Source organism: Spinacia oleracea, chromosome 6 (assembly GCF_020520425.1).
Source record: "Spinacia oleracea cultivar Varoflay chromosome 6, BTI_SOV_V1, whole genome shotgun sequence".
NCBI lineage: Eukaryota > Viridiplantae > Streptophyta > Magnoliopsida > Caryophyllales > Amaranthaceae > Spinacia > Spinacia oleracea.
The window spans coordinates 63,339,696-63,411,784 of record NC_079492.1 but is presented as its reverse complement, the minus strand read 5'-3'; the positions used below and the strand labels follow the sequence as shown (position 1 = coordinate 63,411,784).

General features: G+C 37.1%; 1 long non-coding RNA gene and 1 pseudogene across 1 annotated transcript; both read left to right on the top strand.

Moving 5' to 3' along the window:
* The first annotated feature begins 25,149 nt into the window (after positions 1-25,149).
* On the top strand, positions 25,150-26,644 carry LOC110775129 (alkane hydroxylase MAH1-like; annotated as a pseudogene).
* Positions 26,645-59,916: 33,272 nt separating this feature from the next.
* Positions 59,917-62,631, top strand: LOC130463857 (uncharacterized). Its single transcript, XR_008924042.1, has 3 exons — positions 59,917-60,249; positions 60,965-61,046; positions 62,363-62,631. It is a non-coding gene; the product is annotated as an uncharacterized lncRNA (long non-coding RNA).
* Positions 62,632-72,089: the final 9,458 nt, after the last annotated feature.

Below are 72,089 nucleotides of genomic sequence, written 5' to 3'. Positions count from 1 at the left end.
GGTCAGGTCAATGATGGGTCAGGCCGAACTTCCATTAGAATTTTGGGGACATGCACTAAATACAGCTGCACTCACTATAAATAGAGCTCCGTCTAAAGCTGTCGAAAAGACTCCATACGAATTATGGTTTGGAAAGCCTCCAAATGTGTCTTTTCTTAAGATTTGGGGATGTGAAGTATACGTCAAACGATTAATTTCAGACAAACTTCATCCAAAATCTGACAAATGTATCCTTGTGGGCTATCCAAAGGAAACAAAGGGGTATTACTTCTACAATACATCTGAGAACAAAGTGTTTGTTGCTCGAGATGGTGTCTTTTTGGAGAAGGATCACATTTCCAAAATGACAAGTGGGAGAAAAGTAGACCTCGAAGAAATTCGAGTCGAACAACAAACTCTAGAGAATGCTCAAGATGACATTCAGGATGAAACTCGGAGATCTTTAGAAGAATCTGGTGAGAATCATGGTCAATCTAGAAATGTTACCCCGCGTAGATCGCAAAGATATAGATCTCAACCGGAAAGGTACTTAGGTATTTTGACGAACGAGAGCTATGACGTTCTATTACTTGAAAGTGATGAACCTGCGACTTACAAGCAAGCTATGACGAGCCCTAGCTCCAAGCAATGGCAAGAAGCCATGCAATCTGAATTAGACTCCATGTCTGAAAACCAAGTATGGGATTTGGTCGATTTGCCAGATGGCTACCAAGCCATTGGAAGCAAATGGGTTTTCAAACTGAAAAAGGACAAGGATGGGAAACTTGAAGTTTTCAAAGCTAGATTGGTTGCAAAAGGTTACAGGCAAGTCCACGGTGTGGATTACGATGAAACCTTTTCACCAGTTGCAATGCTAAAGTCTATTCGAATAATGTTAGCAATCGCTGCATATTACGATTACGAAATATGGCAGATGGATGTCAAAACTGCTTTCTTAAACGGCGTTTTAACAGAAACTGTGTTTATGACACAGCCTGAAGGTTTTGAGGATCCAAAGAATGCTAAAAAGGTATGCAAGCTAAAGAAGTCAATCTACGGATTGAAGCAGGCATCCAGGAGCTGGAATATACGTTTTGATGAAGCAGTCAGTGACTTTGGTTTCATCAAGAACGCGGACGAATCTTGTGTATACAAGAAGGTCAGTGGGAGAAAAATTGCTTTCCTAGTATTATATGTCGACGACATATTGCTTATCGGAAATGACATTCCTATGTTGAACTCTGTCAAGATTTGGCTTGGGAAATGTTTTTCGATGAAGGATCTAGGAGAAGCACAGTACATATTGGGCATCAAGATTTACAGAGATAGATCTAAAAGGATGATTGGACTTAGTCAAAGCACTTATATCAATAAGGTGCTTGATAGGTTCAAGATGGCGGACTCCAAGCGAGGCTACCTACCCATGTCTCATGGAATGACTCTAAGCAAGACTCAGTGCCCAAAAACACTTGATGAGCGTAGACGAATGAATGGGATTCCATATGCATCATTGATTGGTTCAATAATGTATGCTATGATATGTACACGCCCGGATGTTGCGTACACACTCAGTGCTACGAGCAGATACCAGTCAGACCCAGGAGAGGCGCATTGGACTGCTGCCAAGAATATTCTGAAGTACCTGAAAAGGCGCAAAGATGACTTCCTGGTCTATGGTGGAGATGATGAATTAATTGTTAAAGGCTATACGGACGCAAGTTTCCAAACCGACAAAGATGATTTCAGATCACAGTCTGGGTTTGTCTTCTGCCTCAACGGAGGAGCAGTAAGCTGGAAAAGTGCTAAGCAAAGCACCATTGCGGATTCTACAACTGAAGCGGAGTACATTGCTGCACATGAAGCAGCAAAGGAAGCTATATGGCTAAGGAAGTTCATAGGAGAACTTGGTGTAGTCCCCTCCATTAAAGGACCAATAGCCCTGTATTGTGATAATAACGGAGCTATTGCACAGGCAAAAGAGCCTAGACACCACCAGAGAGTCAAGCATGTACTTCGTAGATTTCACCTTCTACGAGAGTTCGTTGAAAGAAAAGAAGTCGAGATAAGCAAAATTGGAACTGATGACAACATATCAGATCCATTAACTAAACCTCTGCCGCAGGCGAAGCACAACTCGCACACTGCAGCTATGGGAATCAAGCATATTGGAGACTGGCTTTGATGTCTCTGTTTAATGTTTTAAAGTTTTAGAGTTTAAATCTTTGTAAAACATTATTGGTTAATCATTCACAATAAATGAAAAGAATTCATTTTTCCATTTAATTTGTGGTTTATTAAATGATGAGTCCCTTCAATTTGACGATATATTCAAGATAGACTGTCAGGACCAGTCCTGTGACTAAGAAATGTCTATCAAGTGAACTTGAATGTCAAAGGTTGAAAATGGTCCCTAATCGGAGTTTTCTATAAAATTGGACGCATAGAAAACGTTAGACGATTAGAATGCAAGATGACTAGTAGTTCTGTTTCTTGAACTATGTGGACATGGCAATGTCATAATCATTTGCATAGATACTTACTTTGGGAAGACTAGTATCGGACGAGACCTATGAAACTTTACTGTAAGAGATGAAAGTCTGTCATAAGTAAATTTCATTAAATTATTAGACACTAAATCCTCAATACCTGAGTGATTTGAAGATTACTTGTTTGAGAACTGGTTGCTTTGACGTTGACCAACCGTCGCACCGTAAAAGGAGGCTATAAAGGCAACGCTCAGGTAATCACCTATCAAACGAAGTCTAATCTCAAGATCGCAAGATTGGGATTGTCCTCCCATAAATCGGGATGAGATGCTTAAAAGTTGTACAAGGCCACTCGGAGAGCTAGAAACTGTGAAATGCATGGCCGTGCTCGGATGAATCATAGGCTATGATTATCTGTTTATTTGATCAGTTGAACTCTGAAACCGAGGAACACCTCTGGACATAATAAGGATGACAACTCTTACCTTATGTTCAAGAGCAAGCATCGAGCGACAAAGGAATTAGGAAATGCACACTTGTCCCTAAGGACAAGTGGGAGACTGAAGGAAATAATGCCCTTGGTCCAAGTATGCATTCTATGTTAAGTCTAATAAATGCGGTTCAGTATTAATTAACAAGTTAATAATTCAGTGAGATCAAGTGAGCTGAATGCCTAGCTAGAGGCCGCTCCAGTTCAAGTGGAATTAATGATATTAATCCACAGCTTACTCTTGACTGAACCCGTAGGGTCACACAAATAGTACGTAAACGGATCAAGTATTTAATGGCATTAAATACTCCATCTATGAATATTCGGAACCAACGGATCTTGGTTTCAGTGGGAGCTAAGATCGTCACAGGCAAGAAATGAATACTCCGGAAACGATGATATTGCCGGAAACGGAAATATGGATCGTATCGGAAATATAAATATTATCCAAGTCGTAGATGTTGCCGGAAACGGAAACATGGTACGTATCGGAAAATATTATCGGAAATGGAAATATTGCCAGAATCGGAAATATTGCCGGAAACGGAAATATTGTCAGAATCGGAAATATTACCGGAATCGGAAAATAATTCCGGAAACGGAAATATTAAATATTTGTTCGAAACGGAAATTAATTCCGGAATCGGAAATATTAAATATTGTTCGTATCGGAAATGAATTCCGGAATCGGAAAATTTAATCGGAAGCGCATCGTACGAACAAGCATCGGACGAGGCCTGCCGGACGAGGCCCAGCACGAAGCCAGGCCATCGCCCAGCAAGCCAAGCGCGCCGCACAAACAGCCACGCCAAGCCCAGCGCAAGGCCAGGCCCAGCAGGCTGCGCGCAGCGCGCAGCGCGCACAGCACGCGCAGCGCGCAGCGCGCACTTCGCCCACAGCACGCGCAGCGCACAGCGCGCACAGCACGCGCAGCGCGCAGCACGCGCAGCGCGCGCGGGTGCTGAGTGGGCTGCTGCTCGCGCGCACGCATGGGGCCCATCGTGGCTGCCGTGCGTGTGTGTGCAAGTGTTTGTGTTCGTGCACGTTTCCTAAAACATGCAGAGTTCGGTTAATGATTAAATTCCTAATTCTATTTGATAAATTAATTAAATTAGAGTTCTTATAGGATTCTAGGTTTAATTAATTTGTATCTGAATAGGATTTCGATTCCCTTTCCATACCGCTATAAATATGAGGCTAGGGCTCACAATTTATAACACAAGTTTCAAAGTATTCAAAGTGAGTTTTTGAGAGAAAAATTCAGTCACACATTTGCCTATAAAGTGCCGAAAATAATAGTACCTTAAGGGCGATTCTAGTTGGTCAATCTTAAGGCGGATCCGGACGTGCTGTGGACTATCTACGGAGGGACGACACTTGGAGTCCTAAAGACTTGTTCTTGTTCGGTTCGGGCGCAGCTAGGGAAGGCACGCAACAAAGAGTATGCATCTAATCTATGCTAAATGATTATGTGTAAATAATATGTTTTCCTGGGTTTATGGTTTTTCCGCATGATTTATGAATTGTCATATGTATCATAACCTTACACTTAATGTGTTTTGCGCGATAATTAAACACATGATTTTTAGCCAATTGAACTGCACTCTTGCTATCACTATGCAACGCACACACTCCTTGTTTCATTCCCATTTCTTCAAGAAAACCCTTCAACCATTCCATCTCTCTTTTTGCTTCCGACATAGCCACATACTCGGCTTCCATTGTAGATATAAAGACACACTTTTAAAGCTTTCTCATCCAACTAATGGTCATGCCACCAATAGTATAAACATACACCAAAGTGATTTTTCTTGAATCATAACACCCTTCAAAGTCGGCATCAAAAAATCCTTCAAGAACAACTCCATTTCTTCCAAAACAAAGGGTAATGCTTGAAGTACCCAACAAGTACCTCAAAAGCCATTTTACGGCTTCCCAATGCCGCTCATCCTGATTTGACATGAATCTACTCACAACTCCCACCGCATGGGAAATATCGGGTCTTGTTCAAACCATAGCATACATCATGCTACCAACGGTCGAAGAATAAGGAATATTTGCCATCTTTTCCTTATCATCCTTTGTCTTGGGACAATCCTCTGTAGTGAGCTTGAGATCAAGCGAAAGAGGTGAGTTTCGAGGCTTGAATCAACCATGTTAAAACGCTTTAGCATTTTCTTGAAATACTCTTCTTGTGACAACCTCAACTCACCCGTTGATTTGTCTCTTGAGATTCTCATGCCAAATATTTGCTTTGCCTCACCAAAATCCTTGATATCAAACCTTCTAGACAACTTCCTTTTCAAACAATTCACAACATCCATGCTAGTCCTTTCAATAAGCATATCATCAACATATAAAAGAAAGTAAATGTGACCACCATCATCATACCTTTGAAAATAACAACAATGGTCTCCATCCTGTCTCACGAACCCGTACTCTAGCATGAAACTATCATACTTCTTGTACCATTGCCTCGGAGCTTTCTTTAACCCATATAGACTTTGTTTTATCTTGCAAACCAAGTTCTCCTTTCCCAGAACTTGAAAACATTTCGGTTGTTTCATAAAGATTTCTTCTTCCAAATCCCCATGCAAAAACGCCTTTTTTACATCATTTTTCTCAAGAAATAAGTTTTCCGAAGCCATGATGTCCAACAAGATTCTTATAGTGTTTAACTTCACAACCGGAGAAAAGACCTCGTGATAATCAATGCCTTCCTTTTGTTGAAAACCTTTCACTACAAGCCTTACCTTGAACCCAATTTTATCATCTGGTTCCTCTTTCTTCCGAAAGATCCATTTACACATAAGTGGTCTCTTTCGCTTAGGCAACTCAACTAAAAACCAAGTGTCGTTCTTCTCCAATGAGTTAATTTCTCACCCATCGCTTGATCCCACTTCAATGAGTCACTCTTCTTCATTGCCTCATGGTAGGATTCCGGCTCACCGGCATCCGTCAACAATAGATAGTACATGGATGGATAAAACTTGCTTGGTGGTTTAGTGGGCCTTATTGACCTCCTTAACTGTGGTGGTATAACTGACTCTTCTTGAGTTACAACCTCATCCATCTCAAGGTGATTATCCTCATCCGATTCACTAGAAACCGGATCATTCTTAACAAAAACTTGTTGAGGTGATGTGTGTTGAAGTGGCACCTCAACATACTCTTCCGTTCTTTCTTCTCTTCTAACACCAACATCAAGATCCACAATTTCCCAATCATCTCCAATAACCTCTTTATCAACGGACTTTCCACCATAATTATCCTTGTACATGGAATTTTTATCGAAGGTAATGTCACAATTCCTAAGAACCTTTCGACTCTTAGGATCCCACAATTTATAACCACACTTCTGACCTCCATACCCGATAAAGTAGCATTTAATGGCCTTTGGATCAAGCTTGTCTCTTTTCTCGGATTTCAAATAGGCTACACAATTGAAGGTCTTCAAATAAGCAAATGACACCTCTTTCCCACTCCATTCCTCCTCCGGAAACATGAAATCCAAGGGTACTGACGGTCTACGATTTATCAAGTAAGCTGCAGTACTAACGGCATCCCCCCAAAAACATTTTGGGAGGCCCGCAAACAACCTCATACACCTTGCGCTATCAAGAAGTGTTTTATTCACCCTTTCCGCGACCTTGTTTTGGCGAGGCTTGCCATGTATGGTCCTCACTAAAACAATGCCATGTTCCTTACAAATTTCCTTTGTAAGAATTAAACTCATACTCCCCTCCATTGTCGGACTTTATAATATTGATTTTCTTGCCCGTCATATACTCAACCTCGGCCCTCCAATTCTTGAATTTCTCAAAGACTTCCGAATTTTTCTTCATAAAGTACACCCATACTTTGCGAGTTGATTCATCAATGAAAGTAAAAAAATAGTGAGATCCACCAAGAGATTTGATTGGGTATGGGCCCCAATCATCTGTGTACAAGCTCTAGCTACCCCATCTTCAAGGATCGTTTGGTCTTTATGAACGACACCTACTTTTTCTTTCCAAAAACACATGTCTCACAAAAGTCCATGTCGATTGATTTAAAATCCGACAACGTACCCTTTGAAGCTAGAATTTTCATCCCTTTCTCACTCATGTAACCAAGCCGAGTATGCCATAGCTTGGTGTCACATCCCGTGGTTGTAGCAACCATGTTAGTACACCCTAAGGTAGTGTACAATGTGTCGGACTTCGTGCCCTGAGCCATCACAATAGCCCCTCTTGACACCTTCCAAACACTATCACCAAAAAATTGTTCTATAACCACATAGTCCAATTGACCCACTGAAATCAATTTTTTCCTTAGCTTAGGTATAAACCTAACATCTTGAAGATTCCATAAGTTGCCACTTGAATTCTTGATGATGACATCTCCCTTCCCCATGATATCCAATGGTTCATCATCCGCTGGGTACACTTTTCCAAACTTGCCACTCTTGAAGTTCTGGAAAATCTCCTTGCAAGGAGAAGAATGGAATGAAGTTCCCGAATGATATGGATCCAAGACTCAATGGGACTATCCACGCTCATGATCAAAGCACCGCCAACTTCATCGCTTGAGGCCAAGCTTACCGATGGACTTGATTCTTCATGGTTCTTTTGATTCACACCTCCCTTCTTCTTTGGATTTGGTCATTCCTTTTTAGAATGATCCTTCACACCGCAACCCCAACACACAATATTTTCCTTCCCCTTCGACTTACTCCTTCCCCTACTATTCGATCTCCCTGTTCTAGAATTACCCTTTTGTTGTCTTCCACGTCCCCTTCCATCACTAAAATACGCACCACCCGATGATTCTCCAAATTCCTTTCTCCTCAAGCTCTCACTCAAGATTAGGTCTCTCACATCATCACATTTCAACTTTTCCTTTTAGAAGAGTTGCTTATATCGGAAAAAACGGTATCCCATGATCTAGGAAATGATGAAAACAAAATCAAGGCCTTCACCTCATCCTCAAACTATATCTCGACCGAAGATAATTGAGAAATTACCGAATTGAATTCATTGATGAGTTTGGCGGCCGAACCATTATCATTCATCTCAATTTCAAACAAACGACGCATCAGAACACCTTGTTCATTGCTGAGGGGTTTTCATACATATTTTCTGATGTCTTTAACCACCCCCTCCGTCGTATATTTATCTTTCACATTGTAGGAAAAAATCTTTGCCAAAAAAAATCTTATCACTCCAAGTGCTTGTCTATCAAACACTCTCCAATCTTCCTTATTTATATGATCCGGTTTCTTACCATCAAGAGGCAATAATAAGTTCTTTTGGTACAAATTGTCCTCTATTTTCATCTTCTAAAATCCAAAGTCCTTACCAAGGCAGTGGAGGTGTTGGCCATACTGGTGAAGGAGATAGACGAGCAAGCCAGTGGCATGAAGGTGGAATTCAAGGCAAGGAAGCAAGCCCTATGGAGAAAGAGGAATGGCGAACAAAACCTTCAAGGAGTTCTCTAGAGCTCGCAAAACACTCGACCCATTGATAATTGTTGCTTGGAATTTGTGGAGGAATGGTCAGATTGGGCTTCCAAGCCAATATTAACCATATTAGAATTGAACACATGCCTTATGTCATCATTATCACCGAGACCAAAACTAATCGTTATCATACCAAGAATATCATAGAATCTTACCCTTTGATATGTACATCATTATGATCTTTATGGGTTGTTGGACGGGATCATGGTCATCTAGATTAGTCTATAGTTGAGATTAAAATGAGATCACTCGTAGTTGGGATTGTTAATATTATTTTATCAATCAAGTTTTTTTTTATATAATATAAAAGTTAACCAAAATATGTTAAAATTTATCAAAAACTGAGTAATAATTACCCTAATTTAAATTAATATACCGGGTGCATACAAGATATTTTTAATTAATGGCTTATAATTTCTATCTAGTCAAGATTTTTCAAAGGCCTATATTAGTGTTAACTGGCTCTTTCTCTTTAAAGGTCTTAATACCCATGGTTTATTTACTCCGAAATTGATTCAAATGATTTCACAATGTATATCGACGGGGAGATACAAAACCTTATTGGTTAATGGATAAATGACGGGAATGATTGTTGGAAGTTCTTGTTGAAAATGCAAAAGAAAAAGGTGGAAAACTGAAACAGGAAAAAGTACCACATTGATAAAATACCAACTATGTTCCTTGTTTGTATTTGGGGGCTTGAGTGTAATACTTGTTTGAGAAAGTGTGAGAGTGATATGGGTGGACTCATAACATACACACCCGCGTCGGTCGGCCGGGTTGGATCGGGATCGGGTCTCGGGACTTGGGACTTGGGGAATGCGATGCGCAGGTGTGGGGTGGGTTTAGTGGGCCTATATATTCTTTTTGGTCGCGATTGGTTTGGTTAATTAATTCATGCTGTAAAAATCAGAAGAATTAATCAACCCACTAGTGGCCTTGATTACGGGAATCTGTTCCGTATTAAATGCTCCATTACAGCTAACTGCTCCGTATTTATTTTCTATCCGGTTTATGGTTGTTGCAGTTTCCAAAAAATCTTATTATATATTTCTCCTTCTGTTATTCCAGAGACACACAAAAGTCTCATCCACTGAAAACTCTTACTCTCTCGAACTCTCTTCTCTTTTCTAGGCAAGTATCCGGGTCTCTAATCGAGGCCTGTGATTTCACACTATCCTTGGTGTCGTGTTAACCCTAGAGGACAACCGCAAGCGTTCTGCTGCACCGCGGTAGTGCGAAATTATCTTTTAGAGCAGTGGTTCAGCCACGACGCGACAATCATTCAGATTGTAATTCATAAAATCCAAATAATTAAGTTATGTTGTAATTCTTTGTGTGCTAATAATCTAAAAGAAAATATGGTTTTCAATTCAAAATTCCTCATTTGTGACATGTCTAAGTTAGAACCTCTTGATGGCAAGAATTATAAACGTTAAGCTGTTAGGATGTGGTTTTATTTAGAGAAAATTGATGTTGCGTATGTGATTTCTGATGTTGTGAAACCGGATGATGAATCTGATTTGCATGATTTTGAGTTGAAGTTTGCTAAGGATGATAAGATATGTAAGGTCATGTTGTTGTATCATATGTCGAATGCATTTCATGATATTTATATGGGTTATAATCATGCTAGGGATATTTAGATTGCAATGGATAAGAAGTATGGAATTGATGATGATGGTACTAAATGTTATTGTTTTAGTAAGTGGTTATGTTTTGAAGTTCAGGATGATAAACCTATTATATGTATCAGATTCATGCTTATGAAAATCTGTGCATTGCTATGGCTGTTGAGGGTCTGTGTATTTGTGATATCACGCTTGCTATTGTTCCGATTGAGAAATTTCCACCGTCATATTCCAAAAATCATTTAATGCATAAGAAGAAAGACCTTACCTTAGAGGAGCCTGTAGGTCACTTGAAAATTGAGGAGGAGAGCCGTATTAAGGATAAGGGTCAATATATATTTTCCGGCTCTGCTAAAGCTAATCTTTTGAACCCAAGGGTAATGCAAGTTCTGATAGGTTTAAGGGGAAGGGGAGTTCGTTCAAGCCTCAACGGAAAATGTACAAGTATACATTCAAGAGAAACTGTTTTGAATGTGGGAAGGCTGGTCACAAGGCCAAGGATTGCAGGGCTAAGAAGAAACCCGATCAGAATCAAGCCAAAATTGTTGAAGCTATTGCTTATGATCTTAACAATTTTGTTGCTGTTGTTTCAGAAGCTAGCCTGACAGGTGGTGTTACTGAATGGATCGTTGATACGAGAGAAACCAGACACATTTGCACCATCAAAGACATGTTCACTACCTATGAGAATATTGATGGTAAAAATATCTTCATGGGTAACTCTACTTCTGCAACTGTTCGATCAAGGCAAAGGGAAGATCGTTCTCACTGTCACCTTTGGAAAAAATCTTACTCTTACCAATATTTTACATGTTCCAGAAATGCGTAGGAACCTGATTTCTGGTAGCTTGCTCATGAAGGTTGGTTTGAAGTTTTCTTTTGATTCTAATAGACTAGTTATTACTCATAATGAGGAATTAGTGGGAAAGATATTTTGTAAAGGAGAGTTGTTTACTCTTGATGTTTCAATTGAAAATATGAATAAGAAAGCTAGTACTTCTTCGGCTTATATTGATGAGTCTATTAATTTGCGGCATGCAAGATTGGGTCATGTTAATATTGCTTCGATTAAAAGACTTAAACACTTGAATTAGATTTCGAGTTTTTGTAAAACTTATTTTTCAAAATGTAAAGTATGTGTCGATGCCAAACCTGCAAATAAGCCATTTAAATCAATAGATAGACAGAAGTACTAGAACTTGTTCATAGAGTGGCTTGAGGGATTTTAAAAACTGCGAGAGCAGAGGTGGTAAAAGGTATTACATTGCTTTTGTTGATGATTGCTCTCGATTTACCATGGTTTATCTTCTCAGGTCAAAGGATGAAACTGAGGAATGTTCCTCGTTCAAAATCAGTTAAATTATGATAATATAAATTCAGAAAAAAATTAACTGTTTTCATATATTTTCACACACAATTTAGTTTATCTCATACAAAATAGGAAATTTAATTCTAATAATCCAACTTTAGGACGGTCTTCCAATAATAGTCTCACTAATACGATATCTCTCACTGATCCAACCTTTGACCCCTATTTTCTTTAAATAGACCATATGACCGGTTAATTGAAAGAAAAGTACACAACTTTCGAATTGACTTTATTTAGCTGACGTGGCTTTTTTGTTTACGTTTTTTTTGAAAAAAGAATCAAGTGCTATTTGGACTGCAACAGACCTTAAAGATGAAGATTTACGAACGTTAAATAACCCAAGGTAAAACGAATTTAGAAATATTCAAAAATTTCTTCCACATTGATAGGGGAAGAGAACCAATTGAAGGAAATAATGCCCTTGGTCCAAGTATGCATTCTATGTTAAGTCTAATAAATGCGGTTCAGTATTAATTAAAAAGTTAATAATTCAGTGAGATAAAGTGAGCTGAATGCCTAGCTAGAGGCCGCTTCAGTTCAAGTGGAATTAATGATATTAATCCACAGCTTACTCTTGACTGAACCCGTAGGGTCACACAAATAGTACATAAACGGATCAAGTATTGGATGGCATTAAATATTCTATCTATGGATATTCGGAATCGACGGATCTTGGTTTCAGTGGGAGCTGAGATCGTCACAAGCAAGAAATGAATACTCCGGAAACGATGATATTGCCGGAAACGGAAATATGGATCGTATCGGAAATATAAATATTATCCAAGTCGTAGATGTTGCCGGAAACGGAAACATGGTACGTATCGGAAAATATTATCGGAAATGGAAATATTGCCAGAATCGAAAATATTGCCGGAAACGGAAATATTGTCAGAATCAGAAATATTATCGGAATCGGAAAATAATTCCGGAAATGGAAATATTAAATATTTGTTCGAAACGGAAATTAATTCCGGAATCGGAAATATTAAATATTGTTCGTATCGGAAATGAATTCCGGAATCAGGAATTTAATCCGAAGCGTATCGTAAGAATTAGCATCGGACGAGGCCCGCTAGACGAAGGCCCAGCACGAAGCCAGGCCATGGCCCAGCGAGCCGCATGCACCAACGCACGCCTCGACCAGGCCCAGCGCAAGGCCAGGCCCAGCCAAGGGCGCGCGCGCGCGAGAGCACAACAGCGTGGGCCGAGCGTTATGCGCCTGGCGTGGGCCGCAAGGCTTGCGCGGGTGCATGGCTCGTGCAACGCTTGTGCGGGAATCCTAATCCTATTAAGATTCGTGCAAAGATTAAATCCTAATCCTAATAGATTGATTTTGTTATTTAGAGTCCTAATAAGATTCTAACTAGCAAATCCACATCCTAGTAGGATTACAATTCCTTTTCCATACCCCTATAAATAGGTGCCTAGGGTCACAATTTATGGGTACGATTGAAGTATTCAAAGGGTAAGTTTTTAAAAGAAAAATCAGCCATACACTTGCAAACACATAGCCGAAAATTCCTAAGCACCTTAAGGGCGATTCTAGTTGGTCTAACTTGAGGCGGATCCGGACGTACTGTGGACTATCTACGGAGGGACGACATTTGGAGTCCTAAAGACTTGTTCTTGTTCGGTTCGGGCGTAGCTAGGGAAAGCACGCTACAACATGTATACATCTATTCTATGCTAAATGATTATGTGTAAATAATATGCTTTCCTGGCTTTATGGTTTTTCCGCATGATTTATGAATTGTCATATGTATCATAACCTAACAGTGGTATCACGAGCCTCTTATTATTTTCATAATCTAAATTGCATGAACATGGTTAAATTATACAAATTTGCAAGGAATTAAAAGGGGTGATTAATTTTCGTAATTGTTAATTAATTGCAAATTGCGTTTATTTAATTATATGTACGCAGTTTTTCGGCAGAATGTTCGTTACTCAACCAAATCGAGTGATTTTTGTGTCAATTCCGCATGTAAAAGGCATTCTAAAACTTTGACTTTTGGGAGGTTTTAGTTTTTCGAACGCAAAATTTTGTAAATTTAAGATGTTAAATTAAATATTTGCGATTCTTGTTGATAAATCTTGAATTTTTGATTGACCTACTATATATGTTTAACAAGTTTGAATGCCTAGCCTTGTTAATTATGCAATCTAATTTGTAATTATGATTAATTTGTTGAAATTCGAATAATTTAGAATTGATTTAATTTTCATAATTAATTAATAATTTAATTAGATACCTATGATTAAAAACCACCATAAAAATTGTAAATTTGTGTTAAATTTTAAATTTTTATGACCTAGATTTGAATCCATGATCGATCGAAAATTAATTGATTAATAAATTTTCGATTTTTCGCCCTAAAATTATGAAATTAATATGTTTTATTAATTTGTCATTAATTTTGAATTAAAAATTTTAAATTTTTATGCGACTCGCCCATAAATCTTGCACGCACAAAGCAATGGACGCTACGTGCTACCCTTAAGGGGTGTTGTATAGTGCGGGCATGCGACGACGAACAAGGGAGCTCGTCGCCCATGCGGTACGAATGCAGCGAGCAAGGGCATGGTGCGCGAGCACAAGGCAGCAGCCCTGCCTTGTGTCGTGGGCTGTGTGCGATGGACGAATGGGCAAGGGCAAAAGCAAGGCACGAGCAGTCGCGTGTGGGCAGCAAGCGAGCTGCGCCACAGCACGCACTGCCTCGCGCAAGCGTGCGAAGCCTCGCGCGCAGCAAGCGCAAGCTCGCGTGCCACGAGCGCTACGCCCAGCATCGATCGCTCGCGCGCAGCGAGCGCCTGCTCGCATGCTACTGCCTCGTGCGATGAGCGCAAGCTCGCGTGCGACGAGGGCAGGAGCGCAGCGAGCCAGAGGCCAAACGTGCCTCGGATGCCTTGCGATGGAATGCAGCAGCAGATGCGACGCAGCGCATGGGCTGCGCGCACATGGCCAGCGATGGCTGCGTGCGTGAGGCCTATGGCTGTGCGTTGCGTGGTGATGTTGCGTCACGATTAGATCGTTCTTAAAATTTTAATTTGAAATTTTCAGTTTACGTAATTTTAATTAATTTTTAAAATTAATAATTTAAATTATTTTCTTGGATCTTAATTTTGAATATTATAATTATAATAAATTTTATTTATTCTAATTATTTTACCAGAATTAAAATCATGAATTAATTTAAATACGACTGAAAATAAATTAAATTTTTGTGGATTCAATTATAAATTTATATGAGCTTTAAATTTTAATTAAATTTGTATGTTTCCGGTTAGACTAGAAATACATTTTTATGTTTAAAATTAGTAAAGCATATAAATTTATTGGTTTAAGTGGGAGCCCTTTTAGTCATAAACTCTTGATTAGGTCTACAAATCCTTAAGGTTAAAACAACTTGATTAGAATTAATAAGGACTGAATAATTGGTAGATTATTGGTGCCCTTGATTAATTGCTGCAAATATTTATGTTATGCATAACATGTTTTACTAACCAGCTATGTGTGCCATTCATGATAATGAATGGGTGAATGGTATATATTGTATATGTACTGTTTTGCAGGTTATGAAGTGACTAGTATGGCCCAAATAGGATAGAAAATATGGTCTGGGCACCATTAATTTGAATGTAATTGGTCTAATGCACCAAATTTGTTTCAATTTAAATATGGTCTGCGTACCATCAAATAGTTGTAATTAGTTTAATTATAGCTTATCCTATTTGAAGAAAATGGCGCCTCCCACGGTGCAATTCAAGACGGAGTTTCCAATCCAATTTCAAGACGGACTTTGAAGTTGAAGCTTCAAGATGAAGTCGGGCCATACTAGATCACAATTATCTTATGCATGCTTTAAGTTATTTATTGCTTTTAAATATGTCTTAAATATGCATGAGATCAAAGCTTGATTATGTTGCATGATTAAGGATTTTAGTTCACTTAAAATCTAACCAACATAGTAAGAGCCTTAAGTTCCAAACTTAAAAATTGAGTTAAAAGGTGCCATGCCAAAATATACACTTGCTTGGATATCCTTTACATCAATCTAGTAATAGTTTTCGCTCAGCGAGGTGTTACTTATTGGTCCTAAAGGGGCAAGGTACACAAATAATTGTGAGTACACGTTAGTTTTGGTGAAACTCAACGATATAAGTAAGGAGTCCTTTTATGTTGTGGCAAAATCGATAGGTTTACCTAATAAGTTCTTAGACGTACCTATCAACCAAGAGTAGTTTCTAGACTATTAGCAAAAGGTTTTTACTTACCTAAGATGTTTTAGGATTAAGTCGACAAACTGTGCTTAATTCTTCAATGATTTTAGGATCTTGGAATCATTTTATTCACACCTGCCGGAACACATAACTTGAATAAAATGCTTAATGAACATTGAATTATGCATGTATGCTAGAATTTAAGTTTATTAAGAGAAACTGTGAATGGTTATTTATTTGTTTATTCTTTTCAATTGTAGTTTTAACTATGGCAAACAACAATTCATTCAACATTCGGTCAATTCTCGAAAAGGAGAAGTTGAACGGGAAAAACTTCCTTGACTGGTAAAGGAACTTGCAAATAGTTCTTATGCAGGAAGAAAAGGAGTATGTCCTGGAAGAGGCGATGCCCGAAGCCGCAGGCGAAGGGGTCACTCAGGCAGCCCTCAATCGTTGGATTGATGCCAACAAGGATGTGAAATGTCTAATGCTCGCCACCATAAGTGCAGATCTGCAGAAAACGTTCATCAACTCAGATGCTTTCACAATCATCAGTGAGTTGAAGAACATGTTCCAAGATCTAGCTCGAGTCGAAAGATTCGAGACTCATAGGCAAATTCTTGAGACCAAGCTTAAGAAAGGCGAGCCCGTAAGTCCACATGTTCTCAAAATGATTGGACTCATTGAGAATATGAGTCGGCTGGATAAGCAATTTTCTCAGGAAATGGCTATAGACACCATCCTCCATTCTCTTCATAGCGGGTATGATCAGTTCAAACTGAACTACAGTATGAATAGTTTGGACAAAACGCTCACTGAGCTTCACGGTATGCTGAAGACCGTTGAAAAGACGCTCAAAAGTGATAAGCATGATGTGTTTATGGTGCGTGGGGGCAAGTTCAAGAAATCTGGAAAGAAGAGGAATGCTAAGAAAGGTGGCAACAAGGCCATCCAGACTAAGCAACCAGCTGGCGCCAAATCTGAAAAGAGGAAGGCCAGTGAACCCACTTCTGAATCCGAATGCTTCTACTGCAAGAAGAAGGGGCATTGGAAGAGAGATTGCTTGAAGCTAAAGGAAGATCAGAAGAACGGAACAGTCGTTCCATCTTCAGGTATTTTCGTTATAGACTGTATACTTGCTAATTCAACTTCTTAGGTATTAGATACAGGTTGTGGCTCACACTTATGTTCCAATCCACAGGGACTAAGAAGAAGTAGAAAGTTAAGCAAGGGTGAAGTCGACCTACGAGTGGGAAATGGAGCACGGATTGCTACATTAGCTGTAGGAACTTATTATTTGTCGTTGCCCTCTGGGCTAGTTTTGGAACTGGAAGAGTGTTTCCATGTTTCAAGTCTTACTAAAAACATCATTTATGTTTCTTGCTTAGATGCTAAGGGATTTTCCTTTTTAATAAAAGACAATAGTTGTTCGTTTTATTTTAAAGAGATGTTTTATGGATCTGCTAGATTAGTCAATGGACTTTATTTATTAGATCACGACAAACAAGTTTATAACATAAATACCAAAAAGGCCAAAAAGGATGATTCAGATCTCACCTATCTGTGGCATTGTCGATTAGGCCATATTAACTTGAAACGCTTAGAAAGACTTCAAAAGGAAGGAATTATAGAACCATTTGACTTGGAGGATTATGGTAAATGCGAATCATGTTTACTTGGCAAAATGACAAAGCAACCTTTCTCTAAAGTTGGAGAAAGAGCAAATGAACTATTGGGTTCAATCCATACAGATGTATGTGGACCAATGAGTACAAATGCTAGAGGTGGTTTCAGCTACTTTATCACTTTCACTGATGACTTCAGTAGATATGGTTATGTCTACCTAATGAAGCATAAGTCTGAATCCTTTGACAAATTCAAGGAATTTCAGAGTGAAGTAGAGAATCAATTAGGCAAGAAGATTAAGGCACTGCGGTCTGATAGAGGCGGTGAATATCTGAGCTATGAATTTGATGACCATCTGAAAGAATGTGGAATTCTATCAGAGTTGACTCCTCCTGGAACACCACAATGGAACGGTGTGTCGGAACGGAGGAACAGAACCTTGCTAGACATGGTCAGGTCAATGATGGGTCAGGCCGAACTTCCATTAGAATTTTGGGGACATGCACTAAATACAGCTGCACTCACTATAAATAGAGCTCTGTCTAAAGTTGTCGAAAAGACTCCATATGAGTTATGGTTTGGAAAGCCTCCAAATGTGTCTTTTCTTAAGATTTGGGGATGTGAAGTATACGTCAAACGATTAATTTCAGACAAACTTCATCTGAAATCTAACAAATGTATCCTTGTGGGCTATCCAAAGGAAACAAAGGAGTATTACTTCTACAATACATCTGAGAACAAGGTGTTTGTTGCTCGAGATGGTGTCTTTTTGGAGAAGAATCACACTTCCAAAATGACAAGTGGGAGAAAAATAGACCTCGAAGAAATTCGAGTCGAACAACAAACTCTAGAGAATGCTCAAGATGACATTCAGGATGAAACTCAGAGATCTTTAGAAGAATCTGGTGAGAATCATGGTCAATCTAAAAATGTTACCCCGCGTAGATCGCAAAGATATAGATTTCAACCGGAAAGGTACTTAGGTATTTTGACGAACGAGAGCTATGACGTTCTATTACTTGAAAGTGATGAACCTGCGACTTACAAACAAGCTATGACGAGCCCTAGCTCCAAGAAATGGCAAGAAGCCATGCAATCTGAATTAGACTCAATGTCAGAAAACCAAGTATGGGATTTGGTCGATTTGCCAGATGGCTACCAAGCTATTGGAAGCAAATGGGTTTTCAAACTGAAAAAGGACAAGGATGGGAAACTTGAAGTTTTCAAAGCTAGATTGGTTGCAAAAGGTTACAGGCAAGTCCACGGTGTGGATTACGATGAAACCTTTTCACCAGTTGCAATGCTAAAGTCTATTCGGATAATGTTAGCAATCGCTGCATATTACGATTACAAAATATGGCAGATGGATGTCAAAACTGCTTTCTTAAACGGCGTTTTAACAGAAACTTTGTTTATGACACAGCCTGAAGGTTTTGAGGATCCAAAGAATGCTAAAAAGGTATGCAAGCTAAAGAAATCAATCTATGGATTGAAGAAGGCATCAAGGAGCTGGAATATATGTTTTGATGAAGCAGTCAGTGACTTTGGTTTCATCAAGAACGCAGACGAATCTTGTGTATACAAGAAGGTCAGTGGGAGCAAAATTGCTTTCCTAGTATTATATGTCGACGACATATTACTTATCGGAAATGACATTCCTATGTTGAACTCTGTCAAGATTTGGCTTGGGAAATGTTTTTCGATGAAGGATCTAGGAGAAGCACAGCACATATTGGGCATCAAGATTTACAGAGATAGATCTAAAAGGATAATTGGACTTAGTCAAAGCACTTATATCAATAAGGTGCTTGATAGGTTCAAGATGGCAGACTCCAAGCGAGGCTACCTACCCATGTCTCATGGAATAACTCTAAGCAAGACTCAGTGCCCAAAAACACTTGATGAGCGTAGACGAATGAATGGGATTCCATATGCATCATTGATTGGTTCAATAATGTATGCTATGATATGTACACGCCCGGATGTTGCGTACGCACTCAGTGCTACGAGAAGATACCAGTCAGACCCAGGAGAGGCGCATTGGACTGCTGCCAAGAATATTCTGAAGTACCTGAAAAGGCACAAAGATGACTTCCTGGTCTATGGTGGAGATGATGAATTATTTGTTAAAGGCTATACGGACGCAAGTTTCCAAACCGACAAAGATGATTTCAGATCACAGTCTGGGTTTGTCTTCTGCCTCAACGGAGGTGCAGTAAGCTGGAAAAGTGCTAAGCAAAGCACCATTGCGGATTCTACAACTGAAGCGGAGTACATTGCTGCACATGAAGTAGCAAAGGAAGCTATATGGCTAAGGAAGTTCATAGGCGAACTTGGTGTAGTCCCCTCCATTAAAGGACCAATAGCCCTGTATTGTGATAATAACGGAGCTATTGCACAGGCAAAGGAGTCTAGACACCACTAGAGAGTCAAGCATGTACTTCGTAGATTTCACCTTCTACGATAGTTCGTTGAAAGAAAAGAAGTCGAGATAAGCAAGATTGGAACTGATGACAACATATCAGATCCATTGACTAAACCTCTGCCGCAGGCGAAGCATAACTCGCACACTGCAGCTCTGGGAATCAAGCATATTGGAGAATGGCTTTGATATCCTTGTTTAATGTTTTAAAGTTTTAGAGTTTAAATCTTTGTAAAACATTATTGGTTAATCATTCACAATAAATGAATAGAATTCATTTTTCCATTTAATTTGTGGTTTATTAAATGATGAGTCCCTTCAATTTGACGATATATTCAAGATAGACTGTCAGTACCAGTCCTGTGACTAAGAAATGTCTATCAAGTGAACTTGAATGTCAAAGGTTGAAAATGGTCCCTAGTCGGAGTTTTACATAAAATTGGACGCATAGAAAACGTTAGACGACTAGAGTGCAAGATGACTAATAGTTCTGTTTCTTGAACTATGTGGACATGGCAATGTCATAATCATTTGCATAGATACTTACTTTGGGAAGACTAGTATCGGACAGACCTATGAAACTTTACTGTAAGAGATGAAAATCTGTCATAAGTAAATTTCATTAAATTATTAGACACTAAATCCTCAATACCTGAGTTATTTGAGATTACTTGTTTGAGAACTGGTTGCTTTGACGTTGACCAACCGTCGCACCGTAAAAGGAGGCTATAAAGGCAACGCTCAGGTAATCACCTATCAAACGAAGTCTAATCTCAAGATCTCAAGATTAGGGATTGTCCTCCCATAAATCGGGATGAGATGCTTAAAAGTTGTACAAGGCCACTCGGAGAGCTAGAAACTGTGAAATGCATGGCCGTGCTGGGATGAATCATAGGCTATGATTATCTGTTTATTTAATCAGTTGAACTCTGAAACCGGGAAACACCTCTGGACATAATAAGGATGACAACTCTTACCTTATGTTCAAGAGCAAGCATCGAGCGACAAAGGAATTAGGAAATGCACACTTGTCCCTAAGGACAAGTGGGAGACTGAAGGAAATGATGCCCTTGGTCCAAGTATGCATTCTATGTTAAGTCTAATAAATGCGGTTCAGTATTAATTAACAAATTAATAATTCAGTGAGATCAAGTGAGCTGAATGCCTAGCTAGAGGCCGCTTCAGTTCAAGTGGAATTAATGATATTAATCCGCAGCTTACTCTTGACTGAACCCGTAGGGTCACACAAATAGTACGTAAACGTATCAAGTATATGATGGCATTAAATACTCTATCTATGGATATTCGGAATCGACGGATCTTGGTTTCAGTGGGAGCTGAGATCGTCACAAGAAAGAAATGAATACTCCGGAAATGATGATATTGCCGGAAACGGAAATATGGATCGTATCGGAAATATAAATATTATCCAAGTCGTAGATGTTGCCGGAAACGGAAACATGGTACGTATCGGAAAATATTATCGGAAATGGAAATATTGCAAGAATCGGAAATATTGCCGGAAACGGAAATATTGTTAGAATCGGAAATATTATCGGAATCGGAAAATAATTCCGGAAACGGAAATATTAAATATTTGTTCGAAACGGAAATTAATTCCGGAATCGGAAATATTAAATATTGTTCGTATCGGAAATGAATTCCGGAATCAGGAATTTAATCGAAAGCGTATCGTACGAATTAGCATCGGACGAGGCCCGCTAGACGAAGGCCCAGCACGAAGCCAGGCCATCGCCCAGCGAGCCGCACGCACCAACGCACGCCTCGACCAGGCCCAGCGCAAGGCCAGGCCCAGCCAAGGGTGCGCGCACGAGAGAGCACAGCAGCGTGGGCCGAGCGCTGTGCGCCTGGCGTGGGCCGCAAGGCTTGCGCGGGTGCACGGCTCGTGCAACGCTTGTGCGGGAATCTTAATCCTATTAAAATTCGTGCAAAGATTAAATCCTAATCCTAATAGATTGATTTTGTTATTTAGAGTCCTAATAAGATTCTAACTAGCAAATCCACATCCTAGTAGGATTAAAATTCCTTTTCCATACCCCTATAAATAGGTGCCTAGGGTCACAATTTATGGGTACGATTGAAGTATTCAAAGGGTAAGTTTTTGAAAGAAAAATCAGCCATACACTTGCAAACACATAGCCGAAAATTCCTAAGCACCTTAAGGGCGATTCTAGTTGGTCTAACTTGAGGCGGATCCGGACGTACTGTGGACTATCTACGGAGGGACGACATTTGGAGTCCTAAAGACTTGTTCTTGTTCGGTTCGGGCGCAGCTAGGGAAGGCACGCTACAACATGTATGCATCTATTCTATGCTAAATGATTATGTGTAAATAATATGCTTTCCTGGCTTTATGGTTTTTCCGCATGATTTATGAATTGTCATATGTATCATAACCTAACACCAATATGATTACATTCAAAGAGGCGGTCATTCTAACTGAAATTTACCATCACTTGGCTATTTTGAGTTCTTGATATTTTGAGTAAGAAAAGAGGCGGACCAAATCAAACAGTTAAATTATTGAGTAAAGAAGAGGGAAAAGAGCATTTCGTGAAGAAAAAGCAAAGGACATATTCAAAGAGGAAAAGGGAAGCAGAAGCATTCAAAGGATATGTTCTCTTGTCTAGTAACCACATAGGAAGCATGTTTAGAAGGACATTTTAACCCTTAAAACAAACAAGTAATCCACCATAAAGCAACTGCAAATGGGAAACAATAAATCCAGGAACCACAATTTTTCCCTCTTAATTCAATTTATGCGTTGTGCTCCCTTCTAATTCCTTCAATGCAAACATCATAGACCTAAATTCAAACGGTGTAACTATAAAATTAATTCAATAAAATTAATTCAATAAAATTAATTTTCAATAACCTCAGAAGGGCAGAAACCTGAAAAAATGAGTACCCAAAATTCGGCCATTTTTAATAGCCATGAAATTAGCGAAAGGTAGAGAAGGGTCACTGGTGTATATGAATGCATATGTCACCAATAAATCTTCTACTTCTGCTACTTTCGATTTCGACCACTCTGCAAAAAATTGAAAAATTAGAATATTCATCTTTCTCTCTCTTAATTATAGGCGTTGTCTTTTCATCCACTTTCGCAACAATATCATTAATTTCTGATGCCTTTGTTCTTGAATCCCTCACCTTCACTACCTCACGAAACACCTTCAACCCCCTTTTACCATAAAATTTCCCACGAATCAGCATTCGAGTCGCAAAATTAGGGTTGCCAGCAAATTCGAGAGATTAAATTCCTAGAATTTTGAACTTCGTTTAACATCTACAGTATCACCATCTTTGCTGATGAGTTTTTCATTCAACTCCTCTTTCTCTTTCTTCATCTGCTCTATTTTTTTAATGGTGTCTTTGAGGAGCAAACACAAATAAGGAAATGACAGAAAGCAAGGAAACCTGCTGAATTAATTCGCAATAGTCATTGCCACGTAGGACAAGTGACATGATTTTACACGTCATAATGTAGGTATGTTTAAAACAAACAGGTGTCAAAGGTTGGATCATCGAGATATATCATATTAGTGGGACTGGTATTCGAAACCGACCAAATGTTGGATTATTAGAATTAATTTTTTCTACAAAATAAGTTTAAATAAATTCAGACAAAATAAGACGAGTAGAACAGAGCCTTAATTCAATAATATTAAGATAGATACTCAATATCAATGTCGGATCATGAAATATTTTCTTTCAGACGCCACTCAGAACATCAGATGTGATATAAACATAGTTTATAGGTAGACTAGACCTGATCAAAAGGCGGGTCGGAGCCAGGCCAAGATATAAAAAATCAGCTCGCTTGTCCGGCGTGGCCAAATTTATATCTAAAAGTGTAGTTTAAGTTGCCCAAGACGGGCCCGAAATTCAGGCTTAACTTCTACCGAAACCTGCCAAATTTCGGTTCGGGTTAGGCCGTGTTGGGCTGATGGGCCGGGCTCATATTGATTGGGTCAAAGGTAGACCTATCAAACGGGTCGGTCAGGTTGTAAACAATAATATTCGTGTTTGGGTTAATTCGGTCGGTCACTTTCAGGTTCGATTATACAAAAGGTTGTTTAAGATCCAGAACTTTCAGGTTCGGGGCGACCCAATGGGTTAAGAGATTTTAAAACGTGTATTTTATTTTCATTAATATAGGTAATAAATATACAAAATATGGGAACAAATTAACAATTTTTCCTACACAAGTTTATATTTAGTCAAATTCAACCATAAAATCACGTATAATTCAAATTAAAATCATATTATACCCAATCATGGGAACAACAACGTGATTTCTATGCTTAAAATTCCTCATACTCAGCTCTCTTTTGTTACTATAAATGCAATGATTTTCAATCGGTCAGGTCAAAAACAAGTTTGGTCGGGTTTTGACACATTACTTTACGGGTTGCTCGGGTTTAGATAAAATTGGATTACGGGTAGTAAAATCTTGTTCAAGATCCAGTATTTTCCGATCGGGTTCGGATCGATTTCCGAATCGGGTTGGTTTTTGACGGTTCTATTTACGCGTACAAAAAAAAAATATTACTTCGTACAACATAAAAAATATTAACATACACTTTTTATATTTTACAACATAATTAAATAAATGGAAATCTGAAGATTTTAAACTGAGTGCTACATACAAGTAGTACTCCACAAAACACAATAACATTTTGAAAAAGAAGAAGAAACAAGTAAAATTCTATAACATCTATACTAATATATTAAAAGGCGTTGCGAGAAAAGTTTATGTGTCACGTATAACTCTCTTATTTACACCACATCATCTATTCACCAAGATTGTGTGATGTTATTGACAACAAAAATCAATACAATAAGGTTTGAACACAAACAATTATTATTTATGGAGAAATAGGGAAACTGTATGTTCAAAAATAGAAAAAGAACAAGTATTTAGAAACATTCGATTAGGAATACATGATACTTAACACGACACCGAGTCACCGAGGGAGTACTTGAGTACGAAGTATACATATTCATAGCGTCGCACAACCCAAAATGGTACTCCCTCCGTCCCTTAATACTCGACTCAGTTTGACTTTTTGTCTTATTCAAATAATTCACTTTGACCCTATTTTATTTTTCTAGTATATGAAAACAAATGTTAATATATAATATATTGTTGTCTTCATCTTAATATATATTTTCAAAATATTGATATTTTATAAGTTTTTATAATATGTAGTTAAGAAATTGGTGGTCAAAATTGTGCATTGACAAGCGTGTCCGGTCAAAACAGGTCGAGTAATAAGGAACTGAGGGAGTAATTAGAAGACACTACTCTTCTATATAAAGAACCCCTTCACAGAAGCATGAATTGAACCAAAATCCATCTTCAGCCCTCATTTAGCAAAGAAATAAAAAAAAACAATAAATGGCCTACATGGTTATCATTACCCTAATAATTTCCTTGGTATTCTTTTCTTGTTTATTTCGCAACAAAAATGGGCTTCCAACAAACTGGCCCTTTGTTGGAATGATTCCTGCCCTTTTTAAAAACACCCATAGAATCAATGAGTTCATGATTGAACTTATGGAAAAATCTAATCTCAATTTTGAAGGGAAAGGTCCTTGGTTCAGCAACATGAACTTACTAGTAACCGTTGATCCAACCAACATTCACCATGTGTTTAACAAGAATTTTGGAAACTATGTAAAAGGCGAAAAGTTACATGAAATCTTACTTGAAGTCTTTGGAGATGGTATCTTTAATACAGATTCAACTCCATGGCGTTACCATAGAAATGTGGCACAATCCTTTTTTAACCAGCCAAAGTTTTATCAATCTTTGGTCGATGTTACTTGGAAAAAAGTGCAAGGTGGTCTCATTCCGGTCCTTAATCGTTTCACCAAGGACGCGGTTGAGATTGATTTGCAAAATGTGTTCGTAAGGTTCATGTACGATACTATGTGTAGCATCATGTTGGAATATGATCCAAGATCTCTATCATTTGATCTGCCTAGCTTTCCAATTTTACAAGCTGTGTGTACAGTGCAGCATGTAATTGTTTCTCGTCATATGGTGCCAACATGCATTTGGAAATTCCTAAGGTGGTTGAATGTAGGAGAAGAAAAGAAACTTAACCAGGCGTGTAAAATCTTAGATGATTTCATTAATAATATATAGTATTAATAGGAAGACAAAAGATCAAGACACGACTAAGGTGAGTACTAATCCATTCATCACATTATTCGTAGATAATAATAATCATAAAATGTTAAGGGATACAATGAAAAATTTCTTCCTAGCGGGAGGAGAAACAACCAGCACTTCTTTATCTTGGTTCTTTTATCTTATCTCCCAAAATCCACATGTGGTTAATAAGATTAGACATGAACTAAATGCGATACTGGTTCCAAAAAAAAATAGTGACGAAGATGATGAGTTTATAAATAACTTTATAGAAAAGAGTAATAACCTAGTTTATTTTCATGCTGCATTATGTGAAGCACTAAGATTATATCCTCCAGTCGAATTCAACGCCAGATCAGCAATTAAGCCGGACATCCTTCCAAGTGGACATAGAGTGAATTCAAATACACAAATTATCTTAAACATGTACGTCATGGGAAGGATGAAATCCATATGGGGAGATGATTGTAATGAGTTTAAGCCAGAAAGATGGATATCGAAACAAGGGATGATCAAACATGAGCCGTCATATAAGTTTTCTGTGTTCAGTTCTGGGCCAAGGATTTGCATGGGAAAACAGATGGTTTTCACCCAAATGAAGATTATTGCTGCGGTCATTATACAAAAATATCATATAGAGGTAAAACAAAAAAATCATGTCCCGGGAGTTGGTATGATACTTAATATGAAAAATGAGTTTAAGGTTAAGTTGTTTCCGTATACTACTCAGTATTAAATCCAGCTACTCAGTATATTCGATAAATAATGATGGTTGTTCTAGATGAATATATAGGTTTAATTTCTATTATATTGTATTATTAATCGTTGAAATGTATGTGACATTGTATTAGTACTATGTACGCCTACACTACTACTTGGTATATTTCCACCAAAAAAAACTATTACCTGGTATAAATCTTAGAATATTATACTCCCTCCGTTCTTAATGTACTTTCTGTTTGAAATCTTGCAATTGCTAAGAATTTGAGAGAATGTATCTAATAATTTATTATCAATATATAAGAATAATTATAATAATATGAGGTCTTGTTTGATTCGTCTCATAAGTATTTTTTTAGAATATAAAAAATTATTTATCAATTTTACTAATTCAAAATAAAGGATTATTAATGGTAAAAGATTTGCATTGATAAATGCCCATGGTCAAAACTTAAAGATCAATTAGAAATTGAAGGAATAATAAATTAACTGATTTTGAATACCCAAATTCTTATATGAGACTGTCCTCACCATCAACTGATGGTGAGACCGGTTCACACTTGCGAATTTAGGTATGTTACTTCTATAGTTTAGACATGTTATTTTTTTTTATAATTTTAGAGGAGGTACTTTTTTTTAGTTTAGGTATGTTACTTCTATAGTTTATACATGTTATTTTTTTTATACGGAGTAGTTTTGGGGGAGATATCTTCTTAGTTTAGGTATGTTACTTCTATAGTTTAGACATGTTACTTTTTTTTTAATAATTTTAGAGGAGGTATTTTTTTTAGTTTAGGTATGTTACTTCTATAGTTTAGACATGTTACTTTTTTTTATAATTTTAGATGATGTACTTTTTTAGTTTAGGTATGTTACTTCTATAGTTTAGACATGTTACTTTTTATTATACGGAATAGTTTTAGGAGAGGTACATTTTTAGTTTAGGTATGTTATTTCTATAGTTTAGACATGTTTTTACTCTTTTTTTCTTATAATTATAAAGGAGGTACTTTTTAGTTTAGGTATGTTACTTCTATAGTTTAGATCTGTTACTTTTTTTTATATAGTTTTAGGGGAGGTACGCTATTGGTTTCGCGCTCGTCACACCATCAAGTTGATGGTGTGACTGGTATCACAGGAGACGCGTTGTTTTGAATATTGTGATCTCTATTATATAAGTGATGAGCTGAGTTTATTTTAGTAAATTCACTTTTGATGTCCCCTTATATTACTAAAATACTCCCTACATTTATAGAATAGAGAATATAATGAATAAACGAATAGGAGAACAATTAAGCCAGCTTGCGGCAAAAAGGAAAGAAAAAAAAGTTAGAAATGATGAATGAAATCTGATAACTTTTTATTGTAGCAATAAATTAATTTATGATAGATAGTTACAACACACCCACCCACAATTCGAAAGAAAAAAAACCTCTCTCTCAAAAAAAAGAGCGATTCTCACCTTTGTAGTGAGTATTAGGGTTTAGGGTTTGTTCTTCAAAAAATCCGAATAAATCCAATTAAATCCCTGCCTTTTCATTTTCCAATCAGATTTTGATTGTTGTTTCAATTGGCACCTGTAATCTTCTTTTGCGACACCTGTTAATCCTTGCCTCTTCAATTCCTGTGATTGATCTTCAATTCAAATAGAAGGTCAATTTTTCTTTTTTTATTAAAACACAAAAACACCAAAAAACCTCCGACAATTATTCTTCTCTTATTCTATTCCTCTGCTCTGTCTTGTTCTGCTTTCTTTATTCTGGTATTCTGTCCTTTTCTACAATAAATAAACCTTTGAATAGTTAAAGATGCCAAATCGCCAGCATCATAATTGGAGACATCATCGAATGGGAGTTCTTGTAGAAGCTCCTGCGCCTCATCTCTTAGGACCACCGATCGATTGGAACGCGTCTGTTATTGGTAAGTTCTATGGTTTTAGTTCTCCTCCTCTGTCGGTGGTGCAACATGTTACTGACACTCAGTGGATTAAGAGAGGTCCAATTCGGGTTAAGAAGATAGGAGTGTTTTTCGCCTTTATTTGTTCGAATTTTATGGATAGGGAGGCTCTGTTGGAAATTCAAACGACTGTAATGGATGGCTCTTTAATTTCGTTTCGGCGTGGACATGATGAAGTTGTTCCAGACCTTTTGAATTTTGATAAAGCGAAAATTTAGGTTCGTATTCATGGTCTGCCTCTGGGACGATTTGATACACAGTGGGGAGTTCAGGCCTTTCAACATGTTGGTGTAATTGAGAGGATTGATGGTGGTAATGATGATATCCCTCCAGAGCCAGAAATTCGAGCTCTCCTCACTGTTGATTTGTCGAACCCTTTAATCTCAGGTTGCTTCTTACCGCTTTCTTCTGATCAAGCTATGTGGGTGGACTTTCGTTATGAAGGGGTGTTTAAGTTTTGTAAGAAATGTGGGGGGGTTGGGCATTATACTAGTAACTGTTTGTTAACAGATTATGCTGCTAGTAGAAAAATACCTGATTTCTTTGATAGGCTTGAGGCTACAGGTTGTACTATTTTACATGGTTCAATCTATCAACCCCTCTATTCCAATATAATTGAGGGTCTTCCTGATCGACTTTCAAATCGTAATTCTAAACTTAATTTGCTTCATTATCATTGGGTGGGTGATTTTAATCCTAGGGATAATGATGGGAGCAATGCTGATAATGGGAATAATGGAAATGAAGATGATGGGGGAAGTGATGGGTTTGATGGGGGAGGGGGGAATGGTGATAATAATAATAATGATCCTAATGCTACTGGGGGTGGGGTGGACAACAACAATAGTTTTCATGAAGCTTCTGATCATTTTTCAGATGGGGATGGGGGAGGACATGGTAATGATGGTCATGGTCACACTGACCCAAACTCACAGGTACGGGAAAATGGGTTTTATGATCCCAGAATGTTGCACAATAATACTAGCAGACACTTTGTTTCATCTCGAACTCAAGGAGATACTTATGCTGACACTAATGTTCGTAATTACTTGGAGCCTTTACCACTCACACAGACACATTCTATGGGGGGGGGGGGGGGTGGTACTTTTCGCATCTCGGCTCCTATGTTTGAGGATCATACAACAACGATTCAGCATGGTTTTCAGTTTCATTTTGGTCGTGATAATGCAACTTTTGAGGTTGGGGAGTCATCTAGACTTCCAACTACTGCAGGTTTTGGGGCTTATCAACAACAGCAACACCCCGTTGATCAAAGGTTGCGAGTTCCAGAACAAAACTTTGTAGAGGGCAGACCTCAAATTTTTTATAATGGAGTGTTCACTCCTATTCCAAGTCCTCGTAGCAGGTTTCTCTCTATGCATACTTCTTTGCCTCCTCAATCAGTTCATAGTAGTTTTGCTGATACGGCTTCTCGGCGTGGAATGGGGGCCAGTGTTCCTCCCCCTTTGGTTATTCCTAATAATACACAAATTTTCAAGGAGCTGGGAACTGGGAGTTTAGTGAGTCATGGTAGTTCAGATGGGTTATCATCTGACCCCTCTACACCATCTCAACGACCTTCACTTGTGCATTCTCCTACTTCAACCTTAGCTTCGAAATTTGAAGCTAGTTGGCCTCGAAAGACACCTCACCCTAGAGGCTATGAAAGTGAGAGAGGGAGTTCTGTCAGGGTTTTGCCTTCTCAACGATGGTATCAAGATACTGATTGGCAGCATAAATGAAGGAAGTTAAAGCTGAAAAAATTAGAGCTTAAAGGTGGCTTTAACATGTGGGTTCAGCAACGTGGGAGGACTGTTTTGAAGTCAAAATGTGTTTCTGATGCTACCTTGGCTAGGGATTTGGATGTTTCTGTCCAGCAGGAGTTACTGAAGACCCATGGAAGTTCAGATGGTCGAGGTAAACAGAAGAGAGGGAAGAAGCAGGTGCACCCTTTATGTGGTAAAAAGTTCAAGAAAGATCCTGGTGCTATACACTTGCATAGTCCAATGATAGATGCTGTGGTAATGGTGTCCTCAGATCAGTCATATTCTGTCAATAAAGCGGAGGCATCGCCTTCTACAACTTCATGAAGGCTATAAGTTGGAATTGTAGGGGATTAAATAGTGTGGACTCTACTAAGTTACCGTATGTCCTTTGGCTTATGCGTGTTCATTCCCCTACACTTTTGTTTTTGTCTGAGACTAAAATGTCAGTGTCTCTAGCTGCAAATATGTTTAGTTTTAGTAATCCTACCTTTTGTACTGGTGTCAATGCTATAGGGGCTAGTGGAGGCTTACTTGTACTGGGATGGGCTAATCTTGATGTAAGCTGTGTTTTAAGTTCCCCAAATTTTATACTATGTAAGATAATGGAAAATAGTATAAATATTTCCTACATCATGTTTATTTATGGTGCTCCTCTTATTGATGATAGGAATAGGGTTTGGGATCAAGTTTTAGATTTACTTATCTTATATCCAACCTGTTTAATTTTGGGAGATTTTAATCAAGTTGAGTGGTTTGAGGATAAGTTGGGAGGGTCTCCATTCATTCGGGGTTGGGATGATTTTGTTCAATTCCGTTTACAAAGTCGCCTCCTTGAGGTTCCTTTCTCGGGACCTAGATTTACTTGGACTAATAAGCAGTTGGGAAATCGCTTAATTTTGGAGCGTTTAGATCGAGGTTACATGACTAATGATTGGTTCATGTCTTTTCCTGATAGCAAAATAACAAACCAACCTTTCATGGCCTCGGATCATGCGGCTGTTATCTTTGACAATAATGTTGTCGTTTTAAAGAAGTTCAGACCTTATCAAATTGAAAATTGGTGTCTTCAATTTGCAGAAGTTTGTCATTTGGTTAATGATGTTTGGAGGGATAATACTCAAGGATCTTCAATATATGTTTTTGCTGTCAAGAAGATTAGTTTCCCTTCGGTTAAAAATTAGGTCTTGGTGCCTTAGGAATAAGAAATTATGGGGTGTCAATTGGAAAGATATGAGTGATACACTTGCAACTGTGGGGGCAAAGGTGCAAACTCTAAATCAAGGGGAGGAATATATTGATAAAGTTGATGATGCCTTTTCACAAGCTTCGCTAAAAGTTCAATTTTGGAGACAAAGAATGAAAGAGCGTTGGATGGCGGAAGGTGATTTTCCAACACAGTTGCTTTATTCAAGGGTCAAGGTTAGGCAAAAAAAGAATGAAATTTTATCACTTAAGGATCAGAGTGGTAATTGGGTTGAGGGACAACAACATGTTCAGGATATTGTGGTTGACTCCCTTAAACAAGGTTTCAAGTGTGATCTAGCCCTACCTGCAAACGATGAGGTAGGATTAGTCTTGCGAGAATTGCATTTGCCTCAGATTTCTTCTTCTCAGGTAGCTATGCTTAGCAGTCCTTTTTTGGACAATGATATTAGGACTTCGATGTTTGCAATGGGTGATTCTAAATCACCAGGTCCAGATGGATTTACTGCAGGGTTTTTCAAAAAACATTGGGAAAAGGTAGGACCTTCAGTTTGTGATGCAGTTCGGAGTTTCTTAACAACAGGTTATCTTCTCAAGGAATGGAATCATTCTCTTTTGGTTATGATTCCGAAACGTGAAATGCCAGAAGAAAGAGGTCATCTGAGACCAATAAGCCTTTGTAATACTGTATACAAATGTGCTTCGAAATGTCTGGTGGGGAGGATGAAAGTTGTGTTGCCAAGTTTAATTTCTCCAGCGCAACATGCTTTCATTTCTGGCAGATTTATGACAGATAATATTTTACTGAGCCATGAGCTTATTGAGAAAATCAACACCAGACGAAGAGGGAAAGGCTACCTTGGCGCACTTAAAATTGACATGAGTAAGGCCTATGATCGAGTTCATTGGGACTTCCTTCTCCAAGTTCTTAGAGCTTATGGTTTTCCTCAACATTGGATTCAATTAGTTCACCAGTGTATTTCAACGGTATCCTACAAAGTCCTAGTCAATGGGTCTATCTCTGATCAATTTAGACCGACCTGTGGTATTCGTCAGGGAGATCCCTTATCTCCTTATTTGTTCTTGTTCTGTATGGATGTCCTCTCTAGAATGCTTCAGTTGGGGAATGATTTAGGTTACTTTCAAGGTATTCGACTTATGAGAGGTGGCCCCCAGATGACACATCTTTTCTTTGCTGATGATGTACTTCTCTTTTTTACTGCTACCACTAATAGTTGCTCCCAGTTGGTGAAAGTTCTTAACAGGTTCTGCGGGATTTCAGGTCAGCAACTCAATTTACAAAAATCTCATTTTAAAATTAGTCATAATACCCCTGTAGCTGACCAACAAGGTTTCAAAGATATTTTTAAGATGCAATTGGTTCAAAATTTTGGAATGCATCTTGGAGTCCCAGTTGATTTGGTAGGGAAGAAGCATACCAATTTTCAGTTCTTAGTTGACAAGGTTGCCGGTAAGATTTCAGCTTGGAATTCTTGTCATCTGTCTCAATCTCAAAAGTTGATCCTTATCAATTCTGTTCTTATTGCTATGGTTTCCCATGTTTTTAATTGTATGGAAGTTCCTCTTTCCATATCGACCAAGCTTGATTCCATTTTAACTCGGTTCTTTTGGGCTAGTAAGTCAATTAAAGGGATTCACTAGGTTAGTAAGAAAGTTCTTCAGCTTCCTAAAGGGCTAGGTGGCCTGGGCATTTGAAGTGCTTCATGCTTGAATAAGGCCTTACTTATGAAGCACGTATGGCGTTTAAGTAGTAATTCCCAATCTATGCTAGCTGCTACGGTTGACCGTAAATTCTTGAAACCTTTGCATACTGGGATACAAGCTTTGTTGGTCGGACGACGTCTCTCCTGGGGTATGCGGGGCATGGGAAGAGCTTTCAACAATGTTCTTAGAGGTTGCAGTTGGAAAATTGGTAATGGGAAGAAAGTTTCGGCAGGGGGTAACAAGTGGGTCCTGGGTGGAATTCCTATTTATAGCTCTCACGTTACATTACAACAAGCTAAGGATTGGAAAGTACATCATTTCATTCATCCTCTGGGTGCGGGTTGGAACCATGAGAGGATCCAGACAGCCTTTGAATTCCAAGATGCTCGTAAAATAGTTGGTCTTGAACTTCCAACTTCGGATACTGAAGATTTTCTTTATTGGGACTTTCATAAATCGGGTAAATTTACGGTTAAGACTGCCTACTCTATGCTAGCAGTTGAGGAATCTTCTGATATGATAAACGTGCCACAAAATAACATTTATAAGATGCTTTGGTCCTCGGGTATCCATCCTAAGTGGAAATTATTCTTGTGGAAACTTCTTCATAATGGCTTGGCAACCAAGGTCAATCTGGGGCGAAAAGGTATCCAGGTCTCGATCTTCTGTGATGTTTGTGGGTGTGGCGAAGAAGACATTCAACATCTCTTCCGGTTTTGTAACTTTGCGCAACAGGTTTGGAGGAGTGGATCCCTAGCTATCCACTCGGAATTCAATGAAACTATGTCCTTTTCGGAATGGTTTCTGTTTTATATCCGGCAATTTCAACGCCAGGATGGGAACCGCAGCCTGAGAATAGTGTACTTTATTAGTACACTTTGGGGCCTGTGGTTGATTAGGAATAACAGGGTATTTAGGGGAGAGATTTCGACAATTGCAATTGCTCAAGCGCTTATCATTAAGGGGATGGGTGAACATGATTTCACTAGTGGAAAAACAATCATTTGCGTCGCACATTGGTGCGACGCAACTGGCCGCGACGCAAATGAAAAAGTCATTTGCGTCGCACTTTTGTGCGACGCAAATTTGAGTCATTTGCGTCGCAGTTTTACTAAACAGCGACGCAAATGACTTTTTTTTTGACATCCAGAAAAAGTCATTTGTGTCGCTGTTTTACTAAACTGCGACGCAGATCAGTTGCAGAAACTTTGATTATACTCTCATACATACGGGGACGCTCAACGAATTGATGGTCTTCCACATCATGCATCATCTCATCTATCCTATCTTTCTCCTCTTCTTCCTCACTTTCAACACCAATATCATCCTCAATTTCATTTTCATCACCATTATCACAATGATTATGCTGACTCGAGCTCGGCATACTAGAGCTTGCCCCATGATCTATGCTCTCACCATGCCATGTCCACGTCGTGTAGTTACTCTTAAAACCGCGACGAATTATGTGATCAACAATATCATCAATATCCCGATACCCCCTTGAATTATTGCAATCACAACAAGGACATTGAATTAAACTTGAATCATGTTCTGATTGATGTTTCAAGGCAACCTTACTGAACTCTTGAATCCCTTGTAAGAACCTTGTAGAAAATCGTTTACTACCATACATCCAACTTCGATCCATTTTCAACCACTAAAGAAAAAATAATATGACCAAATTTTGTCGAAGGTTAGAATATAAACTAGGATATTCATATCATTTTAAATCCATGGCTTTATAGCTTCCAACTAAACCTACCATAACTAATAACAAGTTCCCATAACGTACAATTCATTTCACATCACAAATTCACAAACCCAAATTTTGTAGCAAACCCAAAACATGATTTCATGTATCACCTAAATTCATTTCATAACCTAAATTCATTTCATAACCTACACAAACCATCTCATAAACCTACACAAACCCAAAACTTCATTTCATAACTTTTAATTCAACAAATCCTAAATGTAATAAACAATTAAAATTCAACAAAACCAACTATTATAATAACATATTCCAATTCATCAAAAACTACAATTAAAATTCAACAAAACCTAAATCCTAAAATGTACCCAATTAAAATTCAACTAAATAATATCCACAATTAAAATTCAATCTTAAATTTCAATTCAAATGCATGTACAACTAAAATTCAATCATAATATCCACAATTCAAATCAAAATGCACCCTTAAAATTCATTTTAAATTTAACTAAATAATATCCACAAACTTTCAATCTTAATATCAAAATTTAAATTCAATCTTAAATGTAAACAACTAAATAAAATCCACAACACTCAATTTAAACCTAATTATTGAAAGTTTTAATATTTAAAAACAATTTAAATCGTACCTAAGATAGGAGGGACGAACTGAGCAGGGGCGCCGGCGGAGTGGGCGGTGGCGTGGTCGGCGGCGTCACAACGACAGGCTGAGGTGGTCGGCGGCGATACAAGCAGCAGCTGCCGTGGTGGCTGGGCTGCGTTTTCAACACGAAAAAACCCGGGAGACTTGCGTTTTTCAGCAGTGAACGACGGGGATGGAACGACGAGAACGACGCAGGCCTGCCGGAGATGGAACGACGACAGCAATGAACGACGGCAGTGAGGTCCGACGGCAGTGCAGCGCTAGTGAGGTTCAGTGTTTGGGCTTAATTTGGTTTAGGAGGGAATTGTAGAAGACTTAGGTCAGTATGTAGAGAATTGCGGGATGGAGGAGGGAAACCAAAATTAAAAATCCGAAATTTTTTTACCTCAAGTGCGTCGCAGAATTAGTAAACTGCGACGCAAATGACTCTTAGAGTCATTTGCGTCGCAGTTTACTAATTTTGCGACGCACTTGAGGTAAAATTTTGCGTCGCATTACTATTAATCTGCGACGCAAATGACTCTGAAAACATATTAGAGTCATTTGCGTCGCTGGTTAGTAATTATGCGACGCAAATTGCTAATTTTAATGCTAGTAACTGTTAATTGCGTCACATGTTTAAATGTGCGAGGCAAATATGGTGATGCAAATGATTGTTTTTCCACTAGTGTTTTCTTCGGAATCAAAAACACCCATATTTAGGGTTTCTACATCCTCATGAGGATTCTTTAGGTTTTCCACCAGGTTTTTTCAGGGCTATCATCTCGGGTACGGAAGACCAAGGTGCTCCAGCTATAATCTTGGTGGATGGTTCGTGGCATAAGATTACTGGGAATGCTGGAATGGGTTGGGTTCTAGATGGTTAGTATCTGCAGGAGGGGAGAATTCTGGGAGGAGCTCAGCCAGGCACTTCTCATTCGGCTTTGCAATCAGAGGCTAAAGCTTGTCTTCTAGGTTTACGGTGGGCGTCTCAGTCTTTGATAACAAGAGTTACAATTTTAACTGATTCACATCGGTTAGTTGAACTGTTGCGAGGGGATGCGATGTTAGATGTGCAAATCATGTGGACAGTTGCGAAAATCAAGAAAGTGGGGAAAACCTTTTCTTGGTGTTGTGTCAACAAGGTTGATCGTCAACAAGTGCAGCAGGCTCATGAGCTAGCAACTGCAGCGTCTACTTCTCTTTTGTGGTTTAATACTTTTGCGTAGTTTGTTTAGTTTGTTCTTTGAGCATATGTCAAAAAAAAAAAAAAAAAAAAATTAATTTATATTTATACCATTTTATTGTAGCAATAAGATACGGATATACCATTTTAATGATTTTACTCCCAAATCAACTCTATCATATAGCTCCGACACTTGAAGACGTTCCAAGCCGAAAACAAAGATCGCCACACCAAAATATATTGTACTTTACGTACATGATTATGATCAACCATGTTGTTAACATACAAAGTATAAGATTTCAAGATGCAAATCACACAACTTTGATTATACTTTAGCATGCATCGCGTGCATATAAAACTAGTATTGTAATAATACCACCAGTTTTCTCAATATTGTAACTTTTTTAACTCGAAAATTCTATAAGAGCACTAGTTAAACTTTTTTAACCAGTACTTACCAACTTAATGGTTCCCCTTTAACTCCAATTCTCCAAACACCACTTCCTCCTAACCATCCATTTCCACCTTGGTTAGTTCGTTGGTACGTTCACTACAAGAAACTTGTATCTTTAACGACAACCTAATTATGACGGGTCAAAAATATCGTCAGAAAAGCTTTTTGCTGGACTAACAACCAAACAAAGACGGGAACAAGCGTCGCAAATGTCTTTTAGATATCTGCAAATTAAACTTCGACTGTTCTTGCAAACCTTCTTCAGCAGCAACAAGAATTATTATTAGAGATAGCAACGATACAATTATAAACCTTTTACAGTTACAACTTGGGCCTCAGTCAAGCTTTCATGGGTGTAGCCTAGCTATATGATTTACATAAAGTTTTCCGGGAAGCTATTCCCCTCAGTATAAAGAAACTCTTCATTGAAGGTGATCGCAATTAACTCATTATCAATTCAATCAAAGGTACTTGGACTACCCCATTAAAACTTCACAACATCAATCAACAGCATCAAATTAAAGTTCGTCTCCGAAAATTTGAAGCATGGGAGATAAAAGCATACTGATTGGTTCCTGACGTCTGACACTTAGTTAGTTCTAGTATCTTTATACTCCTTCCGTATTTTAAAAAGAGATACACTTTCCTTTTTTGAAATATTTGGTCCCCATTTCCCATTATATAAGTATTTCTCTCTTTATTGTGGTACCTACACTTAGTCACATCATCTTTTTACTCTAATAAATAATCCACCCAATACCCCACTTTCATCTTATTTTAATAAATTCAACTCACTCTCCTAAAACTATGTGTCGGTCAAAGTGTATCTTTGTTTAAAATACGGAGGGAGTAGATTATTATAATAGTCGGCGTATAATAAATCCTTGTATGTTTTACTCTGTTTTTTCCTTAACTAGATTTTGGATCCTCTAGAGTTCTAAAATAACTCTACAAGATAGAGTTTGGTCAATATCAACCATTAGATAAAAAATTAATGGTTCATATACTCCCTCTGTTTCTTTTTGTTTATTACGTTTGGACTTTTGTACGTTTATTAACATATAATAAACATTATTTTTTTTATTTTAAATGTTTTAGATTCCATTATTAATCCTGATACTATTTTTCCAAAATCTGATATTTATCGTCTCTTTGAATGTAGTGCAAACCAACTTTTATTTTTTATTAGAAAAAATAAAACCAAGTAAAATTTCAATCCACTAATCATTACAATAACCAATAAGATTGTTTTATTATCAAAATGAACCAACAATGGAAACTAACACATATTGCTAGCTTAACATACTTGGAAAATTGTAAAGAAATTTAAGGAGTTGAAAAAATTGGACCAATTAAAATTAAAAACTGGCTTAAAAAATGACAATATAATAAGGTTATAAACGTAAATATTCTCCCACGTAACAAACAAAAAGAAATGGAGGGAGTATTATTTTTCTAAAATTTCCCCTATTTTTTCCCGTTAATATCCACCCATAATTTTTCCTTTTCAATAATATGAGCCATTAATTTAAAATGCATGATTTAAGTACGATTCTACCTCGTAGAGTTTTATTAAAACTCTAAAGGATCCGAACTCGCCTAACTAACCTTGCATTTTGCCCTTCTCTTTTTGTAAACTAGTTGAACCACCCGCTTGCTACGCACGCGGTAGTCAACTTGGTGTTTTATATATAAAAAATTATATATTTTTTTCTTTTGAGTTAAGTACTTGTTTGTGGTTAAATGTTTCTTAGGTTTGGTTATATATAGTTTATAATTTTTAAAGTGTTGGTAAGGAACATTTGTTTGTTTATTCCTCTTTACCAATTCAAGAGTATTTCACTTTTAGGTCATTTCTCTTTCTTCTTTAATTCTTTATTTTTTTTTAAAAGATAAAAGTAGTTCATTCATAAAGTAGTCATATGACATCTATAATAGAAATCAAAACTAACAAATACTCCGTAAAAATAATTTGGATCAACATAAATTCTATATTTAAATATATATATATATATATATATATATATATATATATATATATATATATATATATATATATATATATATATATATATATATATATATATCACTAGTACATAATGAACCTTAAGTAACACCCAAAAAGTGATACATAAAGTGGTAAAAATGTTACTATAGACAATAGGTAACACTTTAGTGGGTGATACATCCGCCCATGTTCCCTAAGGTCTTATGTAACACTTTGGGTAACGTATGGTAACACTTTTAAAAGTGTTACTATAGACCCTCTTATGTAACACTTTTTTATATCATTGGTATCATTTTTAAAGTGTTACCTTTTATTTCTTATGTAACACTTACTTATCTATAGTAACATTTTTCAATCATATAGTAACACTTTATCCGACATTATGTATCACTTTCGCGAACTAATGTAACACCTTGTTGATTATTAGGTAACATTTTTCAATCATCTTTTGACATAAAGTAACACTTTATTTAACATTATGGATCACTTTTTGCAAACTAATGTAACACCTTGTTAATTAATAGGTAACATTCTTCTTTTTATTATTATTATTATTATTATTATTATTATTATTATTATTATTATTTTATTATTATTATTACTACTACTACTACTACGATTATTTTATTTAAAATACCCAATATATATATATATATATATATATATATATATATATATATATATATATATATATATATATATATATTATATATATATATATTTTTAAATATAAAAAATATTTGCATGTACAATGTGAAATTAACATATACTACCTCCGTTCCTAAATGATCTTTACGGTTACTATTTGCACGGTAATTAAGGAATTTTGGTGAACATGTGATGTTGGGGTAACAAATGGAAAATGAGTGGCTATAAATTGTCCAACAATGTGAGTGGGTGAAAACTAATATTAAAGTATTGTGAGTGGGTAAGTTATGGTGGGCCAAATAAGAGTAAAAATGGAATAAAGTAGGAGTGTAAAGAACATTCAGGAACGGACTAAAACGGAAAGCGTAAAGAACTTTTAGGAACGGAGGTAGTACAATAGAAAATAAGTTCAACCGATATAATTTCATGTGTAGTTGGTTACAGAAACATCCACATACAACAATTGTTTTGTTTGGCTAAGCAATATAATAATCAAAACAAAAAGAAAGTCAGCCGAGATCAATTTCGGTCCCTATACCACAAAATTCAAAAAAAAAAGAAAAACGCAACACTTCCTAAATCACCAGCCTGCAGTAGTACGTCCAAGCAAAATCAAACAGAAACAATAGACAACATCTCCAAGCAGACAGCATCAGAAAGCTCCTAGCAGACAACAGCTCCATGCAACAGCAGCTAGCTCCAAGCAACAGCAACACCTCACCAACAACAACACCTCAAGGAACAGCAGCTAGCTCCAAGCAACAACAACACCTCACCAACAGCAGCACCTCAAGAAACAGCAGCACCTACCCCTACAATAAACCTACCAAAATAGAGACCGAGTAAACAAATCGCTCAAAAATAAACACCACCAAACTGTCACCTCGGAACTGAAGACGCATAAAAGAGGAATTACATGCTCTGATCCTCAAGCCAACATCATACAGTACGTGTTTGGACCTCCTCCATATGGATTAAACAACCATGAAGCTCCTTTGAACTCAGCAACAACAACGTAGACCAACAATCAAAACACACACAAAAAACCCAACCTGCAAACATGAACTAGCAGGCCCAGAAAAGATGAAACTACAGTTGAAACTGCTTGAGATCAAACTGTTAGGTTATGATACATATGACAATTCATAAATCATGCGGAAAAACCATTTAGTCAGGAATACATATTATTTACACATAATCATATAGCATAGTTTAGATAAATACTCTTTGTTGCGTGCCTTCCCTAGCTGCGCCCGAACCGAACAAGAACAAGTCTTTAGGACTCCAAGTGTCGTCCCTCCGTAGATAGTCCACAGCACGTCCGGATCCGCCTTAAGATTGACCAACTAGAATCGCGCTTAAGGTACTAAAGATTTTCGGCACTCTTAGGTAAGAAATGTGTCTGAATTTTCTCTCAAAAACTCACTTTGAATACTTGAATAATCTGTGAAAATATGTGACCCTAGGCACTTATTTATAGAGTTATGGAAAGGGTTTTGGAATCCTATTAGGATACTAATTTATTTAATTATAACCCTACTAGGACTCTAATTAAATAATCATTATCTAATAGTTTTAAGATTTAATCATACTTCGAATCCTGATTGCTTCAGGATTCCCGCACAAGCATTGCACGAGCACCGTACACCCGCGCAAGCCTTGCGGCCCACGCTAGGCGCACAGCGCTCGGCCCACTACTGTGCTCCGCGCGCGCGCCCAAGGCCTTGGCTGGGCCTGGCCTTGCGCTGGGCCTGGTCGAGGCTTTGGCGTGCGCTGGTGTGCGTTGGCTCGCTGGGCGACGGCCTGGCTTCGTGTTGGGCCTTCGTCTAGCGGGCCTCGTCCGATGCTAATTCGTACGATACGCTTCCGATTAAATTCCCGATTCCGGAATTCATTTCCGATACGAACAATATTTAATATTTCCGATTCCGGAATTAATTTCCGTTTCGAACAAATATTTAATATTTCCGTTTCCGGAATTATTTTCCGATTCCGATAATATTTCCGATTCTGACAATATTTCCGTTTCCGGCAATATTTCCGATTCTGGCAATATTTCCATTTCCGATAATATTTTCCGATACGTACCATGTTTCCGTTTCCGGCAACATCTACGACTTGGATAATATTTATATTTCCGATACGATCCATATTTCCGTTTCCGGCAATATCATCGTTTCCGGAGTATTCATTTCTTGCCTGTGACGATCTCAGCTCCCACTGAAACCAAGATCCGTCGATTCCGAATATCCATAGATGGAGTATCTAATGCCATTAAATACTTGATCCGTTTACGTACTATTTGTGTGACCCTACGGGTTCAGTCAAGAGTAAGCTGTGGATTAATATCATTAATTCCACTTGAACTGAAGCGGCCTCTAGCTAGGCATTCAGCTCACTTGATCTCACTGAATTATTAACTTGTTAATTAATACTGAACCGCATTTATTAGACTTAACATAGAATGCATACTTGGACCAAGGGCATTATTTCCTTCAGTCTCCCACTTGTCCTTAGGGACAAGTGTGCATTTCCTAATTCCTTTGTCGCTCGATGCTTGCTCTTGAACATAAGGTAAGAGTTGTCATCCTTATTATGTCCAGAGGTGTTTCTCGGTTTCAGAGTTCAACTGATCAAATAAACAGATAATCATAGCCTATGATTCATCCGAGCACGGCCATGCATTTCACAGTTTCTAGCTCTCCGAGTGGCCTTGTACAACTTTTAAGCATCTCATCCCGATTTATGGGAGGACAATCCCAATCTTGCGATCTTGAGATTAGACTTCGTTTGATAGGTGATTACCTGAGCGTTGCCTTTATAGCCTCCTTTTACGGTGCGACGGTTGGTCAACGTCAAAGCAACCAGTTCTCAAACAAGTAATCTCAAATCACTCAGGTATTGAGGATTTAGTGTCTAATAATTTTAATGAAATTTACTTATGACAGATTTTCATCTCTTACAGTAAAGTTTCATAGGTCTTGTCCGATACTAGTCTTCCCAAAGTAAGTATCTATGCAAATGATTTTGACATTGCCATGTCCACATAGTTCAAGAAACAGAACTACTAGTCATCTTGCATTCTAATCGTCTAACGTTTTCTATGCGTCCAATTTTATAGGAAACTCCGACTAGGGACCATTTTCAACCTTTGACATTCAAGTTCACTTGATAGACATTTCTTAGTCACATGACTGGTCCTGACAGTCTATCTTGAATATATCGTCAAATTGAAGGGACTCATCATTTAATAAACCACAAATTAAAAGGAAAAATGAATTCTTTTCATTTATTGTGAATGATTAACCAATAATGTTTTACAAAGATTTAAACTCTAAAACTTTAAAACATTAAACAGAGACATCAAAGCCATTCTCCAATATGCTTGATTCCCATAGCTGCAGTGTGCGAGTTGTGCTTCGCTTGCGGCAGAGGTTTAGTCAATGGATCTGATATGTTGTCATCAGTTCCAATTTTGCTTATCTCGACTTCTTTTCTTTCAACGAACTCTCGTAGAAGGTGAAATCTACGAAGTACATGCTTGACTCTCTGGTGGTGTCTAGGCTCTTTTGCCTGTGCAATAGCTCCGTTATTGTCGCAATACAGGGCTATTGGTCCTTTAATGGAGGGGACTACACCAAGTTCACCTATAAACTTCCTTAGCCATATAGCTTCTTTTGCTGCTTCATGTGCAGCAATGTACTCCGCTTCAGTTGTAGAATCCGCAATGGTGCTTTGCTTAGCACTTTTCCAACTTACTGCTCCTCCGTTGAGGCAGAAGACAAACCCAGACTGTGATCTGAAATCATCTTTGTCGGTTTGGAAACTTGCGTCCGTATAGCCTTTAACAATTAATTCATCATCTCCACCATAGACCAGGAAGTCATCTTTGTGCCTTTTCAGGTACTTCAGAATATTCTTGGCAGCAGTCCAATGCGCCTCCCCTGGGTCTGACTGGTATCTGCTCGTAGCACTGAGTGCATACGCAACATCCGGGCGTGTACATATCATAGCATACATTATTGAACCAATCAATGATGCATATGGAATCCCATTCATTCGTCTACGCTCATCAAGTGTTTTTGGGCACTGAGTCTTGCTTAGAGTCATTCCATGAGACATGGGTAGGTAGCCTCGCTTGGAGTCTGCCATCTTGAACCTATCAAGCACCTTATTGATATAAGTGCTTTGACTAACTCCAATCATCCTTTTAGATCTATCTCTGTAAATCTTGATGCCCAATATGTACTGTGCTTCTCCTAGATCCTTCATCGAAAAACATTTCCCAAGCCAAATCTTGACAGAGTTTAACATAGGAATGTCATTTCCGATAAGTAATATGTCGTCGACATATAATACTAGGAAAGCAATTTTGCTCCCACTGACCTTCTTGTATACACAAGATTCATCTGCGTTCTTGATGAAACCAAAGTCACTGACTGCTTCATCAAAACGTATATTCCAGCTCCTGGATGCCTGCTTCAATCCGTAGATTGACTTCTTTAGCTTGCATACCCTTTTAGCATTCTTTGGATCCTTAAAACCTTCAGGCTGTGTCATAAACACAGTTTCTGTTAAAACGCCGTTTAAGAAAGCAGTTTTGACATCCATCTGCCATATTTCGTAATCGTAATATGCAGCGATTGCTAACATTATCCGAATAGACTTTAGCATTGCAACTGGTGAAAAGGTTTCATCGTAATCCACACTGTGGACTTGCCTGTAACCTTTTGCAACCAATCTAGCTTTGAAAACTTCAAGTTTCCCATCCTTGTCCTTTTTCAGTTTGAAAACCCATTTGCTTCCAATGGCTTGGTAGCCATCTGGCAAATCGACCAAATCCCATACTTGGTTTTCAGACATGGAGTCTAATTCAGATTGCATGGCTTCTTGCCATTGCTTGGAGCTAGGGCTCGTCATAGCTTGTTTGTAAGTCGCAGGTTCATCACTTTCAAGTAATAGAACATCATAGCTCTCGTTCGTCAAAATACCTAAGTACCTTTCCGGTTGAGATCTATATCTTTGCGATCTACGCGGGGTAACATTTCTAGTTTGACCATGATTCTCACCAGATTCTTCTAAAGATCTCTGAGTTTCATCCTGAATGTCATCTTGAGCATTCTCTAGAGTTTGTTGTTCGACTCGAATTTCTTCGAGGTCTACTTTTCTCCCACTTGTCATTTTGGAAATGTGATCTTTCTCCAAAAAGACACCATCTCGAGCAACAAATACCTTGTTCTCAGATGTATTGTAGAAGTAATACCCCTTTGTTTCCTTTGGATAGCCCACAAGGATACATTTGTCAGATTTTGGATGAAGTTTGTCTGAAATTAATCGTTTGACGTATACTTCACATCCCCAAATCTTAAGAAAAGACACATTTGGAGGCTTTCCAAACCATAATTCGTATGGAGTCTTTTCGACAGCTTTAGACGGAGCTCTATTTATAGTGAGTGCAGCTGTATTTAGTGCATGTCCCCAAAATTCTAATGGAAGTTCGGCCTGACCCATCATTGACCTGACCATGTCTAGCAAGGTTCTGTTCCTCCGTTCCGACACACCGTTCCATTGTGGTGTTCCTGGAGGAGTCAATTCTGATAGAATTCCACATTCTTTCAGATGGTCATCAAATTCATAGCTCAGATATTCACCGCCTCTATCAGACCGCAGTGCCTTAATCTTCTTGCCTAATTGATTCTCTACTTCACTCTGAAATTCCTTGAATTTGTCAAAGGATTCAGACTTATGCTTCATTAGGTAGACATAACCATACCTACTGAAGTCATCAGTGAAAGTGATAAAGTAGCTGAAACCACCTCTAGCATTTGTACTCATTGGTCCACATACATCTGTATGGATTAAACCCAATAGTTCATTTGCTCTTTCTCCAACTTTAGAGAAAGGTTGCTTTGTCATTTTTCCAAGTAAACATGATTCGCATTTACCATAATCCTCTAAATCAAATGGTTCTAGAATTCATTCCTTTTGAAGTCTTTCTAAGCGTTTCAAGTTTATATGGCCTAATCGACAATGCCACAGATAGGTGAGATCTGAATCATCCTTTTTGGCCTTTTTGGTATTTATGTTATATACTTGTTTGTCGTGATCTAATAAATAAAGTCCATTAACTAATCTAGCAGATCCATAAAACATCTCTTTAAAATAAAACGAACAACTATTGTCTTTTATTAAAAAGGAAAATCCCTTAGCATCTAAGCAAGAAACTGAAATGATGTTTTTAGTAAGACTTGTAACATGGAAACATTCTTCCAGTTCCAAAACTAGCCCGGAGGGCAACGACAAATAGTAAGTTCCTACAGCTAATGCAGCAATCCGTGCTCCATTTCCTACTCGTAGGTCGACTTCACCCTTGCTTAACTTTCTACTTCTTCTTAGTCCCTGTGGATTGGAACATAAGTGTGAGCCACAACCTGTATCTAATACCCAAGAAGTTGAATTAGCAAGTATACAGTCTATAATGAAAATACCTGAAGATGGAACGACTGTTCCGTTCTTCTGATCTTCCTTTAGCTTCAAGCAATCTCTCTTCCAATGCCCCTTCTTCTTGCAGTAGAAGCATTCGGATTCAGAAGTGGGTTGACTGACCTTCCTCTTTACAGATTTGGCGCCAGTTTGCTTAGTTGGGCTGGCCTTGTCGCCACCTTTCTTAGCATTCCTCTTCTTTCCAGATTTCTTAAACTTGCCCCCACGCACCATAAGCACATCCTGCTTATCACTTTTGAGCGTCTTTTCAGCGGTCTTCAGCATACCGTGAAGCTCAGTGAGCGTTTTGTCCAGACTATTCATACTGTAGTTCAGTTTGAACTGATCATACCCGCTATGAAGAGAATGGAGGATGGTGTCTATAGCCATTTCCTGAGAAAATTGTTGATCCAGCCGACTCATATTCTCAATGAGTCCAATCATTTTGAGAACATGTGGACTTACGGGCTCGCCTTTCTTAAGCTTGGTCTCAAGAATTTGCCTATGAGTCTCGAATCTTTCGACTCGAGCCAGATCTTGGAACATGTTCTTCAACTCACTGATGATTGTGAAAGCATCTGAGTTGATGAACGTTTTCTGCAGATCCGCACTCATGGTGGCGAGCATTAGACATTTCACATCCTTGTTGGCATCAATCCAACGATTGAGGGCTGCCTGAGTGACCCCGTCGCCTGCGGCTTCGGGCATCGCCTCATCTAGGACATACTCCTTTTCTTCCTGCATAAGAACTATTTGCAAGTTCCTTTGCCAGTCAAGGAAGTTTTTCCCGTTCAACTTCTCCTTTTCGAGAATTGATCGAATGTTGAATGAATTGTTGTTTGCCATATTAAAAACTACAATTGAAAAGAATAAACAAATAAATAACCATTCACAGTTTCTCTTAATAAACTTAAATCCTAGCATACATGCATAATTCAATGTTTATTAAGCATTTTATTCAAGTTATGTGTTCCGGCAGGTGTGAATAAAATGATTCCAAGATCCTAAAATCATTGAAGAACTAAGCACAGTTTGTCGACTTAATCCTAGAACATCTTAGGTAAGCAAAAGCCTTTTGCTAATAGTCTAGAAACTATTCTTGGTTGATAGGTACGTCTAAGAACTTATTAGGTAAACCTATCGATTTTGCCACGACATAAAAGGACTCCTTACTTATATCGTTGAGTTTCACCAAAACTAACATGTACTCACAATTATTTGTGTACCTTGCCCCTTTAGGACCAATAAGTAACACCTCGCTGAGCGAAAACTATTACTAGATTGATGTAAAGGATATCCAAGCAAGTGTATATTTTGGCATGGCACCTTTTAACTCAATTTTTAAGTTTGGAACTTAAGGCTCTTACTATGTTGGTTAGATTTTAAGTGAACTAAAATCCTTAATCATGCAACATAATCAAGCCACAATCTTATGCATAATTAAGACATATTTAAAGCAATAAATAACTTAAAGCATGCATAAGATAAATGTGATCTAGTATGGCCCGACTTCATCTTGAAGCTTTGACTTCAAAGTCCGTCTTGAAAATCTCCGTGGGAGGCACCATTTTCTTCAAATAGGATAAGCTATAACTAATTACAACTATTTGATGGTACGCATACCATATTTGAATTGAAAAATAACTTTGGTACTTTAGACCAATTACATTCAAATTAATGGTGCGCAGACCATATTTTCTATCCTATTTGGGCCATACTAGTCACTTCATAACCTGCAAAACAGTACATATACAATATATACCATTCACCCATTCATTATCATGAATGGCCCACATAGCTGGTTAGTAAAACACATTATGCATCACGTAAACATTTGCAGCAATTAATCAAGGGCACCAATAATCTACCAATTATTCAGTCCTTATTAATTCTAATCAAGTTGTTTTAACCTTAAGGATTTGTAGACCTAATCAAGAGTTTATGACTAAAAGGGCTCCCACTTAAACCAATAAATTCGTATGCTTTACTAATTTTAAACATAAAATGTATTTCTAGTCTAACCGGAAACTACAAATTTAATTAAAATTTAAAGCTCATATGAATTTATAATTGAATCCAAAAAGTTTAATTTAATTTCAGTCGTATTTAAATTAATTCATGATTTTAATTTTAGTAAAATAATTAGAATAAATAAAATTTATTATAATTACAATATTCAAAATTAAAATCCAAGAAAATAATTCAAATTATTAATTTTAAAATTAATTAAAATTACGTAAACTGAAAAATTTCAAATTAAACATTCAAAACGATCTAATCGCAACGCAAACACCCTACGCATCGCACGCCCATGGGCCACACGCACACAGCCATCGCTGGCCATGTGCGCGCAGCCCATGCGCTCGTCGCATAGCTGCTGCATCTTCCATCGCAAGCCATCGCACAAGAGGTGCTCGCTGCGAGCGCACCAGCGCTCGACGCACGCGAGCCATCGCTCGCTGTGCGCGCTCGCCAGCGCTTGCTGCGCGCGCTCCAGCGCTTGATGCACGCGAGCCATCGCTCGCTGTGCGCGAGCAATTGCGCGCGATCAACGCTGGGCGCAGCGCTCGTGGCAAGCGAGCTTGCGCTCGCTGCGCGCGAGGCTGCGCGCGCTTGCGCGAGGCAGTGCGCGTTGTGGCGCAGCTCGCTTGCTGCCCACACGCGACTGCCATGCCTTGCCTTCGCCCATGCCCATTCATCCATAGCTCGTGGCCCACGACACAAGGCAGGGCTTCTGCCTTGTGCTCGTGCACCATGCCCCTGCTCATTGCATTCCTGCCGCACGGGCGACGAGCTCCCTTGCTCGTCGTCGCATGCCCGCACTATACAACACCCCTCAAGGGTAACACGAAGCGTCCATTGCTTTGTGGGTGCAAGTTATATGAACGAATCGCATAAAAAATTTAAAATTTATATTTAAAATTAATGACAAATTAATAAATAATATTAATTTCATAATTTTAGGGCGAAAAATCGAAAATTTATTATTCAATTGATTTCCGATTATTATGGATTCAAGCCTAGGTCATAAAAATTTAAAATTTATCATAAATTTACAATTTTTATGGTGGTTTTTAATCATAGGTTTCTAATTAAATTATAATTAATTATGAAAATCAAATTAATTCTAAATTATTCTAATTTTCAACAAATTAATCATAATTACAAATTAGATTGCATAATTAACAAGGCTAGGCATTCAAACTTGTTAAACATATACAGTAGGTCAATCAAAAATTCAAGATTTATCAACAAGAATCGCAAATATTTAATTTAACATCTTAAATTTACGAAATTTTGCATTCGAAAAACTAAAACCTTCGAAAAGTCATAGTTAGGCTTCGAATTTGAGAATTCTGGGTTCGGCAGAAAAATACTACTTTTGTCAAAATTTTAGAATGCCTTTTACATGCGGAATTGACACAAAAATCACTCGATTTGGATGAGTAACGAAGAAAATGCCGAAAAACTGCGTACGTATAATTAAATAAACGCAATTTGCAATTAATTAACAATTACGAAAATTAATCACCCCTTCTAATTCTTGCAAATTTGTAATATTTAACCATGTTCATGCAATTTAGATTATGAAAATAATAAGAGGCTCGTGATACCACTGTTAGGTTATGATACATATGACAATTCATAAATCATGCGGAAAAACCATTTAAACAGGAATACATATTATTTACACATAATCATATAGCATAGTTTAGATGCATACTCTTTGTTGCGTGCCTTACCTAGCTGCGCCCGAACCGAACAAGAACAAGTCTTTAGGACTCCAAGTGTCGTCCCTCCGTAGATAGTCCACAGCACGTCCGGATCCGCCTTAAGATTGACCAACTAGAATCGCGCTTAAGGTACTAAAGATTTTCGGCACTCTTAGGTAAGAAATGTGTCTGAATTTTCTCTCAAAAACTCACTTTGAATACTTGAATAATCTGTGAAAATATGTGACCCTAGGCACTTATTTATAGAGTTATGGAAAGGGTTTTGGAATCCTATTAGGATACTAATTTATTTAATTATAACCCTACTAGGACTCTAATTAAATAATCATTATCTAATAGTTTTAGGATTTAATCATACTTCGAATCCTGATTGCTTCAGGATTCCCGCACAAGCATTGCACGAGCACCGTACACCCGCGCAAGCCTTGCGGCCCACGCTAGGCGCACAGCGCTCGGCCCACTGCTGTGCTCTGCGCGCGCGCCTAAGGCCTTGGCTGGGCCTGGCCTTGCGCTGGGCCTGGTCGAGGCTTTGGCGTGCGCTGGTGTGCGTTGGCTCGCTGGGCGACGGCCTGGCTTCGTGCTGGGCCTTCGTCTAGCGGGCCTCGTCCGATGCTAATTCGTACGATACGCTTCCGATTAAATTCCCGATTCCGGAATTCATTTCCGATACGAACAATATTTAATATTTCCGATTCCGGAATTAATTTCCGTTTCGAACAAATATTTAATATTTCCGTTTCCGGAATTATTTTCCGATTCCGATAATATTTCCGATTCTGACAATATTTCCGTTTCCGACAATATTTCCGATTCTGGCAATATTTCCATTTCCGATAATATTTTCCGATACGTACCATGTTTCCGTTTCCGGCAACATCTACGACTTGGATAATATTTATATTTCCGATACGATCCATATTTCCGTTTCCGGCAATATCATCGTTTCCGGAGTATTCATTTCTTGCCTGTGACGATCTCAGCTCCCACTGAAACCAAGATCCGTCGATTCCGAATATCCATAGATGGAGTATCTAATGCCATTAAATACTTGATCCGTTTACGTACTATTTGTGTGACCCTACGGGTTCAGTCAAGAGTAAGCTGTGGATTAATATCATTAATTCCACTTGAACTGAAGCGGCCTCTAGCTAGGCATTCAGCTCACTTGATCTCACTGAATTATTAACTTGTTAATTAATACTGAACCGCATTTATTAGACTTAACATAGAATGCATACTTGGACCAAGGGCATTATTTCCTTCACAAACATCTAAAACCCACTGCTCCAGCAATCACACGAAGGCTTTGGGGATCCTCTCCATTAGTAGCGTAGCAGTTACTGGTAGTAAATCGACACTTGGGCCATAATCATCTCTTGGTTGGTTTTTGAAGTGACAAGAAAAGAGCAACTTAATATCATAAAAAGGAAAAGATAGTGGAAGAATGACAGAAAAAGAGTTAGCTAAACTCACCATTCATTCCTAAATTCGCAAAGCGCCAGCAACAACTTATAGCCAAGAAAAGCAGGTATAATGAAGTAAACTTATGACCAGTACACCTGTAAGCGGAAATAAATCAGTCTAGGAGCTGTCTTAACAACTTCTCCCTTAACATATATATGTCAATGTGCTAGAAACTAAACCTCCCTTGGTTATAACCTTGCCAGGAAAAATATGAGTATCTAATTACCCAAACAAAAATTCAATTCTAGTGAAGTCGTCGCTTGAGATTTCAAAGGGGTAACATCAAGGCTTTTTTTCATAGAAATTCCATGAGAGTCCTAGCTAGACAACAACCCACAACTACAACTAACCTTGCCAATACCACTGCCCTGTTGTTGTCCTATTTTAAAATATAAACACACGTATACACCCTAACACTCTCCTCCTGCAACTTCAACAACAACAAAAAAAAACCAATAACAAGATTTCAGAATAAAAGCAAAACCCCGAAAAGCTAACATATGTTTATGCAAAAAACTCCAAAATCATAAACGAAATGTCATTTTTCTTAAACATCGGCACTCTGACACAATACTGTGAGAACAACCGGTTTACAGTAGTGAGCTTAATCCCAAACAAACAAACAAACACACAAGAATTAATCCTGTTAATCTGGTTATTCCTCAATTAACCATGAATTCAAGCAAATAAAAACCTAACTGCAACAATATAGACGATTATAACACAACGATTTTCATTTCAATATCTACGTATTTAATCGAAGCAAACACTTACATAGAGTATAAAAATTAATCAAAGATTCCAAAGAATGTGACTTATATGCTCTATAAACCATGATTCTTGCAATTTTGCAAATACCCAATTCGATTTTTCCTTTTATGATTTTCTTATCGCATTGTCCGATCTGATCATTCATTTTTTATTAACACAAACAAAACTAATTATCATTGAGAAAAAAATTAAAGTTCTAAAAGCTTGAAATTATAGTCTTCAAACAAAAGGATACATGTTCCGAAAGCTTTTCATGGCTCAAAATGACTCCCTTTTTTTATCTTAGATTTATCCCATTTCACTAGTCTGTTTAGTTGTTGGGAGTAATTGTAATAAACAGTATTCACTTCATCCCACAAGGCCAGAGGTTGCGCCTCCCAAGACTAAAGAAAGACTTGTCACATTTTATTAGTAATGACAAGAGTAAAATAACAAGGCAAGTTGCTGTAGAAGTTGTTAAGAACAACAAGTTTACTGTAAAGTAGTTAGGTACAACTAAAATATTTAGGCGTCACCTTACTATGGATGATAAGCGCTCTAACATCAAATAGTGAGAACAACCAGTTTACAATAAAGTGAGCTTAATCACACACAAAAACGCACATGATAAAACTCTAAAACCACCCCCATTAATCCGGTTATTCCCTAATTAACTACAAATTCAAGAAAATCAAAATCTAATTGCAACAAGACAGGCGATTATAAAACAAAAATTTCCATTTCAGCATCTACGTGTTTAATCGAAGAAAACACTAACTTGAGTATCAAATTTTAACAAATATCACAAGAATTCGACTTCTGCGCTCTCTGTAACCCGCAATTTCTTCAAGTACCAGGCCAAATCGATTTCCCTTTTTCGGATTATTTTTTTATATCGCACCTTCATTTTGATTACCCATTTAGATTAACGAAAAACTAATTTCAGTTGTGAATAAATCAAACTCTAAAAGCTTAAATTATTGAAATAAGAATTATGAGAGAATAGAACTTACATAATTTAGGGTTTGAAAAAAAAAGATATCGGAGCCCTTGTTTTCTAGAGTGCGTTGCGACATTGATGCGAAGTTTCTGGATTTAATTGACCCTATGATGGCCGATGAATGTTGTTAACGATGGTGGAGCAGTGGTTGGCTATGTATTGAAGATGGAATATGCAACCAACAAAGAGATAATGGAGAAGAGAGATGCCATTTATGTTTTGAGACAATTGTTGTCGACCTTTTGTTCTTTGATTTTTTCTAATAAGGCAAATTGAAACTTCAATTGATTTTGGGCCCAGCCCAAGCTCCTCTAATTTGTTGCAGTACAAAAGACTCAACAATTATAAACAAACGTGGTCAACAACTAAACACTCGAAAAATTTAAATGTAAGTTTGATCGTATGATTTTAAAAGTATTATTGTTACTCACAAATTCTTATTTACAATTTATCAAAAAAAAAAAAATCTTATTTACAAGAGGTATACAATAAATATTGTACACCAAAGTTAAAGTTGACTCAAAATACATTAAACTTACCCTTATATATGTAAAAGTTATCTATTTTTTCTTGATAAACTTTTTTCATTTTAATAAAAAAAATTCTTCAAAATCATTAATGTATAAAAATTAATCATTTAACCTTTTAAAATGTTAATCTATCAAAACAAATTTCATAATATAAAAGTTAACCAAAACATAGTAAAAGTTACAAAAAACTAGGTAAAAGTTATTTTGGTGTACGATAAAGTTATTGCACACCTTATGCGCGCAAGACCTTTTGATTGTTACTTAATACTAGACCTGTTTAACGGGCTGGGGGGCCATTAGCAGTCCAGATCCATCTCATTTTTTAAAGGGCTCATTCCTTTACCTTCAGGCCCGACCCGACCCGACCCGTTTAATTTTATTCATTTAGAATACATACAAACTCAAATTAAGCCTAGTCCATTACAGCCCGTTTAATATCCAACCTGGCCCGACCCAAAAATATTGTAAGCAAGGCCCGACCCGGTCCGTTTAATTTTTGCCAGGCCCGTTGAACAGGTGTACTTAATACAAAGTAGTGTTACCTATCAAAGTGTTACCAAATATTAAGTGTTACCTAATATCAAAGTGTTTTCAAAGTGCTTCTTCAAAAATAAGGTAACACTTCTTAGTGTTACCATAAAATGTTACCTATTTTTAAAAGTGTTACCATAAGCTGTTACCTATTTTAAAAGTGTTACCATAAGCTGTTACCTATTTTAAAAGTGTTACCATAAACTGTTACCTATTTTAAAAGTGTTACCTATGTTAAAAGTGTTACCTTGAGTGTTACATTTTATAAAAAATATTACCAAAGTGTTACTTAAAAATCTAGCAATCTTGCATTTCAAAAAGTGTTACCAACACGTGTTACATAAGCTCAATTATGTACTAGTGTATATATATATATATATATATATATATATATATATATATATATATATAATTATTTCCAAAGTCTTGTTTGATGTACTCTATATACTACATCTATAATTACATTTTAATTATCCACTTGTATGCCAAGGGTACATCCTTTTCACAAGAATTTTCCTTTTATTGAAATTATACCTAATGTATCCAAACTTATTGAAATTTGACTTATTTAAATTATATTTCCTACACCTAAAAGTTATTTTTCTTTAAATTAAATACTTAATGCTATTATCAAAAAAAAATAATGCTCGTTTTGTTCCCTTGAGTTATTCTATGTTAGGATCTATCTACTCCACCTTTTAAAAAAATATTTAGTAAAAATAAGTTAAGCTAGTGTATCAAAAATAAATTATGTTTATAAAATCCGTAACGAATTTATATACTCCGTATAATTGTAGTGTTGAGGTAATTATTAAACATAGGTTGAATTTCGATGGGATAAAAATAAATTATACAAGAAAATCTATGTCCCTCCGTATTTTATTGAATGATGCATTTTTCTAAAACAACCGTCTTTCATTAAATGATGTACTTTTCATTTTTGGTATGTTTTCACATTTTAATAATATATACTTCTCCTCTCATGGTCCCATCTCTTACCTATTTTATTTTGTTTTCCTTACATTTACATTCTTTGAATAATTTAATACCCGTATTATCTTTTATTACAATGAGTTGTTCTCGACTCACTCCACTTGTATCTTTTTTAAATAAAAACAATTGTTTCTCCTTAAACTCGGTCTTCATTGGTCAAAGTGCACCATATAATGAAATACGAAAGAAGTAGTAATAATCATATATACTTCTCATGACTAATAAAATTAATACGGATTTTAATCAAATAACTATGTAAGTATTTGCTTTAATTCGTGTCAATTTAAATTTCTATAATTAATTGGTTTTCGTATTTGTAACCTTAGGTGCATTTTATTCACATGTTTCGAATGAGCTTCATCGCCAATAATGTAACTTGAATGCAGCTAACATGATCATTATTAGCTGAAATTAAGTGTTAGTGGAAATTAATTTTCAGATTATACAAGTGACGATCCACCAAATTAAATAGGCCATATAATTAAAGTAATGGTATTAAACTAAAATTTGATATTTGCAAGTACGTGATGGTGTAATGAATACGGAATTACAATTACAAAATTAAGAGTTAATTAAAAATTCTGTATTTTGGAGGAATAATTTTTATTGAAAAAAAAATCACTAAAATCATTACACTCATTGATTCTTAATGTAATGTATAAAGGTAAAAATGTAATTCTTAAAAATTTATTTATTAAACAAAAAAATCATACTATAAAAAGTTAATCAAACATGTTAAAAGTTGTTAATGTACAAGTGGGTAGAAGTTATCCCGACCCGATGTACACGGTATTATAGTATATCATTATTAATTTGATAAGTTAAAATCTTTTGCCCTAAAATTTATGTATCACTTGTTACTACTCTTTCTTACTTTGTTACTACAAAATTATGAATCAATTAGAGATGGATTTTGAGACGGATACAATAAACGTCTCAAACTTGAGACAAATTACTAAAATTTCGTCTCTAAATTAAAATTGAGATGAAATTGTATATGGAATTCCAACAATTCCGTCTCAAATTTGTAATGGATTTGTAAGAATTCCGTCTCAATTTTTTTTGAGACGCCCTCTATAGAGACGCCCTATTTCCGTCTCAAATCCGTCTCTAAGCATTATTTTGAGATGGATTTGGACTATATAAAGACGAAATTACGCGTCTCTATAAAATGAATATTTTGTACTGTGTACTCCTTTCGTTTCGAAATAATATGGACACTTTGACTTTTGACACTATTCACAAATTTCGAATTTACTATCATTTGTGATTTATTGGTAGAAAAATATAGTCGTGTGGGATCTTGTTTGATTTGTCAGGATATATATACTCTTGGAATATCAACTTTTTATAATTCTTACGAATACAAATTAGAGATACTAATTAATGTCCAAACATTTACATTGGCAAGCGTGTAAATTGTCCCTATTATTTCGAAACAGAACGAGTATTAGTTAATATTTGTAGTTAGTCAATTTTTTTTTATTTCAAATCTTAAATTAAATTAATATAAAACAATAGAGGAAGTGACACGCATATATACACAAACTATAGGACCACATATTCCGCTTCAAAATCCTCTGTCCCAACAATTTTTTATAAAGAGTAATTGTTATGTTATAGGCTTATAGAAACTCAAACTCAATTCAAAATAAGAGACATACTCCCTTTGTCCGTAAACGTTGCTCCATTTGACTTCTCATAGAATTCAAGACACAATAAAATTGTCAATAGTTGATTTTCTAAAATTATATATTGAGTCGAGAGTAACAAAAACTCGCAAAACTAACTACTTTTTATACGTTAGTGATAAACTGATAATTCGTAAACCTTTTACTTTTGAACCAAAAAAATGATTTAGCGAAAAAGTTTAACCCAAAAATATACAATAGGGCTTTTCCTCACAAAAGGACAAACTAAATGGAAAAAATCAGCATGACATGCCAAGTGTCTAAATTTGTTGGCTAAGCAAATGAAAATTTGCTGACTTAGGGAGTTGGAAGGCCGGATAGACATTAAATGTGAGTAATAAGGTACATGAAAGGTATTATAGGAAAAGATCACTGTAGCAATAACCTTTTAGACCATACTTCCAATTCTCTTTTATATGAAGTATAGTATTCTAATTTATTTATTTCACAATTATTCTAATTTATTTATTTCACAATTATTCTAATTTGGTTTATTGTATATTTGTATTGGTCATGTGAATTTCCCAAATTTCCCGCAAATTTGCCAAAAAGGACCTTTTATAACTCAAATTTTGCGAGAAAGGACCTTATATAATTTTTTTTGTGAAAACACACCTTAAAGTAATTTTTTTTGCGAGAAAGGACCTAAGGAATGTTTCCGGCATTGACTGAGCTTTTCCGGCCATTAACTTGCACGTGAGCAGCACGTGTGGCTTACGTTGGCTAAAGACAATGATTTTCCTGACTCTTGAATTTTCAAACTTGATTTTATTTCGGTTTTTCTTTTCAACTTTAGGTTTTAAAGCTTAGAATTTTGGAGGAAAATTGGGTGTGATTAGCAAAATAATGCCACACGTGCTTCTCACGTGCAAGTCAATGGCCGGAAAAAACTCAGTCAATGCCGGAAATTTACTCTTGGTTGTCTTTCGCAAAAAAAATTACATTAATGTGTGATTTCACAAAAAAAAATTTATATAAGGTCCTTTCTCGCAAAAAAATTTACATTAAGGTGTTATTTCACAAAAAAAAATATATAAGGTCCTTTCTCGCAAAATTTGGATTATAAAAGGTCCTTTTTAACAAATTTGCCTTCTAATTTATTTATTTCACAATTATTCTAATTTATTTATTTCACAATTATTCTAATTTGGTTTATTGTATATTTGTATTGGTCATGTGAATTTCCCACATTTTTTTGGGTTATTCGTGTCGTTGATCGGCTCGCATTTCATATGCCGGTGCCCACTTCCCCCAACCAACCGCATTAACAATTTGACATCCCTAGTTGATTACAAATTGATCTTTTGTGGCCCTACTACATTCAATTCCATCAACGTCCTTTCAGTTCAATCTTTAATCTTTATGTATCATAATCGTTGATGGCGTGTCTATTTTATATCCATTCATATCTCTCTTATACTCACTCCGTCTCTTAATACTTGCACCGTTTTGACATGATGTATTTGTCAATGTACAACTTTGATCAACAATATGTTTAACTACATATTATAAAAACTTATAAAAATAATAATATTTTGAAAAAATATATTAAGATGAAGCCAACAATATATTATATGCTAAAATTTGTTTTCATATACTAGATACTCCATCCGTTCCTAAATAAGTGTCACATTTCAATTTTTGGCGTTCCCTTATAAGTGTCACATTTCTATTTTTGAACATGTACTTTTCCCACTTTTCCATACACTTTTCACACTTTTTCATACACTTTTCCCACTTTTCTATAAATCATAATTACTTTTACTTACACATTCTACACTTTTCCACTTTTCAATCCCCACATACACTTTTATTTGTACTTTATTCAATTAAACAATTATCTACTTTATCCTTTCCCGAAAAAAAAAACATTCTCAATCATTAACTCTTACACACTTTACAATTTTATTAATTACCGTGCCCGAGCCCGAGCCCGAGCCCAAATGTGACACTTATTTAGGAACGGAGGGAGTATAAAATAGGGTCAAAGTGAATTATGTGAATAGTGCAAAATGTCAAACGGTGCGAGTATTAAGGGACAGAGGGAGTACTTTTTTAAATAAGAGTTACACTGTCAATCCAATATTTAAAGGAAATGAAGAATTTTTCAATGTAGATAAATATTACTCCCTCCATTCCTTTTTAATCTTCATGTTTCTATAAGGCAGTGTTCTCTTCACCTGAATTTCACTTATCTTATCTTATCTTATCTTATACACCACTAGAAAAAAAGGTTAAAGCAACGCCCTTTTATGCAACGGTTTTACTAGCGTTGCCATATCATAGCTATTGCAACAGTTAAACAATTATACATTTGAGTAAACTTTGAGTTTGGAAAACTGTTGCCATAGAAAAACTATAGCAACGGTTGTATATTTTGATTATTCTATTGCAACAGTTTTTATGTTTTTTTATTTTTGATAAGGTATGGCAACGGTTTTGGTGAAGCATATGAAATATGTTAAAAATAAAATTAATTAATTAATTAAGGTACTAAGAGTTTCAATAGACCACATTTTAAGGCTTAATTAGAGTTTCTTAGTTAGGAAAATTCGTATGATTTTTCTTTCTGGTTTTTTTATGCGTGTACGATTTAATTACAAAATTCTTTGTTGATTTCTCATTAAATTTTGGAGATCGGTCAATGGGTTATTTTGGATGAATTTAGTTCTGAATTTTTGTAGAATTGTTTGAACAATTATATTAAACTGATTGAGATTGATTATCGGGGGCAGAGGTACACTGTGTCATCGTGTGTCACGTGACACAAGATTATTTTGAAAAAAATAAAATAAAAAATTAATCAAACCCACGGGAAAGCAGTAAGAGTTTAGAAACCTAAAACATTTTCCCGCAAACTCCTCTACAAATCTTTGGCTCTTGAATTATCGTCGGCCGTCGCCCACTCCCGACAGTTGCCTCCTTGTCGGAGTGACCCAACACCGTTCCACCGCCGACCGCTGGTCACCCACGATCCACAAAGAAACAATGTTACAAGTCAGGGTCACTCAAAGAAACAGCAGCGAAGCAACCAACCGGTTTTGAAGCCGCCGTCGGCTCGTGGCCCTCGCTTCTCCGCCACCGCGCCACTGGTCGATTCGCCGCTCTCGCTGAATCGTCGTTCCTCACCGACTCCCTGTTGCAGGTTCAAATACTTGATTCCTTTTTTAATTAAAGTTGAACAAATTCAGATTTGTTGTTGATTTGTTAGCAGAATGGTAGCAGGGACGGAGGTACCAAATTCAGAAAATAGTTGATTTGTTGTTGATTTTTTAGTTTAATTACTTGAACAAATTCAGAAGATACTTAATTTCTTTTTGGTATATTGTTGATTTGTTATTGAAATTGTTGCAGGATGTTAGGGTTTAATTTAATTACTTGCTAAATTATTATTGTTGTTAGTTTGTGATGGACTGAAAATATGAAATTGTTAACAGAATGCTGCTCAAAGTTAAAAAGAGTTTTAGGTTTATGTATTTTCTGAGTATTTCTGCTACTTGAGCCTTGTTGAGTTGTTGTACCATTATTCTGTGTTATTATTAGTTGTTACTCTGTTAGTGTTAATGTGTGATTATAATTGTGAGTGTGCCAGTGGTTCTGAAATACAGGTAAATCCATTAACTTTCCCCTCCACTTTTAAGTAATTTGTTACCTTATTTGGGAAGCAGAGTAATCACTTAGTAATGTCATATAACTATTAAATCTTAACCAGCTGACTATACAAAGGACTTTTATGAAATTTCATACTTGCAGTCACATCATTGTGTCTTGCAATACTGAAGACGATATAAAGAAAATAAACTATGAATCGGTCTGTACAAAATACAGAACCAAATCTTCACCATTTGTTATTATTTCAGTTTAGGAACTGGAGAAAAACCTTGGAACCTCGAGAAGCGACTCGTTGAAATTAGTTTGTTTCACTCAATTCACCATAATGAGGTTTGCTAATTTCTCTGTATATTTTTGGGATTAACTTTTCTTTATATATCGTGCTTCCATATATATTGTTGTTAGTTTCTTTCCCAACATTTTCAATGGGTTATGCTGAGGCACATTAATCAATTTTCTTCAAATATAGTATATTATTTCTGAGATGTAGTTTTAAAATTGAGAAAAATCAAACAACAAACTTAGGTTATTGGAGCAACTAGGGCCTTTTACATAGCTCAAGCAAACTGACTAACATAGATAAGAGGTCAACTTTTGTTCAAAGATGAGTTAAAATGCAGAATAGCTAATTTATAAGATTTAAGGGATATTAAAGATGGGTAGGCTTTGAACTACAGATCTACCTTGAAGTCCAATCTGAAGACAAAGTGACTGTAAGAAACTTTGCCTGATAAGACTCCACAACTAGACCAAAAAAGAACATAGATACACCCAATCATAGATGATTTGGGTACAATTTATGGGATGATGCAGGTACAATGTGTAGAGACTCTCATGGATACTCTTAATTGATTAAGCTATTAAAACAATGGCTTTTAGTGGAGTGTTGTATCTGACAGACTGACATGATCTGATAGCTGAAGTAGACATAGGAAAATTCTAGTGTGACCAAGAGTCTTGTTTATAGTAGAGATTTCTATGTAGATTATTTTAGTTGAAACACCAAAATATTGTTGTTTGATACAAAGATTTGTGATCTGGTTTTTGTTTTATCAATAGAGAGGCAATAATAAGCAGAACTTCATTTTTAGTAATGAATATACTAGCAGAGTGAAGATTCAAAGTTATTTCCGAAGATTAATTGACACTGTAACCAAATACTAGAATAAGCTGTTGTAGATAAATTACTAATTTCGACGGTTCATTATGTATTTATGATATACTATGTTTGTCATTTTCGTCCAAAATTCAAGTGTTTAAGTCTCATATGGGTAAAATCAGCACTTAATATATTTTTCATTAGTTAGAAGTATTAGATTGATTGTGTTTAGCCTTTAGAGACTTGTTGTTCAATTCTGTTCTGATCTGCTTTGTTGTTCAGTTCCGTTTTGATCTGCTTTGCTATTCAATTCAGTTCTGATCTACTTTGTTGTTCAATTCAGTTCTGATCTTCTTTGATGTTCAGTTCAGTTCTGATTGGTTGCTTTTTCAGTTCCGTTTTGATCTGCTTTGCTCGTTTGTGTTTCTTTCAGTGCAAATGTGTTGTGTGGTTTTCAGCTGTTGTTTTGCAGAATTGATCATATTATTTCATTTTAATTACATGCATTAATTTCTTATTATATTGACAATTATTTTTCTGTTTTCAGGATGGTATATAGAAGGAGAATGGTAGATAAAAGGATTGCATGAAGGGCATAGATTGAAGTTCATTTGGACTGATTTGGACAAATAAATTAAATACTAGATAGATTTTAGATTGCTTAAACTATTAGTTCTTTGTGGAGATTCATTAGTTTTCTTAATTGATGTATTTATATTATAACAATGGTTTTTGTTATTAGAATGATTGTTATGGATATTTTATTTTAATAATAAGTAAAACTTCATTCAAAATAAATGTTTTCTATTTGTGGTAGTTGGATTATTTTCATTTTAATGAGGTATTAAATAAACACGTATGGAATTGTTGCTATAAGCTTACATTAAAGTGCCACAACAGTTGTATGAAGAAACGTTGCTACATGCTCACATAAAAATGTCGCAATAGTTTGGCAAGAAACGTTGCTATAGGCTCATGTAAAAGTGTCGCAATAGTTATCAAGAAATGTTGCAATAGACTACAAAATTGTTGCAATATTAGAGCAATAAACGTTGTCATAGACTTTTGATAATGTTGCTTTAGATAATAAAAGTGTTAGCTTAGACACTAAAACTGTTGCTTAAAATCCTAAATAATTGTTACTAAAACTTAATAATTGTTGCCTTAGATATAATAAAACTGTTGGCAAAAGTTAAAAGTCGTTGCCTAAGAAAAGTGTTGCTAATGATAACTATGACAGCAGTTTTATAATGTTGTTGCCTAAGGCATAATAATTGTTGCTATAGAGTTAAAACAGCGCCACCTATTGGCAACGCCATATAAACTGTTGCTATAGGTATATGGCAACATTTAATGGATCTTTGCCAACACATTTAGGCCGTTGCTATAGCCCTATTTTGTAGTAGTGTTATTGGCCCTGAACTTATCTTATTTTATCTTATCTTATCTTATCTGAACTTATTGACCCAGATCTTATTGACCCTTATCTTATCTTATCTCATTGAATCTTATAGTATTACCTTATGTAATATTTACATCACCTTATCTTATCTTATCTTATTGGCCCTGAACTTATCTTATCTTATCTTATTGACCCTGAACTTATCTTATTTTATCTTATCTTATCTTATTGACCCTGAACTTATCTTATCTTATCTTATTGACCCTTATTTTATCTTATTTTACTTATCAAACCTGAAATAAGTGAAAATAAGGTGAAAAGAACAGAGCCTAAATGTCGTTCCTATTTGATGTTTCTGTTTCTATTTTTGGACATGACTTTTTACCATAAATTTCTCCACCATCCCTTATTTAATTCATTCACCCACCCAACCCCACTTTTATGATTTTTTATTACTTCAATAAAAATATCTCTTCTTTCTTTCATTTCTTTATTAATTTCCTTCATTTATTTATTACTTTTTCTTACACCCAATCGTTACTCTTACATCCATTCATTACAAGATTCCATTTTCTTATTTTCCACCCCAAACTCCAAATAGGAACATCATTTAGGAATGGCGGGAGTACTATTTAACTTTTACATTGTTTTCTTTTGTATTTCTCTACTAAGAACTTCCAACAATCCCCACAGGTTCGAAGATGTGAAAAAGAAAGGGAAAAAAGAAATTGGCTTTGGACAAATTAAAGATAATAATTGAATAGGTGTCAATGTCTCCCGACTTGAATTAACACTAGCTTGTTGACATTTGAGTTATGATCTATTTCCTACAAAGTGACTTTCGTATTAAATTTGATAGGGAGGTTTCATATTAAATTTGATAGGGAGTTAGAAACCCGTCACTCAAAGCACGAAACTATATATGTATGATATTTTGATTCCGCGAATAAAGTGAAGCCTTATACTGGTCATTAGCCCGACCTGGATGTGTTCATACACTAGTACATAATTGAGCTTATTAACACGTGTTGGTAACACTTTTTGAAATGCAAAATCACTAGATTTTTAAGTAACACTTTGGTAACACTTTTTCTAAAATGTAACACTCAAGGTGTTAGGTTATGACAAATATAAAACATATATTTCATGCGGAAAAACCATAAAGCCAGGAATCCAAATCAATTGCCACATAGTCAATTAGCATAATCTAGGATACATACATGTGACGCGTGCCTTCCCTAGCTGCTCCCGAATCGAACAAGAACAAGTTTAGGACTCCAAGTGTCGTCCCTCCGTAGATAGTCCACAGCACGTTCAGATCCGCCTTAGATTCAATTAACTAGAATATAGTCTAAGGTTTTAATGTTATTCGTACTTAATTATTTGGCAAATTATTAAGCTTAGTTTAATCTTAAAACTATATGAATACTTGAGAATATGATGTATAAATTGTGATTATTCATCACATATTTATAGGGTGGGATTATCGGACTTAGAAATCCACTAGGATTCAATTTATCTAATTCAATTAGAATTAGACTTAAATTAAACCTTTGTTTTTAGTGTTTAGTTAAACGACTAACTCTAGTGAATTTAGGAAAACAATCTAACCGGACAAATCCTAAGCGCCTAAGGAAGCATGCACGAACACAACGACACGTACAACCAGCCTACAAGGGGCGTTGTCCGCGCGCGCGACCCAGCAGCGCTGGCACGCGGCCCAAGCGTGGGCGCTGCCAGCCTGCTGCCTCGCCTTGGCTGGGCCTGGCCTCGCCTTGCGCTTGGCTGGGCCTGCCTTGGTGGGGCGCGGGCCTGCTGCTTCGTTTGCTCTCTTTGCACGGGCTTCGCTAGGCGCGGGCCTAGCTTCGTGCTGGGCCTTGCGTCTAGCAAGCTCGTCCGATGTTTTTTTTCGTACGTCGCGCTTCCGGTTCGTTTTCCGATTCCGAAATTCATTTCCAATTCGAACAATATTTAATATTTCCGATTCCGGAATTAATTTCTGTTTCGAACAAATATTTAATATTTCCGTTTCCGGAATTTATTTCCGATTCCGATTATATTTCCGATTCCGGCAATATTTCTGTTTCCGGCAATATTTCCATTTCCGATAATATTTTGCGATACGTACCATGTTTCCGTTTCCGGCAACATCTACGACTTGGATAATATTTATTTTTCCGATACGATCCATATTTTCGTTTCCGGCAATATCATCGTTTCCGGAGTATTCATAATTTTCCTTTTGACGATTTCAGCTCCAACTGGAACCGAGATCCGTCGATTCCGAATATCCATAAATGGAGTATTTAATTCACTTAAATACTTGATCCGTTCACGTACTATTTGTGTGACCCTACGGGTTCAGTCAAGAGTAAGCTGTGGATTAATATTATTAAATCCACTTGTACTGAAGCGGCCTCTAGCTAGGCATACAATTCACTTGATCTCACTGAATTATTAACTTGCATAATTATTTAATACTGAACCGCATTTATTAGACTTAGCATTTAATGCATACTGCGATTTTGGCCGCTACAATTGTGATGGGTGCAAATACCTATACTTTTTTTCGACAAAAACGTTGTAAAAAGTGCTTAATTGAAGCGCACATCAAACTCTGCAAGTTCTAAATGCTCTATTTGTTGTAGCGCATATTACCCCCTGGAAGGTGAAAATATAAGTTAGTTACAACAAAAACGTTCAGTACGCGTGTTGTAATTAGTTGTCGTTTTTACAACGCCTAATATACGTGCGCATTGTAAATATATATTATTTAATTTTTTTTTAAATAATATAGCTCATAATGCATATTATATAGCAGCATCCATGATTCCATGCAGAATCCTATACAACCAACAAATTATAATTAAAACATTACTCAAATAGTTTATATGGTTATTGCAGAAATTTTGCCATAGTTTCCCTTGTAATTTGTGAAACCCGGCAAAAACGGGAATTTATATAACAACCTGTATATAAGACATAACATACATATATGTTCCAACATCCATATATATTCTCCACCTAGCATTCAACGTCATATCCAACACATAATATCAATTCACAATAGACAACATCCATTAAATACTAGAAAACAAAAACATAAAACATAACATTACTAGACAACGAACTCATTCGGCGGCATCCTAAGCGGAAAAATCCTAAGCGCCTAAGGATTAGAAGCATGCACGAACACAACGACACGTACAACCAGCCCACAAGGGGCGCTGTCCGCGCGCGCGACCCAGCAGCGCTGGCACGCGGCCCAAGCGTGGGCGCTGTCAGCCTGCTGCCTCGCCTTGCGCTTGGCTGGGCCTGCCTTGGTGGGGCGCGGGCTTGCTGCCTCGTTTGCTCGCTTTGCGCGGGCTTCTCTAGGAGCGGGCCTAGCTTCGTGCTGGGCCTTGCGTTTAGCAAGCTCGTCCGATGTTTATTTCGTACGTCGCGCTTCCGATTCGTTTTCCGATTCCGGAATTCATTTTCGATTCGAACAATATTTAACATTTTCGATTCCGGAATTAATTTCCGTTTCGAACAAATATTTAATATTTCCGTTTCCGGAATTTATTTCCGATTCCGATAATATTTCCGATTCTAGCAATATTTTCGTTTCCTGCAATATTTCTGATTCCGGCAATATTTCCATTTCCGATAATATTTTCCGATACGTACTATGTTTCCGTTTCCGGCAACATCTACGACTTGGATAATATTTAATTTTCCGATACGATCCATATTTCCGTTTCAGGCAATATCATCGTTTCCAGAGTATTCATAATTTGCCTTTTGACGATTTCAGCTCCCACTGGAACCGAGATCCGTCGATTCCGAATATCCATAGATGGAGTATTTAATTCACTTAAATACTTGATCCGTTCACGTACTATTTGTGTGACCCTACGGGTTCAGTCAAGAGTAAGCTGTGGATTAATATCATTAATTCCACTTGTACTGAAGCGGCCTCTAGCTAGGCATACAATTCACTTGATCTCACTGAATTATTAACTTGCATAATTAATTTATACTGAACCGTATTTATTAGACTTAGCATTTAATGCATATTTGGACCAAGGGCATTATTTCCTTCAGTCTCCCACTTGTCCTTATGGACAAGTGTGCATTGCCTAATTCCTTTGTCTCTTGATGCTTGCTCGTGAACATAAGGTAAGAGTTGTCATCCTTATTATGTTCAGAGGTATTTCTCGGTTTCAGAGTTCAACTGATCAAATAAACAGATAATCATAGCCTATGGTTCATCTGAGCACGGCCATGCATTTTACAGTTTTTAGCTCTCCGAGTGGTCTTGTACAACTTTCAGCATCTCATCCCGATTTATGGGAGGACAATCCCAATCTTGCGATCTTGGGATTCGACATCGTTTGATAGGTGATTACCCGAGCGTTGACATTATAGCCTCCTTTTACGGTACGACGGTTGACAACGTCAAAGTAACCAGTTCTCAAACAAGTAATCTCAAATCACTCAGGTATTGAGGATTAGTGTCTAATAATTTCAATGAAATTTACTTATGACATATTTTAATCTCTTACAGTAAAGTTTCATAGGTCTGTCCGATACTAGTCTTCTCAAAGTAAGTATCTATGCAAATGATTGCGACATTGCCTTGTCCATATAGTTCAAGAAACAGAACTACTAGTCATCTTGCATTCTAGTCGTCTAGCATTTTCTATGCGTCCACCTTTATAGAAAACTTCCGACCAGGGACCATTTTCAACTTTTGACATTCAAGTTCACTTGATAGACATTTCTTAGTTACATGACTGGTCCTTACAGTCTATCTTGAATATATCGTCAATTTGAAGGGACTCATCATTTAATAAACCACAAATTAAATGGAAAATGAATTCTATTCATTTATATGAATGGTTAACCAATAACGTTTTACAAAGTATTAAATTCTAAAACTTTAAAACATTAAATAAGGACATCAAAGTCATTCTCCAACATGCTTGATTCCCATAGATGCAGTGTGCGAGTTGTGCTTCGCTTGCGGCAGAGGTTTAGTTAATGGATCTGAGATGTTGTCGTCAGTTCTAATCTTGCTTATCTCTACTTCTTTTCTTTCAAAGAACTCTCGTAGAAGGTGAAATATACGAAGTACATGCTTGACTCTTTTGTGGTGTCTAGGCTCCTTTGCCAGTGCAATAGCTCCATTATTGTCACAATATAGAGCTATTGGTCCTTCAATGGAGGGGACTACACCAAGTTCACCTATGAACTTCCTTAGCCAAATAGCTTCCTTTGCTGCTTCATGTGCAGCAATGTACTCCGCTTCAGTTGTAGAATACGCAATGATGCTCTGTTTAGCACTTTTCCAGCTTACTGCACCTCCGTTGAGGCAGAAGATGTTAGGTTATGATACATATGACAATTCATAAATCATGCGGAAAAACCATAAACCCAGGAAAACATATTATTTACACATAATCATTTAGCATAGATTAGATGCATACTCTTTGTTGCGTGCCTTCCCTAGCTGCGCCCGAACCGAACAAGAACAAGTCTTTAGGACTCCAAGTGTCGTCCCTCCGTAGATAGTCCACAGCACGTCCGGATCCGCCTTAAGATTGACCAACTAGAATCGCCCTTAAGGTACTATTATTTTCGGCACTTTATAGGCAAATGTGTGACTGAATTTTTTCTCTCAAAAACTCACTTTGAATACTTTGAAACTTGTGTTATAAATTGTGAGCCCTAGCCTCATATTTATAGCGGTATGGAAAGGGAATCGAAATCCTATTCAGATACAAATTAATTAAACCTAGAATCCTACAAGAACTCTAATTTAATTAATTTATCAAATAGAATTAGGAATTTAATCATTAACCGAACTCTGCATGTTTTAGGAAACTTGCACGAACACAAACACTTGCACACACACGCACGGCAGCCACGATGGGCCCCATGCGTGCGCGCGAGCAGCAGCCCACTCAGCGCCCGCGCGCGCTGTGCGCGCTGTGCGCTGCGCATGCTGTGCGCGCTGCGCGCTGCGCGCAGCCTGCTGGGCCTGGCCTTGCGCTGGGCCTGGCGTGGCTGTTTGTGCGGCGCGCTTGGCTTGCTGGGCGATGGCCTGGCTTCGTGCTGGGCCTCGTCCGGCAGGCCTCGTCCGATGCTTATTCGTACGATGCGCTTCCGATTAAATTTTCCGATTCCGGAATTCATTTCCGATACGAACAATATTTAATATTTCCGATTCCGGAATTAATTTCCGTTTCGAACAAATATTTAATATTTCCGTTTCCGGAATTATTTTCCGATTCCGGTAATATTTCCGATTCTGACAATATTTCCGTTTCCGGCAATATTTCCGATTCTGGCAATATTTCCATTTCCGATAATATTTTCCGACACGTACCATGTTTCCGTTTCCGGCAACATCTACGACTTGGATAATATTTATATTTCCGATACGATCCATATTTCCGTTTCCGGCAATATCATCGTTTCCGGAGTATTCATTCCTTGCCTGTGACGATCTTAGCTCCCACTGAAACCAAGATCCGTCGGTTCCGAATATTCATAGATGGAGTATTTAATGCTATTAAATACTTGATCCGTTTACGTACTATTTGTGTGACCCTACGGGTTCAGTCAAGAGTAAGCTGTGGATTAATATCATTAATTCCACTTGAACTGAAGCGGCCTCTAGCTAGGCATCAGCTCACTTGATCTCACTGAATTATTAACTTGTTAATTAATACTGAACCGCATTTATTAGACTTATCATAGAATGCATACTTGGACCAAGGGCATTATTTCCTTCAGTCTCCCACTTGTCCTTAGGGACAAGTGTGCATTTCTTAATTCCTTTGTCGCTCGATGCTTGCTCTTGAACATAAGGTAAGAGTTGTCATCCTTATTATGTCCAGAGGTGTTCCTCGGTTTCAGAGTTCAACTGATCAAATAAACAGATAATCATAGCCTATGATTCATCCGAGCACGGCCATGCATTTCACAGTTTCTAGCTCTCCGAGTGGCCTTGTGCAACTTTTAAGCATCTCATCTCGATTTATGGGAGGACAATCCCAATCTTGCGATCTTGAGATTAGACTTCGTTTGATAGGTGATTACCTGAGCGTTGCCTTTATAGCCTCCTTTTACGGTGCGACGGTTGGTCAACGTCAAAGCAACCAGTTCTCAAACAAGTGATCTTCAAATCACTCAGGTATTGAGGATTTAGTGTCTAATAATTTAATGAAATTTACTTATGACAGACTTTAATCTCTTACAGTAAAGTTTCATAGGTCTCGTCCGATACTAGTCTTCCCAAAGTAAGTATCTATGCAAATGATTATGACATTGTCATGTCCACATAGTTCAAGAAACAGAACTACTAGTCATCTTGCATTCTAATCGTCTAACGTTTTCTATGCGTCCAATTTTATAGAAAACTCCGATTAGGGACCATTTTCAACCTTTGACATTCAAGTTCACTTGATAGACATTTCTTAGTCACAGGACTGGTCCTGACAGTCTATCTTGAATATATCGTCAAATTGAAGGGACTCATCAATTAATAAACCACAAATTAAATGGAAAAATGAATTCTTTTCATTTATTGTGAATGATTAACCGATAATGTTTTACAAAGATTTAAACTCTAAAACTTTAAAACATTAAACAGAGACATCAAAGCCATTCTCCAATATGCTTGATTCCCATAGCTGCAGTGTGCGAGTTGTGCTTCGCCTGCGGCAGAGGTTTAGTTAATGGATCTGATATGTTGTCATCAGTTCCAATTTTGCTTATCTCGACTTCTTTTCTTTCAACGAACTCTCGTAGAAGGTGAAATCTACGAAGTACATGCTTGACTCTCTGGTGGTGTCTAGGCTCTTTTGCCTGTGCAATAGCTCCGTTATTATCACAATACAGGGCTATTGGTCCTTTAATGGAGGGGACTACACCAAGTTCTCCTATGAACTTCCTTAGCCATATAGCTTCCTTTGCTGCTTCATGTGCAGCAATGTACTCCGCTTCAGTTGTAGAATCCGCAATGGTGCTTTGCTTAGCACTTTTCCAGCTTACTGCTCCTCCGTTGAGGCAGAAGACAAACCCAGACTGTGATCTGAAATCATCTTTGTCGGTTTGGAAACTTGCGTCCGTATAGCCTTTAACAATTAATTCATCATCTCTACCATAGACCAGGAAGTCATCTTTGCGCCTTTTCAGGTACTTCAGAATATTCTTGGCAGCAGTCCAATGCGCCTCTCCTGGGTCTGACTGGTATCTGCTCGTAGCACTGAGTGCGTACGCAACATCCGGGCGTGTACATATCATAGCATACATTATTGAACCAATCAATGATGCATATGGAATCCCATTTATTCGTCTACGCTCATCAAGTGTTTTTGGGCACTGAGTCTTGCTTAGAGTCATTCCATGAGACATGGGTAGGTAGCCTCGCTTGGAGTCCGCCATCTTGAACCTATCAAGCACCTTATTGATATAAGTGCTTTGACTAAGTCCAATCATCTTTTTAGATCTATCTCTGTAAATCTTGATGCCCAATATGTACTGTGCTTCTCCTAGATCCTTCATCGAAAAACATTTCCCAAGCCAAATCTTGACAGAGTTCAACATAGGAATGTCATTTCCGATAAGCAATATGTCGTCGACATATAATACTAGGAAAGCAATTTTGCTCCCACTGACCTTCTTGTATACACAAGATTCGTCCGCATTCTTGATGAAACCAAAGTCACTGACTGCTTCATCAAAACGTATATTCCAGCTCCTGGATGCCTGCTTCAATCCGTAGATTGACTTCTTTAGCTTGCATACCTTTTTAGCATTCTTTGGATCCTCAAAACCTTCAGGCTGTGTCATAAACACAGTTTCTTTTAAAACGCCGTTT